This window comes from Hemiscyllium ocellatum, chromosome 30 (assembly GCF_020745735.1).
Source record: "Hemiscyllium ocellatum isolate sHemOce1 chromosome 30, sHemOce1.pat.X.cur, whole genome shotgun sequence".
Classification (NCBI taxonomy): Eukaryota; Metazoa; Chordata; class Chondrichthyes; order Orectolobiformes; family Hemiscylliidae; genus Hemiscyllium; species Hemiscyllium ocellatum.
The window spans coordinates 45515138-45587226 of NC_083430.1; the positions used below are offsets into that span (position 1 = coordinate 45515138).

General features: G+C 41.7%; 1 protein-coding gene across 1 annotated transcript; it reads left to right on the forward strand.

Moving 5' to 3' along the window:
• Positions 1-25105: 25105 nt before the first annotated feature.
• LOC132829843 (serine/arginine-rich splicing factor 4-like) lies at positions 25106-38935 on the forward strand. Its single transcript, XM_060847221.1, has 6 exons — positions 25106-25294; positions 31159-31301; positions 32207-32319; positions 34903-35117; positions 36516-36596; positions 37622-38935. The coding sequence occupies exons 1-6, from the start codon at positions 25188-25190 to the stop codon at positions 38436-38438; spliced, it is 1476 nt and encodes a 491-aa protein (XP_060703204.1). The 5' UTR covers positions 25106-25187; the 3' UTR covers positions 38439-38935.
• Positions 38936-72089: the final 33154 nt, after the last annotated feature.

The following is a 72089-nucleotide window of genomic DNA, read 5'->3' on the forward strand; positions in this document are numbered from 1 at the left end:
AGGGCTTGTCTATGGAATCATTTCCAAGGCTGCCCCTTTCTTCATGGCAAAGGTCCCAAGATGGACTCAGGCTATGTATGAATTTTCCACAATACCCTGTGCCTAGTATTTAATTAGCACTTCACTCAGACAGCCATTTTCCAATTGAAAAATGTTCAGCCATAGAATCCTAGAATCATACAGCAGGGAAACAGCGCCTTGAGTCCAATTTGTTCATGCCAACCAAGTTTCTCAAACTAAACGAGTCCTATTTGTTGCATTTGGCCCATATCCCTGTAAACCTGTCCTATTTGTGTAAATATCCAAATGTCTTTTCAATATTGTAAATGTATCTGCATCTACCACTCCTTCTGGCTTTTCCTCATTTTACACATGAACCACCCTTTGTATGGAAAAGTCGCCCCTCAGGTCTCTTTTAAATCATTCTCCTCTAACCTTAAAAATACATCCACTAGTTTTGAACTCTCACATCCTAAGGAAAAGACCTTTGCTATTTACCTTATCTATACTCATCATGATTTTATAAGCTAAACCTGCTACACTCCATTAAAAAGGTCCCAGCCAATCCATCCTATCTCTATACCTCAAACCTTGCAGTCCCAACAACATTCTGGTTAATCTCTTCTGAATAAAGGTAAAAACAAGGGCTGCAGATGCTGGAACCCAGATTCTAGATTAGAGTGGTGTTGGAAAAGCACAGCAGTTCAGGCAGCATCCAAGGAGCAGAAAAATTGACGTTTCGGACAAAAGCCCTTCATCAGGAATAGAGGCAGAGTGCCTACAGAGTGGAGAGACAAATGAGAGGAGGGTGAGGGTGGAGAGAAAGTAGTATAGAGTACAATAGGTGAGTGGGGGTGGGGATGCCCTTAAAATCCTAGCGGGAAGATTTGCCAATTCTATTAAGAGAGACTGTAAACTATTTGAGAGTGGGTGTGGAGAGATCCTAAGTAGCAGCGTAGTAGAAAGATAGATGAGGATAGTTTTGAATCTGAAAAGAACAATTTAATTAGACAGACAAGAACAAGTCAGAGAACGAAGTAACTCTGAAGCATTTATTTCAATGCAAGGGATCTTACAAGTAAGGTTGACGAACCCATGACATGTTTGGGAACATGGGATTGGAAAGTCATGGCTATTACAGAAACTTAGCTGAGGGATAGGCAGGACTGAAAGCTCAATGTTCTGGATTTCACATGCTATAGGAGGCATAGAAAGAAAGGCAAAAGAGGAGGGGCAATGGCATTTGTAATTAATGAAAACATTGCTACTGTAACTTGAGAAGATATTTCTGAAAAATTGTCCAGTGAAAATATATGGGTTGAAATTAGAAATAAAGAAGGAATGATTACCTTTTTAGAATTGTATTGTAGACCCCCAATAGTCAAAGGGAAATTGAGAAACAAATATGTAGAGAGATCTCAGATAAATATAATAATAAGTTGTATTAAGTGATTTTAATTTTCCAAACATTGACTGAGACTACATAGTGCTAACGTTTTGGAGGTGAAGAATTTGTTAAATGTGTTCAATAAAATTTTCTTTATCAATTGTAAACATTCCTACTAGAGAAAGAGCAAAACCTGACCTTCACTTGGAAGGAAGACAGGACAAGTGACTGAAGTGAAAATAGGGGAACACTTTGGGTCCATTGATCATAATTCTATTTGTTTTTAAATAGTTTGGAAAAAGATAAGTCTTACATAAAATTAAAAGTTTTAATTGGAATAAGGCAAATTTTAATGGTATGAGACAAATATTTTCAAGATCTGATTGGAGTACACAGTTCACAGGTAAAGGGGTGTCTGGTAAGTGGAAGGCTTTCAAAAGTGTAATAACGTGAGTTCAGAGTCATTGTGTTCCTGTTAGAGTGAAAGGTGAGGCTGGTAGGTTTAGGGGACAATGGCTGAATAAAGATATTGAAGTTCTAGTCAAGAATAAAAAAAAGTAATAGAATAGATAGACAACTGGCTTCAAATGAATCTCTTGAACAGTATAAAGAGTGTAGGGACATTCTTAAGATGGAGATCAGGAAGGCAAAGAGACAATATGAGATAGCCTTGCTAGATAAAATTAGGGATACTCTGAAGAGATTCTACAAATACAACAAGAGCAAGTGAGTAACTAGAGTGTGGGCAGGTCCTTTTAAAGATCAAATAAATCATCTTTGTGTTGAACCTCAGGAGATGGGAGAGATATTAAATGTACATTTTGCATCTTTCTTACTATGGAGAAAGAAATGAAGGCTAGAGAACAGGAGGAAATAAATATTGATGTTTTGAAGACAGTTCACATTACAAAGAGGACATGCTGAAGATCTTAGAAAATATAATGTTATCAAAGATTACAAAGATCAATTGGGTCAGTGGGCTGAAGAGTGACAGATCTTATTAATTTGGACAAACACAAGGTATTTCATTTTGGCAAAACAAACAAGTTAAAAGTAGGGCCTTGGATAGTGTTGTAAATTAGAGACACATAGAGGTTTAGGTCTATAATTCTTTGAAGTTTATGTCACATATAAATAGGATGGTTAAGAAGGCATTTGGCATACTTATCTTCATTGCTCAGACTTTTGAGTATACAAGTTGTACAGGATATTGGTGAGGTCTCTTCTAGAGTACAGTGTCCAGTTCTGGTCTCCCTGTTATGGGAAGGATGTTAGTAAGCTGGGTTCAGAAGAGATTAGAGTGGTGCTGGAAAAGCACAGCAGTTCAGGCAGCATCTGAGAAGCAGGAAAATCACGCGAAATTGTTAAGTGTGCAAAAAAGATTGACAAGGATGTTACCTGGACTGGAGAGTTTAAGTTATAAGGATTTAATACTTCAGCAATTATCTCACTAAGCTGTTTATCAAGTCATTTAGCTTCAGTCACACAATTTCTTACAAATGCTCTTTTTATACAAAAGAGATATCAGGCTGTAATAGTTCTGTAATTCTACGGAATAAAAGGGCTGGAGGCAGAAGCTGTGATCAAAAGCTGAACATCATATTGAGTGCAGAAGGCAGTAGTGTACCAAGTCAAAAGGTGTTATTATTTGACCTTGTAGATGGGACCTTTTTCCCTGGATTATTGGATGTGCTTGGGGTGACCTGAGAGGTTTGTAAAATCATTAGAGGCATAGATAAGGTGAATAGCAAATGTATCCAGGGTAGGGAATGCAAACTAGAGACGGTATGTTTAAGGTGAGATAGGAAAGATTTAAAAGGGACCTGAGGGAAACATTTTCACACAGACGGTGGTGTGTATGTGAACTGCCAGAGGAAGTGGTAGTTGAGGCACAGTTACAACATTTCAAAGAAATTTGGACAGGTACATGAATAGGAAAGCTTTATAGGGATATGAGCCAAATACAGGCAAATGGGATTAGAATAGTTTGGGAAACCTGGAAATTATGGATGTGTTGAACCGAGAGGTCTGTTTCTTTGCTGTATGTCTCTATGACTCTAAACTGAATCCCCGAACATTACACCACCTCTTCAGCCACTCCTTTATCTCCTTTACCCTTTTATTCTTTCTCCTCATTTGAGCTTGGCACCGGGAGTAAACCAGAGATTACTACTTCTGAGGTTTTGTTTTTTAATCTTCCACCTAACTTTTTATATTCACTCTGTAAAACCTTAGAGAAAAAAATATGTCATTCCAAACAACATGTATAACAACGTCTGGTTTCCTACTGTCCCCTTTAACAATATGCTTCAACCATTTTGAGACGTCCTTATCCTGGCACCAGGAAAGCAATATACTATCCTAGATTCATGCTTACTGCCACAGAGTCTCCTATCTCACAGCCTCTGTGAAGAAAAATCAAAGTTAACATTTCAGATCCAGGGACCCTTACTCTCCGGACCCGAAACATTAACTCTGATTTTTCTTCACAGATGCTGCCAGACCTGCTGAGCCTTTCCAGCAACTTCTGTTTTTGTTTCTGATTTACAGCATCTTCAGTTCTTTCAGGTTTCCTTGAAAGGAATGTCTAGCGAGAATGAACAGAACAGCTCGTGGATGCTTTTGCTAAATTAAAACAGGCCCTGGTGCAGGGATGCTGCACTGTTGGTACCTGACCTAGAACTTCCTTTTGCTTTGGAAGTTGCAGCCACACCTACAGCCATACCTCTCCAAAAATTGCACAAGAAACATGGATCAATAGCCTATGCCTCCTGGACTCTTGCACCGGGAGAGCAGAGCTTCTCTGAGTGGGAGAAACACTTGTTACTTTCTGAGTGATACAACATTTTGTTTAATTATCAGCCTGAACCTTCTAAGCATTCTGCTGGACCACATCTTCATTCAACTTCTGCTGGCTAGCAAAGTTAAAGAGAACTGAAAAGCCGCTGGATCCCAATGCTACAGGGTTGCAACATTACAGTCAAATGTACTATAGTGCCAACCTTCCTAGCCAACAATTTGAGCTATGGGGGAAAACCCATGAGTGTCAGGCAGTAGCAACAAATGTCACCAAAAGACCATTTGTACTAAAACAAAATTGGGAAAGCCCAAGGGAACCCGGGGTAGGCGGTGGGGGGGGGGGAGAGAAGAAGAGAGACACTTCCTCCTACACCCATTAGAATAGTCATCGACACATCTTCCATGGTGGAGGATGGACACTAAAAGAATAGAATATGATGCATATATGGTGAACCCACAGATGTGAACTCCTAATAGTGCAAACACTGAAGCTCCAAAACAAAATGAGCATTCAAGGCAGTTATAGTCTACATGATCATCAACGCTGAAATATTTCCCCCATCAGCAGACATACACTCAGAGCATGTATGTCTGCAACGGTTCAATTGATGTCCTGCCACTGCAGGAAGTTAAAGGATTCATCTGACAAATGGAAAACCATTACCACTGCATCCCTGCTCAAATATATTTTCCAAACTGTCCAAGGCATTATTAAATTTACAGCCCACCACCAAACTTCCACAACTGGCAACATTAGGGCAGATGAATTGGTGAATTGGACTCCCACAAAAGAGAACTATGGCAGCCTCCCAATCCAGAATAAACACATGATGTGGCTGTGAGCCAAATCAAGGGTGAATATCTGCCTCTGGCTCACACTCAGAGCAGCAACACTGAGTTAAAGCAAGTACAGAAATGATCTCTGCCTCATATAGGAAATGGGAGGACAATTTAAGAATTAAGGATGGATTTGTTCCCAAAGATGAATGGTAAATGGTACTAGTCCAGGATAGAAATCGAGTGATTTATCAATACCATGTTGTCCAGGGTCATCAAGGGAAAGAAGTCAAGACTGACAGAATTCAGGGATTTATTTGGTGGCCCCCACAACACAATCAAATGAACTATTATATCAAGAATTGTATTTGCACCCAGAACAATCCAAAAAAGTATGCTAGGAGGAAAAGAGAGTTAAAGCTTGCGCAGTAGTAGGACCATGGACTGACCTGACAATAGACAATGTCTGCTCCCTACCATCCTTAAAGGGTGATATAAGTATATCCTGATCATCAAGGATATTTTTAACAAATGGATTGAGGCATTCTCCACTCAAACAAACACCACTAAAGTTGCAGCGGGTATTTTAATTAGGCACATTTCCAAGATAGGGCCTTTCTCGCAATATCATTTCAGGAAGCCAACTTCACACCCCAAGTGATCAATATATGTGGTGTCAACCAAAGATTCCACATTGCCTACCATCCTCAATTCAGCATGATTGTAGAGAGGTTGGATCTCACTTTCAAAGACATTCAGTGAAAGATCATCCAGTAAAACAACTCAATCTAGAACATAATTTTACTCTTTGTACTTATGAGGAACTCACCTTCCAGTTTGACTGAATTCACCTCCCCACCATGTTCTCATGACCGGACACACCATGAGAAATATCAAACCCTTAATAACAACCAGACTTGACCAAACCTATGTTTGATCCCTTCTGCCACAAGAAAACTGTGAAAATTCCATGAGAAGTCTACAAATGAATAAAAAGCAGCAGCCATGAGAATATCAAAAATGAAAAAGTGTAGTAAGGCAAACTTTGACGGGAAGATGAACCTGCAGAGCAGGTGATTCTACAAATTTTCCAACCAGGAATGTTTCTGTCCCCAAGTTATTCAATCCCCACCCTTGGTGGACAAGATCAACCTGTCTATATACAGAATTTTCCTGGACAATTGAAAAACTGGGTGGTACATGCTAATTAATTAATTAAAGGCCTATCGAGCCCAAAAGAACAGCCAGCATTTGGTTAGTGTGTTCGGCTGTTTACTGGAAGTTTGGTGGTTCAGGTCCTCCGAGGGATGCTCCTGTATGTCTAGTTCAACATTCATGCTGAAATCATTACCATGAATTGTTGTGCACTCAATACCAAGGAAATTATCCACCCTCTATTGGGGCGGCACGGTGGCTCAATGGTTAGCACTGCTGCCTCACAGCACCAGGGTCCCAGGTTCGATTCACAAGGAATTAAGGGCTACGGGGAGAATGCTGGTAAGTGGAGTTGAAATGCCCATCAGCCCTGATTGAATGGCGGAGTGGACTCGATGGGCCGAATGGCCTTACTTCTATGTCTTATGGTCTTATTCCAACCTCAGGTGTCTGTGTGGAGATAGCACATTCTCCCTGTGTCTGTGTGAGTTTCCTCTGGGTGCTCCAGTTTCCTTCCACAGACCAAAGATGGCCATGCTAAATTGCCCATAGTGCTAGGTGCATTAGTCAGAAAGAAATGGGTCTGGGTGGGTTACTCTTCGGAGGGTCAATGTGGACTGGTTGGGCTGAAGGGCCTGTTTCCACACTGTAGGGAATCTAATCTAATCTAATTAACTCCACGTACTTCTAGGGAAGCTGAGGAAGCAGACCCTAACCAGAGTTCCGATTCGGAGTCCAGACCAGTCATTGATCCAGACCCAATCAAAATTCACAATCTTGATTCAGGACCAGCCCCAAGTACTGATCCTGGACCAGCCCTGGATACTGTCCCTCCTGAGGCCTCAACCTTGGACATTGGAACCACCAAGTGCAGCCAGACAACGCAGGCATTGGATGAAGCTGCCCTGAAGCAAAAAGGATAATTAGAGAAAGTCTACTGAAGAAAGTATCCTCTACAGTGCTCTAGCTAGGAACAGAGACAACTCTTTTATGATGGTAATCATTCTGGCAATTAGACTAGAAGCCTGATTCAGGCACATGCACACAAACATACATTTTACATTGCAACCTCTGTGTTCCACTATTTCATCCTGGTCATAGAGAAACATTGTCATAAACATCCGTTATCCCTGTAACCGAAATCTGCCAGTCCATTCTGGTCATCCAGGGCTATAGCACCATACTGCATGACAGACAGCCAGCATCACCATTTTCATCTTTTCGTCTAAAGTTTAATCACATCTACTGGTGCCAATGCATCAACCCACTTCCGACCCCCAATTCTGGATTAACAGATGTGAGGCCATGATGTGAGGCTGACAAAAGGGGAATTGGGAGAATTCGATGAAAGCAAATTTTGGGATAAGTTTGCCCGAGCCAGGCAAAGACCTGACAGATTTAGAAAAAATTTACACAGATGCAGAAGAGTGGGGGGGATATCTAAACTTGGTCAGATATTGCAATCTGTTCCGCAATCAGTTATTAAACACTAGCAATTGGTCTGGTTCTTTAAGACTTCACACTTTATTACTCATGGCCGGGCACAGATTATCCAGAAACACAGAGGTTAAACACCTCCATGTTCCTCAAAAGAACTGCACACATGGCTTAAAACAAAGACATTTTTATACTTTTCTTAAAGAGAGGTACAGGCCACAATCGTACAGTTCATTCAAACAATTACCAATCAATTTAATGAAATGGTTTTATTGACAGCAACTTAACCCAATGATATTTCCTGGAAACCAACCTTGTTTTCCAAAACTTAAGCTATTCTTATCTCATGAACTGAGTTTTTTGCATCTGCACTTGAAGGTCAGTTAGGATGACCAGTAGTGTCTTATCTAGTCTAGCTATTTCTATGCTGTAAAGGAAGCATTGTCTGCTAATCTTTATTGAGACAGACTGTGGTCAAGTCAATTCTGCAGCTTGAGCAGGGTTCAAAGTCATTTAATGCAGCTTTAAGCAGAATTGTCAATTTGCATCCTATAAGCCATTTTGTTATGTTATTTGCATTAAGAAGCCATTTTATTGCCACCTAAGTTAGTAAGAGCATGTATTAAGTACTTATTCCTGACAACAACTAGTTACCTCAGCCTGTATTCAGGTTTCAGTTCCTCATGGCAACATCCTTGGAAATTTTCTAAACTCTTTCAAGTTTCACAACATCCTTCCTATATCAGGAAGTTCAGAATTGCACGCAGTATTCCAAAAATGCCTAATCAATGTCCTGTACAGCCGCAACATGACCTCCCAATTCGTACACTCAATGCATTGACCAATAAAAGCAATCATATCAATCACCTTCTTCACAAATGGAAGAAACCATTCAGCACAGGATTATTATTCTCATTTGGACATTGGTTCTAACTGAGCTCAATGTCACTTAATCACTTTTCACTGTTCAAAGTTGCAAATTGTTTTCAATTCCATGGCATTGTTAATTCTGCCTGCATCAGATTAGTGGAGTCACAACATAGTTTCTATCATCTGACACTGTCCTTAGAAGGACTTTGACTGGTAAAGGGCCCTCTTGGTGTAGAATGGTACTGACACAACCCCTGGACTAGGAGGCCTGGGTTCAAGTCCTATTGTCCCAGAGGTGTGTAATAACATATCTGGACAGTTTGGTTAGAAAATTGGAAACATATAGGTAAAGTTGCCTCTGTATCTACGAGATAAAAGTTTTTGCAGAGGTAGAATTTGAAAAATATAGATTAAAACACAAAGACTAAAAAAAAAGTTGCACTGACTGAAGACAAAGAAAACCTCCGCTTCAGAGTGAACTATGTGCCAGAAGAAGATATTTGTCTTTTGGTCAGTCATTCTGAAAAGTTTATACTGAGCAATAAATTGACAGCATGTTTAAAATGTCTCGTCTCTCCATCCCCTTACTTCACAGTCTTACATGAATCAATACAAATCTATAAGGTAATCAAGTGGTTACATCTCACTGCATGCACAGTGTTTGACTTGAATCAGAAATAACAATTTTCTGAGTTAATCGTTTAAAAGCCTATATTTGGCATCTGGAAGATTGTACAGGGCGACCATCGTATCCATGGAGTCAGTTTCCGCAGTTTCAGTTGCCCGTGGTTTACCGCAGACTGAAAATATCACATGGAACATTTCAGAACCAGGGACCAGGGGGCTGACGGGAAGGTAAACTGCCCATTTAAATGAATAGGTTCTCTACTATCTGTGGTTGCAGGCTTCTTGGAACATATCCCCAGCGGACTACTATATTCACTTTCTAGCATTCTGTTCAAGTAAACACTAGATTGCTTAGGCATCCAGACATTTTACAGACTGTCACTTCTAAATCTCAAAAACAAGGCTTCCTCCAATTTTCTAGGGCACCGTTCAATAAGTTGCCCAATAAAGTATCATGTTGTTGCTTTATTTGATTGCTTGTTTCACATGAACAATTACTATAGACAATAGCTTGACCTTCCAAATGCCACATATGAAAGCATGACCACCTGCAACTTTTAATCCAAGTCTCTCACCACCTAGATTTGGAAATAACTTGCTCTTCCTTCACTGTCATTGGGTTCAAAACCTATAATTCCCTCAAAGGGCATTGTGGAATCTTCCTACACCACAGACAGCAGTGGTTCGAGGAAACATCTCACCACCAGCTTCTCAATGGCAACTAGGGACTGGCAATAAATGCTGACTTGCCACCAATGCCCATGCCTGACGTGTATAAAAAATATCTTCCAGGTCCATTTATTATGTTCCGCCAGTAGCTGCTGAAGTCACCATAACCATTCCCAACTTGTTCCTTTCATGGATTAGCAGCCAACCTAAGATAATATCTTCAGGTAGTCACAGCATGTACTACATCCACCAAATACTTTGCTAATGCTGAATCCGAAAATTGCCCTGCAGATTCTGTTAAATACAATCATGGTCACATCTAACGAGCTTACCAATAAAATTCATCACTGTCAACAGAAGCTGCTAGAAAAGCTCAGCAGATCTGGCAGCATCTGTGGAGAGAAATCAGAGTTAACATTTCGGGTCCAGTGATTCTTTCTCCGAACCAGACTCAAAACATTTAGTCTGATTTCTCTTCACAGATGCTAGCGACGATGTGCAGGTGCTGGTGTTGGATTGGGATGGACAAAATTAAAAATCATACAACATCAGGGTAAAGTCCAACAGGTTTATGGAAGTACAAGCTTTCGGAGTGTTGAACTTTCATCAGGCATCTTATATTCCAAATAAACCTGTTGGATTATAACATGGTATTGTGTGATTTTTAACTCCACAGATGCTATCAGACCTTCTGAGCTTTTCCAGCAACATCTGTTTTTGTCTCTAATTTACAGCATCTGCAGTTCTTTCCGTTTTCATCACAATCAATGTCTGCCTATTTTGTTGATAGTTGGGAAAGCCTAACTTTAATGAATCTGTTGAACTGCAAACACAAAATACATTTGCTACAAAGTACTCACCAATCTGGGGGAGGAGATTCAGTGGGGTGAGCAATTTTGAAGATTTCGTAGTAGCACTTAAAGAGGAGTGCTGGAAGCACTAAAATGGAAATAAAATAGCTTTTAACAGCAGGACTATATTTTGCAATACTTAAAGTTGGAAATGGATTAAATAATGGAACAGTTTAACACTTTAAAGTCACAAATAACTTTAGGAAAAACAAGTTGCAAACTTTTCCCCAACTGCAATTGAGCATTTATTTCAATTCTGTTCAAAATTTGCCTTGCAATTTCTACCAGCTTCTACTCACAAGCAAAACTTCAGTAGAAATGTGGATAACTTTGAAAGTGGAATAGGGATTATAATCCAGTTTGCATTGTTTGAGGAGGGTCCTGCTGATCTCCCATTGGAGCTGTGGAAACTGATACAGGGTAACAACAAAGAGCAAATCTGTATTTCAGATCTGCTCAGTTTTATTTCCTTGCTTGCTTTGTTTTTAGACAATTACATGATAGCACCTTAATGAAGTCCATTATTTTAAAAGTCCCATACAAAGTCAATTCCAAATTAAACAGAAAATGTGAAAGAAGTAATCAGATACATCGGCTTTCAAGATATCAATTGGGTAAGGGGATTCTGTAGTCTGAGCCAGCAGAGAAAAAGCAGAATGGTGTGTTGTTTCCCTGGATGTCTGGATCAGGGATGTCTCAGAGAGGGTGCAGAATGTCCTCACAGGGGAGAGGAGCCAGCAGGAGGTTATTGTCCACATTGGAACCAACGACATAGGAAGGGAAAAGGTTGAGATTCTGAAGGGAGATTACAGAGAGTTGGCAGAAATTTAAAATGGAGGTCCTCAAGAGTAGTAATATCTGGATTACTCCCAGCGCTACAAGCTAGTGAGGGCAGGATTAGGAAGATAAAGCAGATGAATGCATGACTGAGGAGCTGGTGTATGGGAAGGGGATTCACATTTTTGGATCATTGGAATCTCTTTTGGGGCAGAAGTGATCTATACAAGAAGGACGGATTGCACCTAAATTGGAAGGGGACTAATATACTGGTTGGGAAATTTGCTTGAACTGCTAGGGAAGATTTAAACTAGGAGATAGTGAGGAAAGAGATCGATCTGAGATGGGTACAGCTGAGAACAGAAGTGAGTCAAACAGTCAGGGGAGGCAGGGACAAGGTAGGATTATGTACATTAAACTGCATTTATTTCAATGCAAGGGACCTAACAGGGAAGGCAGATGAACTCACGGCATGGTTAGGAACATGAGACTGGGATATCATAGCAATTACAGAAACATGGCTCAGGGATGGGCAGGACTGGCAGCTTAATGTTCCAGGATACAAATGCTACAGGAAGGATAGAAAGGGAGGCAAGAGAGGAGGAGGAGTGGCATTTTTGATAAGGGATAGCATTACAGCTGTCCTGAGGGAGGATATTTCCGGAAATACATCCGGGGAAGTTACTTGGGTGGAACTGAGAAATAAGAAAGGGATGAGCACCTTTTTGGGATTGTATTGATAGACCTCCCAATAGTCAGAGGGAAATTGAGAAACAAACTTGTAAGGAGATCTTAGCTATCTGTAAGAATAATAGGGAAGTTATGGTAGGGGATTTTAACTTTCCAAACATCGACTGGGACTGCCATAGTGTTAAAAGTTTAGATGGAGAGGAATTTCTTAAGTGTGTACAAGACAATTTTCTGATTCAGTATGTGGATGTACCTTCTAGAGAAGGTGCAAAACTTGACCTACTCTTTGGAAATAAGGCAGGGCAGGTGACTGAAATGTCAGTGGGGGAGCATTTTGGGGCCAGTGACCATAATTCTATTTGTTTTAAAATAGTGATGGAAAAGGATAGACCAGATCTAAAAATTGAAGTTCTAAATTGGAGAAAGGCCGATTTTTACGGTATTAGGCAAGAACTTTGAAAAGCTGATTGGAGGCAGATGTTCGCAGGTAAAGGGACGGCTGGAAAATGGGAAGCCTTCAGAAATTACATAACAAGAATCCAGAGAAAGTATATTCCTGTCAGGGGGAAAGTGAAGGCTGATAGGTATAGGGAATGCTGGATGACTAAAGAAATTGAGGGTTTGGTTAAGGAAAAGAAGGAAGCGTATGTCAGGTATGGACAGGATAGATCGAGTGAATAGTATAAAGGAAGTAGGAGTATATTGGGTGTAGGTTTGCTCGCTGAGCTGTAGGTTTGATATCCAGGCGTTTCGTTACCTGGCTAGGTAACATCATCAGTGGTGACCTCTAAGTGAAGCGAAGCTGTTGTCTCCTGCTATTTATATCTTTCTCCTGGGTGGGGTTCCTGGGGTTTGTGGTGATGTCATTTCCTGTTCGTTTTCTGAGGGGTTCATAGATGGCATCTAGATCTATGTGTTTGTTTATGGCGTTGTGGTTGGACTGGCAGGCCTCTAGGAATTGTCTGGCATGCCTTTGCTTAATCTGTCCCAGGATAGATGTGTTGTCCCAGTCAAAATGGTGGCTTTTTTTTCATCAGTGTGTCGGGCCAAGAGGGAGAGAGGGTCATGTCTTTTTGTGGCTAGCTGGTGTTCGTGTATCCTGGTAGCTAACTTTCTTCCTGTTTGTCCTACGTGGTGTTTGTGACAGCCGTTGCATGGAATTTTGTAGATGACGTTGGTTTTGTCCATGGGATGTACTGGGTCTTTTAAGTTTGTTACTTTTTGTTTGAGAGTGTTGGTGGGTTTGTGTGCTACTAGGATTCCGAGGGGTCTGAGTAGTCTGGCTGAGACTTCTTTGATGTATGGTAAGGTGGTTAGGGTTTCTGGCTGTGTTTGGTCTGTTTGTCGTGGTGTTCTTGAGGAATCTGCGCACTGTATTTTTTGAGTATCCGTTCTTCTTGAATACGTTGTATTGATGGTTCTCCTCTGTTTTGCGTAGTTCGTCTGTGCTGCAGTGTGTGGTGGCTCGTTGGAATAGTGTTCTGATACAGCTTCGTTTGTGTGTGTTGGTTGTTGGTGTAGTTAAGTATTTGGTCAGTGTTGCCAGTTTTCTGTATACGCAGGTTTGTAGTTTTCCGTTGTCCTTTCTTTCAACTGTGAAGTCCAGGAATGCGAGTTTGTTGTTGGTTTCTTCCTCCTTGATGAACTTTATACCTGTGAGGGTGTTGTTGATGATGTTAAATGTCTCCTCTATCTTGTTTCGTTTTGTGATGACAAATGTATCATCTACGTAACACTAGCCATTTAGATACAGAACTGGCTCAAAGGTAGAAGACAGAGGGTGGTGGTGGTGGTGGTGGTGGAGGGTTGTTTTTCAGAGTGGAGGCCTGTGACCAGTAGAGTGCCACAAGGAACGGTGCTGGGTCCTCTACTTTTTGTCATTTACATAAATGATTTGGATGCGAGTATAAGAGGTTACCTCAGATTACAACAGGATGTGGACCAGATGGACCAATGGGCTGAGAAGTGGCTGATGGAATTTAATTCAGATAAATGCGAGGTGCTGCATTTTGGGAAAGCAAATCTTAGCAGGACTTATACACTTAATGGTAAGGTACTAGGGCATGTTGCTGAACAAAGAGACCTTGGAGTGCAGGTTCATAGCTCCTTGAAAGTGGAGTCGTAAGTAGATAGGATAGTGAAGAAGGCGTTTGTTATGTTTTCCTTTATTGGTCAGAGTATTGAGTACAGGGGTTGGGGGGTCATTTTGCAGCTGTACAGGACATTGGTTAGGCCACTGTTGGAACATTGCGTGCAATTCTGGTCTCCTTCCTATCGAAAAGATGTTGTGAAACTTGAAAGAGTTCAGAAAAGAGTTACAAGGATGTTGCCAGTGTTGGAGGATTTGAGCTACAGAGAGAGGCTGAACAGGCTGGGGCTGTTTTCCCTGGAGCACGGAGGCTGAGGGGTGACCTTATAGAGGTTTACAAAATTATGAGGGGCATGGATAGCATAATAGACAAAGTCTTTTTCTGGGGTCGGGGAGTCCAAAACTAGAGGGCATAGGTTTAGGGTGAGAGGGAAAGATATAAAAGAGACCTAAGGGGCAACTCTTTCACGCAGAGGGTGGTACGTGTATGGAATGAGCTGCCAGAGGATGTGGTAGAGGCCGGTACAATTGCAACATTTAGGAGGCATTTGGATGGGTATATGAATAGGAAGGATTTGGAGGTATATGGGCCGAGTGCTGGCACGTAGGACTAGATTGGGTTGGAATATCTGGTTGGCATGGACAGTTTGGGTCGAAAGGTCTGTTTCCATGCTGTATATCTCTGTGACTCTGTGACTCTATCAATTCACAGATGTCTATAAAGAAGTTGCTTTGCTCTAAATATATTTGGAACTGTTGCTAAATCAAACGCAAACTTTAGCATGGAGTAATTCTTATGCTTGCATCCCACACTGTAATAAGTACACATGCAAACTTAATAATGAAATACATAAATTATAGATAGAATAAAGTAACTAACTTTCCTATATCTAAATATTGCTGTGGAGCACGTTTTGAATTGTAAGATGACCAATCTGCATTAATACATTTTTAAATCTAATCAGATTAATAAATTTCAGTGCCTACAGCACCACATAACTTATTAGTATTTAGTTGAAAGCCATGAATCATTTTTATGTTTCAGCCCCTGTAAGCAGCGCTTGCAAACTGGCACATGAGGAATTGATAGAATGAGTACTAGAATCCCTGTTACTCCCGAGGGAAATAAAGATAGTTCATATGAAAGGACATGAAAAGGGGAATGATCTGGAAGCAAGAGGAAATAGACTGGCCGATGAGGTAGCTAAAGAAGTGGCGCTGATTCCACAAGGAGCCGCAATATATTCCCTAATACCTGTAATTCCGGATCCTCAGGGTACCCCGTTGTTTACTGCAAAGGAGGAGGAGGAACTAAAAGACTTGGGGCCGCGGATGGGTGCTGGATGTTACCCAATGGGAGGGAGATGTTGAATAAAATGATGATGCGAGAGATTATGGCTGTCCTACATCAGGGGAGTCACTGGGGAGTGCAAGCATGTGTGATTTAGTCTGAAGGAAATATCGATGCAAAGGGATGTACACAATAGCCGAACAGATATGTGAGGAATATATAACATGTAAGAAGGTGCTAAGGAAACAAGTCCCAAGAGGGAGAGAACCTGGGCTAAGACCATTCCAGAGCATCCAGGTAGATTGTACTGAATTACCCAGAGTGGGAACACTGAGATATATGTTGGTAATAGTTGATCATTTATCTGGATGGGTGGAGGCATATCCTCTGGCCACTGCCACAGCCAGTGGGGTGTCCAAGATAATACTTGAGCACATAGATAGCAGATACGGGATAGTGGAGTGTATAGATTCAGATCAGGGAACTCACTTTACTTTCAAGGTACTCCAAGGGGTTAGGGATCTCCTGGAAGTTCCACACCCCTTGGCACCCACCCTCATCAGGAAAGGTTGAAAGAATGAACCAAACACTCAAGAAACAGTTATCTAAATTAATAATAGAAACCAGACTCCCTTGGACAAGTGTTTACCTATAGCACTCTTGCGAGTGAGGACGGCCCCAAGGAAAGATTTGTGGCTTCCCCCTTATGAGATATTGTTTGGCCTGCCCTACTTGGGATCAAAAGGGGAACTGCCAATCCCATAAACTAAAGATTTGTTCTTAAAGAAGTATATACTGGGTTTGTCCTCCTCTTTGTCTTTCCTCTGAAAACAGAGTTTATTGGCACAGACTCCGCCCTTGAATTCACCGTTTATCCCATCCGGCCAAGAGATTGGGTCCAAATTAAGTCATAGACAGAAACTAAATTGCAACGGATTGGGAGGGACCATACCAGACTTTTTTGACTACCGAAACGGCGATAAGAATGGTGGAAAAAGGCTGAACTCATTACACCAGAATTAAGGGACCAGTGGAATCCCCGGTTGAGAAAGAAGTCTGAACAGTCAATCAATGCAAACTCAGGCTAAAAAGACTTTAAATGACTGATTATACCGTGACGACGTGAGCACTGGATGGTTTTTTTTATATAGATTCCATGTAAAGTCTCTTGGTGCTTCAATACTATTGTAGAATGCTGGGGAAGCTTAGGGTTATAATATTAGCTCTCTTAGTATTGGGATTTTGTCAAACATCGTCGTCATACTTGCTATTAACAGTCTCTGAGTCTGATAATCCACAAGTAATAGACACTGATGCATGCAGCTTAGTAAATTGTGGGGATGTAGATAATCAGAGACAGTACCACAGCTCAGAGATACATCTTAAGTCCTACAGGGATGGCCTTGGGGATGGTACTTGGTATAATGGTCTCGTCACAGTACACCGGGCCCCTTTCCGACCAGCTCTCGATTGTCCCGATAAAAAGTGTGACCCAATATACTTAATGATAAAGAAAACCACATGGCACGAAGCAATTCTAGGGGGGAGCACCTGTCAGGTACAATTAAATGAAACATTTGGAATAGAATGAAAACAAACGGGAATGATTTCTCCAGCTGTTGTTTCCGAATTAGCGTAGGGAAGGGAAACTGGGCAGAACTACTGGATAATAAGATACAACCTTTCACTCCTCCCGATGACCCTAAGGTGGTAAAAGTTACAGAGGTGAAGGACTTGAAACAGACCATCGAAATAGAAACTGGATACGGGGATGCAAATGCCTGGATTGAATGGGTAAAGTATACTGTAAAAATTCTGAATAAGAGCAATTGCTATGCATGTGCCTCCGGTAGGCCAGTGGCCCAGGTCGTCCCCTTTCCGCTCGATGGAAGCGAGACAGGAAGAGCATGAAATGTATGATAACCCTGTATCATGATAAGACTGCATGGAATGATAGGAACTGTACCTCCCTATCTCTAATGTTCCCTCCCTTGGAGAAGAAAGACTTAAAGCCCCCCCTACGTTTTCAGCCGCAGTCGGAAATCACACGTCACGTGTACGTAGACAAGGTACAAATCGGTCCAGAGACTTGGGGGAACTGAAGTTCTGTATAGAAATTGAGAGCGTCACCGGAATGGACAAGGGAGGGAACTACTTAGCACTGAAGGTTCCCCAAGCGGATCTGTGGTGGTACTGTGGAGGCAAAATATTGAGACCCACCCTACCTCCGGATTGGAGAGGGATATGTGCAATTGTACAATTGGCAATCCCATTCACCATGGCATTTGAAAAGGAGAAGATAGCAACAAAAAGGGGGAGGAGTAAAAAATCATTATTAGACACCACTTTTGATGATAGGATTTATCTAGACTCTATTGGAGTTCCTAGAGAGGTACCAGTACAAGGCTCGTAACCAGATTGCTAGCAAAAAGTGACGACTGCAGATACTGGAGATCAGAGCTGAAACATGTGTTGCTGGAAATGCGTAGCAGGTCAGGCAGCATCCAAGGAGCAGGAGAATCGACATTTCGGGCATAAGCCCTTCTTTAGGAATGAGGAAGGTGTGCCAAGAAGGCTAAGATAAAAGGTAGGGAGGAGGGACTTGGGGGAGGGGTGTTAGGAATATGATAGGTGGAAGGAGGTTAAGGTGAGGTCCAGTCCCAACGCCCCTCCCCCAAGTCCCTCCTCCCTACCTTTTATCTTAGCCTGCTTGGCACACCTTCCTCATTCCTGAAGAAGGGCTTATGCCCGAAACGTCAATTCTCCTGCTCCTTGGATGCTGCCTGACCTGCTGCACTTTTCCAGCAACACATTTTTCAGCTCGTAACCAGATTGCAGCAGGTTTTGAATTGGCTCTATTCTGGTGGGTAACGGTCAACAAGAATGTGGACTATTTAAACTATATTTTCTATAACCAGCAAAGATTCATCAATTACACTAGGGATGCAGTCAAAGGCATAGCAGAACAGCTTGATGCAATCAATAGAATGGCCTGGGAAAATAGAATGGCTTAGATATGATCGTAGCTGAAAAAGGGGGTGTATGCGTGATGTTAGGAGGGAGCTGTTGTACTTTTATTCCAAATAATACTGCACCTGACTGGTCAATCACTCATGCCTTGCGAGGATTGATCACCTTGACAGAAGAACTGGCTGAGAATTCAGGGGAGGACACATCATTCACGGGATGGCTGGAATCATGATTTGGGAAATGGAAGGGAGTGGTAGTCTCCATCCTCACCTCTACTGGTTGCATCAAGCTGTTCTGCTATGCCTTTGACTGCATCCCTAGTATAATTGATGATAGTGGTAGCTGGGGTACTGGTAGCAATTGGCTGTTGTATCATACCTTGTGTACGGGGACTAACCCAACGGCTGATTGAGACAGCCTTGGCAAACAGATGTCCCTAAAAGGTAATCAGGCAGAGGAACTCTACCTCGTGAACAATGAGGGGATGGGTGACTTGAGGCCAAAATGGATGAAGTCTCGGGGATAATGCTTGCAAATTTGGGGGCTACATATGAGAGAAATGGTAAGAAGCATTTGCGAAGTTTGTTGTTTCTGCAAAAATCACAAGGCCGAGTCATGGGGGTGAAATGTTAAGCTAGATATGCTTGCAAGCAGTTACAAGTAGCTGCATCTTGCTTCTGCAAAAATTGCAAGGCGGAATCATGAGGGTATATTCCAAGATATAACTAACTGAAAAGGGAGGTAGTCGACTGGTAGAAACAGATGTATTGACATGACCATTGCAATTGTCATGCACATTGGGAGTTAATATGAACAAGATTACCAAATAAGACCCTGTGTTGCGTCAGCAAAATTAATAAGACCCAGCTGTCGGGGGGGGGGGGTGGGTGCACGCCACAGACAAATGTGGTAAGCCGATTAGAGACTCAACTGAACTGTATAAATTGTAATGTAACCTCCTGATCCGGCGTGCCTCCTTTATGGCCACCCTGCTTGCAAGCCCGTATGAATAAAGATTGCTTCAGAATTTGACTCGGAGTGAAATTATTGAATAGTGAGCTTCGTTTCTCACAAGCCCCATGGTGTAGATGCTGGACCTGATTGCATGGAGATACACAGCAGGTTTGAATAACATTGCTGTGTCTGGGAGCTTGACGTGGAGTCATAGTGTCATACAGCAGGGAAACAGACCCTTGAGTCCAACTCATCCATGCCGATCAAGTTTTCCAAACTAACCTCATTTTATTTACTTATATTTGGCTCATATCCCTCAAAACCTCTCCTATTCATGTGTCTGTCCAAATGTCTTTTCAAATGTTGTAATTGTATGTGCATCTATCACTTCCCCTGGCAGTTCACTCCAGAAACACACCATGCTCTGTGTGAAAAAGTTGTGCCTCAGGTCCTTTTTAAATCATTCCCCTCTCACCTTAAACCTATGCAGTCTAGTTTTGGGCTCTGCTAGCCTAGGGAAATGTCTGCTATTCAACTTATCTATGCCTCCCATGATTTTATAAACTCCATAAGGTCACCCCTCAAATTTTCTCATTCCAGGGGAAAAAAATCCCAACTATCCAGCATCTTCTTACACTCAAACCTTCCAGTCCTGGTAACATTCTTGTGAATCTTTTGATTTGATTTTTTTATAGTCACATGTACCTAAGTACAGTGAAAAGCTTTGTTTTGCAAGGAGTACAGATAGATCATAGCAAACAAGGGTGCCTCGACAGAGATCATAGGGTGCCTCGACAGAGCGAGACACATAAGGTTACAGTTGCAGAGGGGCATAAAGCAAGATCAATATTACTTGAAGTTAGAGAAGTCCATTCAGCAGTGTAACTTCAGCAGGGAAGAAGCTGTTCTTGAAGCTGTGGTTACATGTGTTAAACTTCTGCATCCTCTGCCTGACAGAGTTTTGCATCCTTTCCAAATTAGCATTTTTCCTTATGTCAGGGCAACCAGGCTATATGCAGTACTCACCAATGTACTGTACAGTTGTAACATGGCACCCCAACTACTCCACTTAAAGCTCTGACCAATGTAACCAAGTGTACCAAATGCCTTTTTCACCACCCTGTTACCTGTGGTACCTGAACTCTGTTCAATAACACTCCCTACCATTATCAGTGATTGCCCTGGTTTGTCTTACCAAAATGCAACATCTCACATTTATCTAAATTAAACTCTAACTCCTCTCCTTGACCCATTGCACTATCTGGTTGGGATCCCATTGGATTCTTAGATAACCATCTTCACAGTCCACTATACCACCAATTACAGTGTCATCTGCAAACCAACTAACCATGCTTCCTTCAAATAGCATCTACAAAACCACTTGATGCATAACAGACATCAAATGCTGCAAGATGGGACTTGAGTAGATAGATACTTGATGATTAGCATCGACATGATCCAAGTATCACCTCCTTCTATGTTGCAAAGTCTGACTGAATTGAATGCCATATCTCCCCCTTTACACCATCTGGGTGCAGGTCAGACTTAACAGTGACTTACAGAACATTGCCAAACCACATTACCCTCTCCGCCACGTCCACAGATGTGGGGCATGGTGACAGTGAGCACCTTTGGTACTTATTAAGAAAGGTGTCATGATTTGGAGGTGCCGGTGTTGGATTGGGGTGTACAAAGTTAAAAATTACACAATACAAGGTTATAGTCCAACAGGTTTATTTGGAAGCATTAGCTTTTGGAGCGCTGTTCCTTCATCAGATGGCTATGGAGAATAAGATCATGATCACAGAATTTATAGCAAAAGGAGTCCAATGTCATGGAGATGTGATATAGTAAACACTCTTAGATTAAATATTTTATCATGGGATATGTGGTTTTTGTCCCTTGATATGCAAATCCCCGAGCTTCTTTTCAATTACATTCACAAGATAGCTCAGGTTTTTAAATGATAGATGTGAAGTCTGTCTGTGTTCCAATGCTATATCAGACTGATAAACCCTCCGTACATTTTTAGAGTTTTATATGGATTCATGCATCCTTTGAGCAAAGGAAAATGTAATTCTGCAAAAACAAATTCACCCCATACGCTTGTATGTGTGAGCATGTAGAAATGACAGATTGAGTGTGCATGAGAGTGTGTGCATGTGGATGTGAGTGCATGTGATAAGAGTATGTGTGCATGTACGTGTGTGTCTAAGCTTGCTTAAGTGTGTGAATGTGATAGGGTATATGTGAGAGGGTGCGTGTGTCGGTGTGAGTGCAGGGGTGTATGTGCATATGAGAGGATCTGCATAACTGTGTGAGTATGTAGGGGTATGTGTATCATGCAGTGGGGTCACCTGTAGTGTGACATGAACCCTTGGTCCCAGTTGAGGCCATTCCCATGGGTACCGAATTATGCTATCAGCTTCTGCTCAGCCACTTTTTGTTGTTGCTTGTCCCAAAGTCCGCCTTGGAAGATGGTCAAATATCCCAGATCCCTGAACTGTTCCTGACTGGGAGGGAACATTTCTGCCTGGTGATTGTTGTGAGGTGTCCATTCATCAGTTGTCATAACATCTGCTGGGTCTCGCCAATGTACCATACCCTACTGCATCCTTGTCTGCAGCACATGAGATCGACCAAGTTGGCTGAGTTACATGAGTACTCACTATGGGGTACATGGTGTTAACCATGTTGTTACTCTGACATGTCTTGCAGCAGCTGCTGTGGCAGGGTTGGATGGTGTTGTTGTCCTCAAGGCTGGACAGTTTGCTACAAATCATGATCTGTGTAAGGTTTGATGTGATAAAAGCAAGAAGTGGTGGTGTAGGGAAGTTTTTGGCGAGGTGCTCATCCTCATCGATAATGTGTTGAACATTGCGAAGAAAATGGCGTAGTCGTTCAGCTCTGGGAAGTACTGGACAACAAAAGGTACCTTATCTGTTGCAGCCTGTGTCTCTCTCCTGATTTATGATTTCTCGTTGTGACACGTAGAACTGGCGGTCAATGAGTTCAGCATCATACCGTCTTCTTATGAGGGCATCCTTGAGCACTTTCAAGTGTCCGTCGCATTCCTCCTCAACTAAACAGATCCTGTTTATCTTTCGGGCGGAAGCTGGAGGTTATCCCTGGGTTTTTGTATAATGATGTGCTGAGGTGCCCATCCTTGGTGGAGATGCATGTGTCCAAGAATGAGACAGATATTAAAGAGTAGTCCATCGTAAGTCTGATAGTCGGATGAAACCCATTGACATCACTGTGTAGTTGTTTCAGTGACTCCTCACCATGGGTCCAAAGGAAGAAAATGTTGTCAATATATCTAGTGTGTAGAGTTGGTTGGAGGACCTGCATAGAGAAGTCTTGTTCGAACTTGTGCATGAAGATGTTGGCATATTGAGGTGCAAATTTATTCCCCATGGCCATTTACAAAGTCTGGATGAAGATCTTGTTTTTGAAGGTGAAACGTTGTGGTTGAGGATGAAGCAGATGAGTTGTAGCATGGTGCTTGAAGATTGGCAGTTGTTGGTATTGAGTACTAAGGCTGTTGCCCTGATGCCATCATTGTGGGGGATGCTGGTGTAAAGTGCTGAATTGTCCAAACTCAGCACCCACGGACCAGTCAAACTGGGAACAGTCCTCATCACAATGGACATTTCAGCACTCTACATGAGCATCCCCAAGACAACGGCATCAGGGCAACAGCCTTAGTACTCAATACCAACTGCCAAACTCCGAGCACCATCCTACAACTTATTCACCATCCTTGACCACAACATTTCACCTTTGACAACCAGTTCTTCATCCAGACACATGGAACAGCCATGGGGAATAAATTTGTACTCCAATATGCCAACATTTCATGCAAAGGTTTGAACAAGATTTCTTCTCTATGCAGGTCCTCCATTTGACGACATTTTCTTCCTTTGGACCCATGGTGAGGAGTCACTGAAACAACTACACAGTAATATCAATGAGTTTCATACCACTATCAGACTTACCATGGACTACTCTTTAATATCTGTCTCATTCTTGGACACATGCATCTCCATCAAGGATGGCACCTCAGCACCTCACTGTACTGAAAACCCAGGGAAAACCTCACAATGCTGCACTTCTCTATCTTCCACCTGAAACATATTAAAACACCTGTACCCTATGGACAAGCTCTCAGAGCAATTGAAAGTGCTCAAGATTGCCCTCATAACAGCAGGGTTTGATGTTCAATTCATCGACTGCCAGTTCCAACGTGCCACAGCGAGAAATTGTAATGATGCCCTCAGGAGACAGACACGGGCTGCAACTGACAGGGTACCCTTCATTGTCCAGTACTTCCCGGAAGCTGAACAACTATCCCATGTTCTTCGCAGCCTTCAATACATTATCGATGAGGATGAGCACCGCGCTAAAACCTTCCCTATGCCTCCACTTCTCACCTTTAAACAACCACCAAACCTTAAACAAATTATGATTCGTAGCAAACTGTCTAGCCTTCAGAACAACAACACTGTACAAACTTGCCACAGCTGGTGCTGCAAGACACGTCAGAGTATCGACACTTGGGGACACTTTCCACCACGTACATGGCGAGTGCACATGTGACTCGGCTAAAGTGGTCTATCACATATGCTGCAGACAAGGATGCCCTGAGGCATGATACATTGACAAGACCGAGCAGATGCTATGACAATGGATGAATGGACATCGCACAACAATCACCAGACAGAAGTGTTCCCTCCCCGTCGGGAAACACCTCAGCGGCCCAGGATATTCGACCTTGGACCTTCAGGTGACCATCCTCCAAAGTGAACTTCGGGACAAGCAACAACACCAAGAGGCTGAGCAGAAGCTGATAGCAAAGTTCGGTACCCCTGGGAATGGACTCAACCGGGATCTTGGGTTCATGTCACATTACAGGTGACCCCACTGCACAATATACACACACACACACACAGATCCTCACTCTCTCACCTGCACACACATACACCCCCTGCACTCACACTGGCAGACGCACTCTTTCACACATACACACACACTCTCGATCACATGCACTCAATCTATCGCTCCTACATGTGCACACATATAAACTTATGGGGTGAATTTGTTTTTGCAGATTTACAATTTAATTTGCTCAAAATCTGCATGAATCCATGTAAAACGCGGTAAACCTGTACAGAGGGTTTGTCAGTCTGACATAGCAGATTTCACACCTATTGTTTAAAAACCTGAGCTATCTTGAGAATGTAAGTTAAAAGAAGCTCTGGGATTTACATATCAAGGGACAGAAACTAGCATATCCCATTATAAAAGATTTAATCTAAGAGTGTATACAGTATCATATTTCATCTCCATGTGGTACAGTATCTACTTTTGGTCTAAATTCTGTGAGCATGATCAACAACCTGATGAAGGAGCAGCGCTCTGAAAACTAGAGCTTCCAATTAAACCTGTTAGACTATAACTTGGTGTTGTGTGATTTTTAATGTGTCCACTCCAGTCCAACACTGGCATCTCCAAAGCAGGTTGTCAAATTGTTAAGTACTCTTGAGATGTCGTGTGACCAGAGTGGATACAGAAACATGCTCTCCCTGCCCACTGCACACCCCAAATTGTCTTAATACATGTTATTTGGGACACCGATAAAGGTAAGAGAGATAGATACACAAAGACATACATGCCCCATTGACGCAGATAAAGTGTGTGAAGGACGGGACGTAGGCCGCCGTGTTTACGTCAGGGACGTGATGACGCGCGACGTGAGGTAGCCTGATCAACGGTGACTTTGTGAAAGCGCGGCAAGGAGCGCGCGCGTGTGTTAGACAACGAGACAAGGAAAGAGAAAGCGAGATGCCGCGGGTTTACATCGGCCGGCTCAGTTATCAGGCTCGGGAGCGGGATGTGGAGCGGTTCTTCAAGGGTTACGGTAAAATCTTGGAGGTGGACATTAAGAACGGGTGAGTCGGGCAGTCGGACACCAGCGATGAAAATGGCGCCCGTTCGGCGAACGCCCCTCAGGCCTTTGGCCAAGATGCAAAGCCCGGGCCCTGTGTTTCAAATTCTACCTATCTCACCTAAAGAGAGAAAAACCCGCTTCTCCTTTTTGTCCTTCCTCTTGGCATTGGGGGCTACTCCGGAAATCGGGCTTTTTTGGTTTTGTTTCTCGCTGTCTTTGTTGGGACTGGGGGATGCGTCATGTGCAACAAAGCCTGTGCCGCCCCTCGCCCCTCGCCCCTCCCCCCTCCGTGAGCGCCGTTGACGTGCACGCGCGCGTATCTCCTTGCGTGCGCGCCCCCCCGTGACCGTTGTGCGCGCTCCGGGTGCTGTGACTCTTGCACGTGGGGCGTTTACTGTCTCTTTTTCTCCCGTTTCTGTCAGAATGTATTCGGTTATGACCAGTGGCTTAGGGAAGATATTCGTTCAGCTCTGGCTCGGTGGCTGGTTTATAATACACAACTAACGCCAGTACTGTGGGTTAGAACCTTTCATTGACTGAGGTTACCATTTAGAAATGATCACTTTGGTAATATGGTAACTACAAGATAAACGTCTCCACTGTGTGAAGACTTTTCTAGTCTCCTAAATTTCAGCTTGTAGTTCCTTATTTCTGGACTCTCCACCCAGGGGAGTCAGCTGGTCTCTGACTCCCTCCAAAAAGTTTGTACCTTGTCATAGTTCAGTGATAGTAACTGTCCATTTGCCTAAATCATAAGGACTAAATTAGATTCCCTGCAGTGTGGAAACAGACTATTCGGCCCAACAAGTCCACACGGACCCTCCAGAAAATAACCCACCCAGACCCATTTCCCTCTGACTAATGCACCTAATTCTACGGGCAATTTAGCATGGCCAGTCCACCTGACCAGCATATCCTTGGACTATGGGAGGAAACCAGAGCCCCTGAAGGAAACCCAAACACTGGGAGAATGTGCGAACTCTCACATACAGCTGCCCACGGCTGGAATCGAACTTGTGTCCCAGGCACTATGAGGCCGCTGTGTTAACCGCTGAGGCACTGTGCTGCCCCCAGAAGCTTAGGCCTAACTGCTGGTTGAAGAACCAACAATTCCAAGAATCTAATCTTCAGTGTTTTGCTATGGCTCGCTCTCTCCTCACCTATTGGAAAAGCAAGTGGGTTCTACTTGTTGTTAGGCTGGTACCAGGGGTGCCTTTGTCAACGACTTTGGGTAATCTCTGGTTTTAGAGGCTGCCGCTCTGGTGCTGATTTAAGAGAGTGCTACTGTGTTGAAGGTAATATTTTTCAAATGAATTCAAGCCCCAATTTCCCTGTCTCAGATGTGAAAGGTCTACCACTAATTTGAAGAAAATCCTGAAATAACTACTGACAATAGCATGCAAGTTATTTGTAAAAATTAATTGCCTGTTTAGTTGAGAGCAACTAATTTGTTTTATGGCAAGGTTGCTTTTCTTAAATTTCATTGCAAATTCTGATTGTGCTAAATTCAGATAAACAGCTTGATATTTGCTAAACACTAGAGCTAGTGACCCTAGCGTACCAGGAGTTTAAACTTCCTACTTGTCTGATTAATGCTTTGTGCATTGGTATCTTTTATGGCTGTATAATTTGCCTTTTGTAAGGTGATAGTGCATGTATATACTGTAGATCCTTTAAAAGTCAGATTGCTGTGATCTGGTTAGACTGAGATTGATTTTCTTTTTGTAGCTGTAAAATTTTCTGCTTGCCTGAATTATATGCAACCAAGTATCAATATTATTTTCCCACCAGGTGCTCTAGGAGTTCATACCAGTTAAAAAAGCTTTGGGCTACTTTATTAAATACAAATTCCCTGATGCACAGGCCAACTATGAAACACAGTCCTCATCCATCTTTTCATAGATGAGGAACTTGGGTTTCAGATTGTGTTTTGCATTCTGTACTAAAATATTTAATCATAGGTACTAATTGTCACCTCCCAGCTTCTTTCTGTATCCTTTACAGTAATGGCAGTACAGTAAAAAGACATTAAATAGCAATGAATGTGACTGCTGGCAAAATATCAAAGTCACTGCCTTTTTAAAATCTGAATATTGACATCTTTTTTAATAGATTACATTAGATTTTCAATAGGTTTTATTTTGTCGTATTTTAATTTTAGCGAGGAAATATAGTTAAAATAACTTTTACCGAGGAGTTGATCCCAGAAATTTAAGTTATATTTGTAGTACTTTTGCCATGGTAAAATATTCCAAGAAAATTGACACCAAATAATTTAAGGTATTAGCGCACAAAATATCTAGGTCTCTGGGGCATTTTTAAGGAAGGAAGCATGATAAGGCTTTAGATGAATCTAGATACAAAGGTACAACCATTTTTAAAGTGATTAAAACAAACCAGATTTGGAGAAACACTGATCATGGAGACTTGTAGGCCTGAGATTAGTGATGAGAAAGGGAAGATATCATGGAAACGAGGATTAGAATTTTAAAATTGAAATGTTGTTGAACTTGCAGCCTGTGTAGGAATGTAGGCACAACAGTAAGGCTGAATGGAAAACTTAGTGTAAATTCGAACATCTGCTTTGAATGAGTTTATGAAGGGTGAAAGGAGGGCTTCAAATTAGAAGAATTTTTAAAAAATCTTTAGATAAAGTCATGGTGGGAGCTTTTTAACAAATTTATCTGAAGAACGTGTGGAATAAGAACACTGCTAAAGTAATGGCAGTAGGTGTTCTTTTGTGAACAGTTCAGCCACCAATGGAACAGGATAGATTCATTAGTTGGGAAAAAAAGTTTGTGGACGTCATATACAATAGCTTTGTTCACTTCAATATTTAACTGGAGAAAATGTCTGCTCATTCAACACTGGTAAATATTTTCTAATCAACCTATTCAAAGATGTTATTCCACAACTCAAGTAATTGGAACTTAAACCCATACTGACTCACTTTGCACTGATGGTCAACCAAATTACCATCATCTTTCATTGTTATTTGAAATCATATTTGATCTGTCACTTTACACTGTCTCTACTGAAAAAATAAAGTTCTAAATATTGGAAACTTTTATTCTGATGTACAGAATTTTGAAATGTCTGGGATCAATAAAACTGAGAGCCTTTTTTAAAAAAAATCATGTGATACATTTAAATGTTTTATGAACTTTGCATGCCAACCTTTTAATGATTTAAGTCACTGAGCACCATGTTGTATATGAACAAACTTGATGGCCTATTTTTGAACTTGTATTCAAAGATTCAAAAATATTCATTTTCAGGCCTGTCTGCTTTTGGACTCCTGTTTTCTTTCTTTCTCCTCTCTGTCTCTCTTCCCTGTCTCTTACCCATTTCAAAATGTTTTATATTATACTGTCCTTGCACGTTTCTGCTACCAAAATGTCATTGTGTACTAATCTGGATTAGAAATGCAGAAGCAGAGCAGTTGCTCCTCAAGAATGTTCACGCATACAATCAAGTCATGGCTGATCTGTGACCCAGCTTTTTGTCCAACAAAAATGTATCAATTATGCTGTGATTTTTGAATTTGCTATTGATTATAATTACAATTTCTATTTGGAGCAGATAGCTCCACACTCTGGCAATCGTTTATCTCTGTAGCAATGATTTCATCAACAAAAAAAACACAAACTAAGACTGCTGGAAATCTGCAAGAAAAACAAAAATTGTTGGAGAAACTCAGCAGGACTGGAAGCATCTCTGGAGAGAGAGCGCAGTAATGTTTCAGGTCCAGTGAACATTCTTCAGTTCTCTTCAGCAATATCTGTGTTTATTTCTAATTCTTTACCTGACAAATCTGGCTCAACTTTTAGACTGCATCCCCTTAATCTAGATTCGCCAGTGTATGGTTGTATCATTTATTCTGTCATGGAATGTGGACATCACTGGCAATACCATTTGTAGTCCATCCCTAGTAGCCTCAGCTATTGTAGAGTAGTTATGGGCCAGACAAATTGCTGTTTGGTCTGGAGTCCGATATAGGTCAAATCAAATAAGGGTGACAATTTTACATTCATAAAGGACGTGGGTGAATCAGATGGGTTTTTATGGCAATTGACAATTTCATGGAACTATTAGTCTGATTAGCTTTATGTTCCAGATTCATACCTTTAACACTACACCAACACCTCTCCGTTCGGTCCTCTTAATGTCTTCAAGACTAATCCCTCTAAATTCCATGGGCTACAATCCTAGTTTTTACAGTCCCTCAAATTCCTTTGAACCACCCAATAGTTATTACCTTTAATGGTATCAATTTTAATACGTACTTTATTCTATCCTTTGAATTCGAAAGTGGTGATTTTCCAGAGAAATTAAGCTGGAGTTCCATGCATTCAGTACATAATCTGTCAATATATTGCGACTGTCATTTTATCACCCTGTCCTTCTAAAGTGTACAACTATCCTTGTTATTTACTGTATTACTAATTTTTGCATCAAAAATTGAAAAACAGTTTGCTTATACCACTGAAGGAGGCTCAGTAGCTATGTCTAGGTAAGTTCATATGATAAACTAATGATCTTAGCACCAAACCCCCTCTCCAAAACAGTACTATGTATGCTTCTCTCCAGTAAGAGAAATTATTCCCAATGGAAGGATGTTGTGAAACTTGAAAGGGTTCAGAAAAGATTTTCAGGGATGTTGCCAGGGTTGGAAGATTTTGAGCTATAGGGAGAGGCCAGCATCTGGACAGTCAGGGGCTGAGGAGTGACCTTATAGAGGTTTATAATATTTGAGGGGTATGGATAGGATAAATAGCCAAGATCTTTTTCCTGGAGTGAGGGAGTCCAGAACCAAAGGGCTTAGATTTAGGGTGAGCGAGGAAAGATATAAAAGAGACCTAAGGGTCAACTTTTACACGCATTATCCTCTGCATGAATGGAATGAGCTGCCAGAGGAAGTGGTGAAGGCTGGTACAATTGCAGCATTTAAGAAGCATCTCGATGGGTATATGAAAAGGAAGGGTATAGAGAGATATGGGCCAAGTGCTGGCAGATGGGGATATATTAGGTTAGGATATCCGGCCTACATGGGCAATTTGGACCGATGGGTCGATTTCTATGTTGTACATCTCTATGACTATACAGTCTGTCTTCTATTCCTTAGTCTCTTCCCTGCTGCTCTACGTAGTGACTTTGATAGTTAAAATATGCAACAGTTGCAGAAGAAGTTTCATGTGTTATTATTGTGTTGGGTTATTATGAAATGTTTGTAGTGCATCATGACAACTAAAGTTTGTTTGTCCAAAAGGAAACAGAATTCTATCTGCAAGCTACATTGATACATGAAAAAGAAACTATTGACCCAGAAAGCCTGGTCTTTCGAGTTATGCCATCTGCAAAAAAAAATTTTTAGAAATCCTTTTTTCTGCAGTGTTAGTAAAAATATAAGTTATTTAATTCCAATGGGTAACTCCAGCTAAACATAATTTGACCATGTGAGCCAAATTGTCATATGCTAGTATCACAGAGGCTTGTGGAAGCTCAATTTTTGAGTACATTTGGGATAGAGATTGGTAATTTGAAATCTTAAATGGCGTATAAGCATCATAACATTAGATGGCTAAAAGTCACAAGTCTTTGTTCATGGTTTTATTGAATGGACAATATTGCCTACATCTGTTCCTATTATGTTGACATAATTTCAAGACTTGTGTGGTTGGATTAGGTTTTTGCAAGACTTTGGGTCAAAGGAAAATCCTTAACTTTTTCATTTATGTGTTACTAACCATTGTAGTGTATTTGGGCTGTTTGTGCAGGTGCTTTGTGTACACTTCGTTTCCAAAAGCTGTTGCTACTATCACTGTGATGTGGAATATTTTAAATTTCTTTGCTTTTTCCTTGTAGATATGGGTTTGTTGAATTTGATGATCCCCGAGATGCAGATGATGCTGTTTACGAGCTGAATGGTAAAGAGCTTTGCGGGGAACGAGTAATCGTTGAACATGCGAGAGGCCCTCGCAGGGATGGTGGTTATACCTCTCAGCGCAGTAAGCATTTTCACTTTATTGGTCATGGTTGGAATTTTTAACTGTAAATCAGTTAAGTCAAACAAAGTCTAAATTGTTCATATCGAATAGCTAGAAGCAATTTACATATGGAATAACTTTAAGTACTTGCATGCTAAATTATTTTTTGGATTATATTTAACATTTGCATATATTTAATGTTCATTATTTGTCAATTTTTGCTCAAGTTATTGTAGTAAGTCATTTAAAATTATTATTGAATCGATGTTTTCATTGTGATTGTTGATACCATAGTCTTAACAAAGACCTCAATGTTTTAATTAAAAGAGTCCTTTGAGGCTAAGATGACTGCCTGTTCCATATGCTGGCCTTGGGTTACCTTTCCATGAGTGGCTCTAAGACCTAAGACCATTGACCTTTGGCTGACCTTAAGGAAGCCATGTGACGACTGCTACTCTTGCCATTAGACCTGGGTGGTGAGGACCCCAAGGGTTAGAGGCAGATGTGATAAAACTGAAAATAGGTGCCTGAAATCTTTTTCATGTCAAATATTCTGAAAACCATTTTTCACCGTAAGTATAGATGGTAATTGGTTTAGTGGTTTGGTTACTTTATCAAATCATTATCATTTTCATGTAATATATTATGCATGCTTGTGTAAATTGTTCTGATTCTATTAAAAGTATCTATAAAAGTAATTATTTATGTTTAATTCTTATTCAGTATTGATCTGTGAAGTAATGAAAGTGCAACATAATGTTAATTTTTATATTGTAGTGGAATGATAGTCTAGTTTAAATTGCTGGAAATGTTAATATTGAGATGTGTTTACGGTTTTTTCAGTGTGACTTTTTAGTGGGAAGTCAAAATTAATGTATGTGCAGTATCTAAATTGTTACTGTTGTATTTACCTGTCACCTTTAAAGGTGGTTATGGTTATAGAAGATCTGGAAGAGACAGATATGGACCTCCAACCCGTACAGAATATAGACTTATTGTGGAAAATTTATCTAGTCGATGCAGCTGGCAAGATTTAAAGGTTTGTTACATACCTCTCGTGACTGAAGCGCTTGTGAGAAAGTAATTGTTATGAAGACTGCTTTTGTTTTAGGGAGGGGAGGGAGGATGTTTGCAAAACCTCCAGTGTAACCTGGACTGGGACAATGCAAGGAAATATTCTGAAATGAAGTCTAGCTGTAGGTAACTAGATTGCTTGTACACCACAATATTTAGTTTCACTTACTTTTTTTTCTTAAATCTTTCCAGTTTTTAGCAAGATTTGTTCTGGGTGCCCAAAAATCTAAATGAACAAATTACTTGCTCTGTATATAGTGTGTAGTTCAGCCACGTAGGCTGTGTATTTACAGTTGTTTGATCACTGTTGCATTATCTGATTCCACAGTGACATCAATATGTGGATAACACGGTTAACATGAGTGCAGTTGGACTAGAGAGGGACTAATCATCCAAATTCACCCTTCTGACCTGTGTTGAAAAATGTACCTGAGTGGAATTCAGATGTGAACTGTCAGATTCCACTGTGATGACCCAACCTGTCATGCAGTCTCTCATTAGAAGATTTAGAGGATAAGTTGCCTGAACACATACCCCAACTAAAATAAATTACTTCTAAAGAAATGGAATAATTAATTTTTAAAAAGTTGTTTCTAACACTGAATACACTGGTGTATGTTTCAATAATTTGTTTCACAAGAGTATTTTTGAGCAAATGCCTGACTATAAGCACTGTCCAATGATCAAAATATTGGCCTATGACCTTGTATCTAAACATAAATTTGTAATATACTTTCTGGGCCTATAGAAGAGAAACGGCAGAGTGTTTGAAAGGCTTAATAAATGTGAATAATGTAACACTAACTTGAAAATTACTCTGGATGTAAGGAAACTGAAATGGTAGCAAAAATGGAAATTGTAGTACCCGAAAATATTTTTACTTGTTCTCGGGATGTTGGTGATGATGGCAAGACCTCATTTATTGCCCATTCCTAGTTGCCTTGAGGTGGTGATGATTGGCTGCCTTCTTGAACCACTGCAATCCTTGTGGTGATGGTGCCATAAAAGTAGACAGTGGAACATCAGGTGGATTTCATTTCTGAAGGTAAAGTGCCTGCATAAGAACCACTGGAATAGTATGTAAGGTTGAAGTTTAGAAGCAGGTTTAATGATGGATGTATAGAAATTTACCATTTTTAAATATTGAACATGGTCATAAACAGTGTTTTCTGATATTTATAGTATTGGTCATTGGTTTTAGGTGAGATAATGGCTGATACTGGAAGGCAGAAGGCAGCCAGCAAAATCATATACTCAACAATGTGACAGAGTATCAGGATTGCTGATCAGTTAATCTGGTCAAACAATGATTACTTTCTTGTTTTTAGTGAGAAATTTGAAGTATAAAAACTAATTTTTATGGCCTGCAATTAAAATTTTAACCAATTGCACATTAGTCCTAGAGATTTATATCATAGAAACAGACCTTCCGTCCAACTCGACCATATCTCCTAACCTTATCTAGACCCATTTGCTAGTATTTCACCCATATCTCCCTAAATGCTTCCTATTCACGTTACCTATCCAGATGCTTTTTAAATGCTATAACTGTACCAGTTTCCACTTCCTCTGGCAGCTCATTCCGTACATGCATCACTCTTGTGTGAAAATGTTGCCTGTTAGGTCCCTTTTTATCTTCCCCTCTTCCTAAACCAATGTCCTCTAGCTGGACTCTTCCTCCTTTCTTCTCTTTTCCCCCCCCACCACTGCCAAGAAAAGACCATGTCTATTTATCCTATCCATGCTTCTCATGATTTTATAAACCTCTATAAGGTCAGGTCTCAGCCTCCAACACTCCAGAGAAGAACAGCCTGAGTTTATTCAGCCTCTCCCTGTAGCTCAAATCCTCCAACTCTGGCAAAATCCTTGTAAATCTTTACTGAACCCTTTCAGGTTTCCCAATATCCTTCTAATAGGAAGGAAACCAGTGGCTGTTTTGTGCCACTGTCATGGGCAACCCTAACAGCAGCCTTGGGCTAGTAGAAGATATTCTGCAGTTCATTGAAAATCAGGCTGGTTCCAAGTAATTGGAAAGTGATCACAGTCCAGCTTCACAGGATTTGCAAAGTAGTCAAGATACTGACATTTGAAAACTTCACCAGTTTCTTAAAGCTTCAACCAAGAGACAGACAATTGCAGCTTTATACTAAGCTTTGGAGAGCTTCATTCAAATTCCTGGAGAGCATTTTAAATCCTGAAATATAATTGCAATCAATATTTATGTTGCAAGTTTCATTGGATTAGACTTCTCGATCAAACCACTAATGTGAAGCTACTACATGTTCACATCTTGTTTCATGGATCTTGGCATTTAAAAAATTCTTTATAGAAGTTTGCTTAAATTATGAGGCTATTATGTGAATGAGCTTGGTTTAGTTGAGTGATTCATAAGTGCAATATACCAGTTTAATATTTTTATGTCGCTGACTTGTAATTCTAAAATTTGAATAATTACAGATAATATATTCAGCTGCACTGTTAAGTTTTAAATCTGTATTAATGTTGAATGTAAAATAAAAGAAAATAAAATCACACTGTAATTTTGTAGGATTATATGCGTCAAGCAGGTGAAGTTACATATGCAGATGCACACAAAGGAAGAAAGAATGAAGGTGTCATTGAATTTAAATCCTATTCTGACATGAAAAGAGCACTCGAAAAACTGGATGGCACAGAAGTTAATGGCAGAAAGATCAGATTGGTTGAAGACCGGCCTTCATCACGGCGACGACGCTCGTATTCTAGGAGCCGCAGTCGTTCAAGGTATTTGTTAATTTTAAATTTGATGTTGGATGTCAATAGGAAGGTTTGTCAAAATTTACAGAAGTTTTATTATTTACAATTTAAATATTTAAAGAATTAAAACCTCCCACTTCAAATTATTTTTGAATGGTATTTGCTTGTATTTTTACCAAAAAAACAAGTTTGGGTAAGACACAATGTGTATGTTCCAACATCAGTGAGGAGGACAGGGTATTGTTTATGGCAATCGGGTAGGCCACAGTTCATTTTTATTAAGCCTTGATTCTTCTATTGTTAGTGTTAGGTGGTCATCATATGTGGTTAAATCTATAACATTGGTATAAACAAATTTGATGTGCTCAAACCATTTATTATCTTCAAAATTTAACCATGTCACACTGTAATGAACATGTCATTCAGCCTATCAAGTTACCATCAATCCTCAACGGCATTTCATTCCACTCACCCTATCCTTCTAACCATGCATTTCCCATGGCTAATCCACCTAGCCTGGACACTATGGGCAATTTAAAATTGCCCATCCACTTAACCTGCACATCTTTGGGCTGTGTGAAGAAGAAGAAAACCAGAGCACCAGAAGAAGACCCATGCAGACACTGGGAGAGTATGCAAACTCCAAACAGACTGTCGCAACGGGTGGAATCCAATCCAGTCCCTGGTGCTGTGAGGCAACAGTGCTAACCTCCGAACCACTGCACTTCCCTTTTGGTTGACCTCCCATTTTCTTTCTATTCTCCATAAATCTGAACTCATTCAAATTCTGTCCATATCCTTCCTAGTTTGCATCAAATCCTGTTAATGCATCTGTGCTCGCTGATTTACATTGACTTCTCGATTAAACACTTCCATTTTAAAGTTCCAGTACGCTCTATCAGAAGGCTTTCATCTAGCCCATCGGTAACCTTCAGCCTGTAAACTATCCTGTCTTCAGCTACCATTTTTGCATTCCCTTTTCATTTTCTCCTAACATTTGGAGGTCATATTTTATTGCTTTTGGACCTAAAATCTAGATTTCCCTCCCTAAGCCTTTTAAAATATCCCTCTTTGATTACATATATATATATATTGTATTCCTGTGAAGTGATTATAAAGTTTTTCTACATTGAAATGTTGTAGTTTCAGCACACCTAGGTCCTTCCCTTGATCACCTTTTATCTTCCTATTAACTTGGCAATAAGTTTTAGAATTCTTTCTCATTTCTCTGCAGACTCTTTCAAAGCCTTCCATAACTCTTATAAGATCACCTCTTCTATCAGGTCACCTATCATCTTGGTTGGCTTAGTGTCAGTTTTCTTTTCCTGAGAAGGCATCTTGAGAAACGTTACTACATTAAAAGTGCTGTGTTAAAAATATAGAACTGAATTTGATTTTTTTCTTATTTTTATAAACATCAACTAGGTCTCGTTCTCCAAGCAGAAATCGTTCCCGTTCTCATAATAAGAGTCGGAGCCATAGTGAGAGCAGTCAGTCTCAATCTAGGTGTGTATGTAGTATCAATTCACTTTTTCATGTACACAAAACATTGGCCTAGGATTTCATGCTCTTATTGCCTTTACTTTGAGATCGTGAGATGAATCTTGTATAATAAGAAAACGTATCTGGTCGAGGGGTGCAAATTTTCTGCAAAAGTACAAATGAAAAATGCAAGAATTGTATCTAGTAATTTTAGATAATCTCAACATCTAAGGCTTCAGTTTTTGTGTTGAGAATGTAATTTCCTTGCAAGTGTGGAAAATCATAGCTATGAGAGTTTTGTTATTTGAAGAAATCTGGTATAAGATAGGGGAGCTGAAATGGTATAGGAGAAAGTGAGGGCTGCAGATGCTGGCGATCAGAGTCAAAATGTGTGGTGCTGACAAAGCACAGTCAGTCTGGCAGCATCCAGGAGCACGATGGTTAAGAGTGTGATGCGAATAACGTCAAGGTCATGGGGTCAGTCCCCATACTGATCAGCTGTGTAGTCACTGTTTGTAAGCTGCGGATTCGTGTTTGCAGAGTGTGCATTTTAAATTCACCTGGACCTTTTTGAATACTTCTCTCCTCTTCCTGGTCCTCTTCATCTCCGTTTCTGGTGACCTACTCAACACCGTCATCTACTTCAAACCCGCTGACTCCCACAGCTACCTGGACTACACCACCACCTGAAAATGCTCCTTGGATGCTGCCTGACTGGCTGTGCTTTTTCAGCACCACGCTTTTCAAGCTGAAGCAATTTGCATATATTTGCATGTGTCTATGAAATATTGAATTTAGTTTACATTCTTGCTGAAAGCTCTTGTCAGTTTGGCGCAGCAACATAACATAAATCACATGAACAACTTGATCAGGAATGCTGCACAGATACCAAGATACAGGAATATACATTTTATTGACTAAATCTTTTCAGGAAGTAATACTGCTGGGGCAGATAAATTATATCTCATATCTATTTATATAGATTAAGTTAATGTGTAACTTGTTTTGACCACCCCCTTCAGTATTTAATATTTCCAATTATTTTTCAGGTCTGGCACCCATTCCAGGAGTAAAAGTGGAAGCAGAAGCAAAAGTCGCAGTGTGAGCAAGAACAAAAACAAGAGCAGGAGCAGAAGTAAAGAGAAGAAAATCCGAGCTAGTAGGAGTGGAAGTGAGGGGAAAAGTAGGAGTAGAAGTGTTGAAAAGCTGAAAGATGACAACGAAGTAAAAACTGAGAACAGAAATGAAAATGGGGAAAAAGAGAGGAGTCTTAGTAAAGAGAACAGTAGAAGTCGGAGTAAGAGTAAAGAAGGAGAAAACAGTGTTAGAAGTAGAAGCAAAGAGAAGGATAAGAGTAAGAGTAAAAGTAGAAGCAGGAGCAAAGAGAAGAGTAAAAGTAGAAGTCGAAGCACGAGCAAGGAGAAAAGGAAAGACAGGAAGAGGAGCAGAAGCGAAAGCAGGAGTCGGAGCAGGAGTCGGAGCAAAAGTGAGAAGAATAAAAAGCGTAGCAAACGTGAAAGCAAGAGTAAAAGTGCCAGTAAGAGCAGGAAGAGAAAAGGTGATGACAAGGAACAATCTAGGTCAAGGTCAAGGTCAGAGTCAAAGGAAAAAGAGGAAGAGGCTATGGAAACAGATAGTGAGAAAGAAATTAAGGGTGAATATGGAGAAATGGATGGGGAATCAGACTCTAATGAACAGACAAAACCAAGTCCTGCATCTCGTTCTAGGTCAAAGTCCAGATCGAAATCTCGTTCCAGATCCAAATCGATCACCAAAGCTGAATCACGTTCAAAGTCGTGTTCCCCTTCTCGGTCTGTGTCAAGATCTGTGTCTCGTTCCAGGTCCAGGTCACGCTCAAAGTCCTAAATTTCCCCCCTCTACATTTTCTATGAAAACGTTAACATTTTTTTTTCTGGCAGGTCTATTGTTAGCTGTACCACAGATATTACAGACAATAGCTACTGGTATGCTGTACATTTTTCGTAATAGAAAAGATGTATTTAGTGCTAAATTAAACTTTAACGGTGGGCCTGTACTGTCAGGAGGACTCTTAGGTAGGTATGCTGTATTCAGAGTAATGGTGCCCATTGCAGCTGATTACTTTTTCACATGTATAATGAAGTCTTAAAAAGTTATATTCATCTGTATTGATCATTTTTTAAAAATTCTGTTTCCAATGTTGTGGACTTCATAGCCAAAACACATAGCAAATTGTAAAATTTTGCCAATATAGTGTAATCAGAATGTAGTTTTTTCCTCCATTGGAAGAAAAAATATACAGCTCTTTGCCCAAGTTTCTGCTTTTTAAAAATTTTTTTCAGCTGGCTAACGTGTGTTGCTTTTTTTGTTTGGTTCAATATAATGAAAATAAATGTCTGCCTGGAATCCATTGTTGCCTTGATTTATTCATTGTATTCAGGAAACATAGCTGCAAGAAAATCAGTAACTGTAGAGAAACTGCTTAAACTTGAAAGAAAGGTGATTGGCAACTGTATACAATTTGAGGGCATCAAGATAAGCGCACAGTATTTTGTTTATACATAAAATCTTGTCTATTATAGTTCAGTGGATCCAAACAAAAACATCTGGAGGTGATGAACATATGAATCATGAGTAGACCATTCTGCCCTTTTGAGCCTGCACTACCATTCAGTATGACTGATATGATTGATTGTAAGCTCACCCATGTTTCTGTCTCCTCCAATGAACCTTTAAACCCTTTAGTTAACAAATTTCTACCTACAGCTGCCTTAAACATTTTCTCATTCTTCTTCCTGAAAAGACAGAGGAATTCCAAAGACTCAACCACTAGAGAAAATTACACCTGAACTTCCTTTAAATTGTTGAACCCTAATTTTTAATCAGTGACTCCTACTTCTTGGTCTTTTGTAAAGTTAAACTGCCATCTCTATATCTATCTCTGTTCTGTTTCAGTCAAGTCACTTCTGATTCTAACAGATACAAGCCTACCTTGATCGACTGTTCCTCGTAAGACAATTTATCTGTTCCTGGAATCGGATTAATAATCCTGAAATGAATTTGATACATTTTATAACCTTCCTGAAATTGGGTGACAATTCCATGCACATTATTCTAGATGCTATCTCATCAGTGCTCTGTGTAGTTGAAGCATGACTTAATTATTAGTTGTGTCTGCATACTGTCCTTTGATTTGGTGCACAAGGCCTCCCTGATCGTTATTATCACGTCTCCACTTCTCAGCTCTGCAATTGGGGCAACAGTTTGGGAATGTTAATTTTTAATGCTTTTTAAATTCATTTGTGAATGTTTTTAGGCTGGGTCAGCATTTATTACCCATCTGTAGTCGCCTGAGAGACACTGTCAGTGAACTACTATGTTGAAGCATAACAGTCAATGTCTGTCGATAGATCCACAATGCCTTTTAGGAAGAGAATTCCACAATTTTGACCCAGCAGCAGGAAAGGAACAGTGAAATATTTCTAAGTTGGGGGGGGGGGGGAAGGGAAACGGTGAGTGGCTTGGAGGGGAACCTGCAACTGGGGTTCCCATATATCTGCTGCCCTTGTCATTCTCGATGGTAATGGTCATGAGTTTGGAAGGTGCTGTCTCAAGATTTTTGAATTTTCTGCAGTGCAAATTGTAGATGGTAGCAGTGTGTACTGAGTGTCAGTGGTGGATAGAGTCCATGCTTGTGAATGTGGTGTACGTCAAACCTGCAAATCAACAATTGTTCTGAATGGAGTAAAGCTTAAGAGCAGTAGACCTGCACTTGGGGCAAGTGGGAAGTATTCCATCATTCCAGACTTGTGCCTTGGACGTGGTGGTCAGGTATTGGGGAGGCAGGACTGAGTTATTCATCACGGTATTCTAAGCCTCTGACCTGCTCTTGTAGCCACTATATTTCTATGACTAATCCGGTTGAATTTCTGATTAATAGCAATTCCCAGGACACTGATAGTGGGGCAATTTAAATGGCCCACTATCAGTAATACCATTGAAAGTCAATGGCTGGTGATTAGTCTCTTTATTGTACATTGCCTGGCATTTGTGTGACACTAATGTCGGTTGCCACTTGTCAGACCAAGTCCAGATATTGTCCAGTTGGATTTGAACATGGGCTGCTTCAGTATCAGGAGTGATAAACGGTGCAATCATTAGCAAACATTCCCACTTCTGGCCATTTATAATGAAGGGACGATCCACACTGAGGATCTCCTGCAAATGATGTCTTGGAGCTGAAATAACTGACTTCCAATAATAATGATCATCATCTTCCTGTGTGTCAAGTACAATTCCAATCAATGAAGAGTTTGTCCTTGATTCTCATTGATTATAGTTTTGCTAGGCTCCTTGAAGCTGCAGTCTGAGTGTCTGATATGTAGGCCTGTTTTGCCTCTCTTCTGCAAATGGTGCTTTTTGTCCATGTTTAAACCAAGGTTATAATGATGATGGGAGCTGACTGGATAATTTCACATTTTGCAGAATTATTCTGGCTTAGTACATTTTGCCCGTTGATATATTTTTGCAGCTTCCTTCTTTCAACTTTATAACTTCACTCCCAACTTTGTGTGACCAGTAAAGTTGACATCCATAGCTTTTAACTTGTAAGCACTTGAGGTCCCAACTCAAATCCCCTTGGCACAGACCAATTACATTTTTAGCGACTTGAAAAAGACTGACTTACGCTTAGTCTCTACTTCCTGTGAGCCAGCCACTCTTCCGTCAATGCCCGTATGCTACCCTCTACCGTAGTTTTTTTTTTCTGCAGTCACAGTGAAGTATAGTAAGTGAAATACATCAAAAATGTCATTTGAAAGTAATATCCTAAACAACAGTTTGTGCAGTCCTTTGAGTTTTGCTAACCAAATTTTGTGCACTTTTTTTTGGTCTGCTAATAATTCAATGTGCAACTGATTTTAAAGTCAAAATGCTGCAAACAATCAGTAGGTCATTGCAAAATATTTTTGGAGAAAAAAAAATCAGCCTTAAAGTCAACTATCAGTAGTAATAGTAAAGCCATTAAGCAGATGAGTATGAATCCGATGTAAATGTGATTCAGAAGGTTAAAATCCCAGGGAAAAGACTTTGTCTATTTATCCTATCCATGCCCCCTCATAATTTTGTAAACCTCTAGAAGGTCAGCCCTCAGCCTCTGACGCTCCAGGGAAAATAGCCCCAGCCTGTTTAGCCTCTCCCTGTAGCTCAGATCCTCCAGCCTTGGCAACATACTTGTAAATCTTTTCTGAACCCTTTCAAGTTTCACAACATTTTTCACGCATTATTGCATGCATTATTCCAACAGCGGCCTAACCAATGTCCTGTACAGCTGTAATGTGACCTCCCAATTCCTGTACTCAATACTCTGACCAATAAAGGAAAGCATACCCAAATCCTCTTTCACTATCCTATCTACCTGTGATTCCACTTTCAAGGAGCTATGAACCTGCACTCCAAGGTCTCTTTGTTCAACAACACTCCCTAGGACCTTACCATTAAGTGGATAAGTCCTGCTAAGATTTGCTTTCCCAAAATGCAGCACCTCGCATTTATCTGAATTAAACTCCATCTGCCACTTCTCGGCCTACTGGTCCATTTGGCCCAGATCCTGTTGTAATCTGAGGTAACCCTCTTTGCTGTCCACTACACCTCCAATTTTGGTGTCATCTGCAAACTTACTAATTGTACCTCATGCTCGCATCTAAATCATTTATATAAATGACAAAAAGTAGAGGGCCCAGCACCGATCTTTGTGACACTCCACTGGTCACAGGCCTCCAGTCTGAAAAATGACCTTCCACCACCACCCTCTGTCTTCTACCTTTCTTGGATTGCGACTGAAACAATGAATAAATTAAACTTTTCATTATTTAAGATGTTTGGTATGGGAATAATACAACATTACACCTCGGCCAGTATTTTGTAGTAATTGTATGTTTGTTAGGCTTTTGCAGTTTATATAGCTGGAACAGTTTCTTCTCAATACTGTCACCAGGCTATTAATAATGGAGGGTTCAGGAATGTTCATCCTCTTGACCATCAATTAAGAGATTGTTTTGTTGGAAATGTGATTGTGGAATGTTACTACTTATCAGTCCAAGACTTTTTTTTTTCCCCCTGGTCTTGCTCTATGTGGCAAATTGGTATTGAATATTGTGCATCATTCACAAGCATCCCCACTTCTGACCTTTTTATGATTGAGGAAAGGTCATTGATAAAAGAACTGAACTTTTTTTTATATTTCAAAAATATACTTTATTCATAAAATAATTTGATGGTCTGTACAGTTGGTCATGCCATACATATGTAAGCATTTACATACACAGATTCCAATTTATCATTTTTATGTACAGGCCTGTACATTTTTCAATCATGTGCCCATATGTTTAGCTGAGGCATCAGCAGAGCCCAGGCAGTACACTTTTTTTTATTTCAAAAATATACTTTATTCGTAAAATATTCATAAAATAATTTGATGGACTGTACATTAGGTAATGCCATGCATATTTCCACATTTACATACACAGCTCAGAATTATCATTATTACATACAGGTCTGTGCATTTCTCGCTCATATGCCCATATATTGAGCTGAGGCGTCAGCAGAGCCCAAATGACTGCATGGGCCCCCTGATCTTCTTTAGACAGGCAGATGTTAAACCGTGGTCTTTCCCTACCGCGCCTTGGCGGCAGCTGCCCCAAGCTTCAGCGCGTCCCTCAACACGTAGTCCTGGACCTTGGAATGTGCCAGTCTGCAACACTCAGTCGGGGTCAACTCCTTCAGCTGGAAGATCAACAGGTTTCGGACCACCCAGAGAGCATCCTTCACCGAGTTGTGCATCCCGGTGAACAGGCCGTACAGCACGGAGTCCCGCGTCACGGCGCTGCTCGGGACGAACCTCGACAAATACCACTGCATTCCTCTCCAGACTTCCTCTGCATAGGCACATTCCAGAAGGAGGTGTGTGACAGTCTCGCCCCCCCCCCCCCCCGCAACTGCTTCGAGGGCAGCGTGCAGTGCGTCTGAGAATCTGGGCGTGCATAAATGATCTCACAGGTAGAGCCCTTCTCACCACCAGCCAAGGCATGTCTTGGTGCTTGTTGGAAAGTTCTGGCGATGAAGCGTTCTGCCAAATTGCTTTGACAGTCTGCTCAGGGAACCACTCGACAGGATCCGTCCTCTCCTTTTCCCGAAGGGTCTCAAGGATGCTACGTGCTGACCACTTCCTGATGGACTTGTGGTCAAAGGTGTTTTTCTTCAAAAATTTCTCCGTGAAGGACAGGTGATACGGAACGGTCCAACTACTCGGAGCGTTCCGTGGTAGCGAGGCCAGGCCCATCCTTCGCAACACCGGGGACAGATAGAACTTTAGTACGTAGTGACACTTGGTGTTTGCGTACCGGGGATCCACGCACAGCTTGATGCAGCCACACACAAAGGTGACCGTCAGGGTGAGGGTGGCATTGGGTGTATTTTTTCCCCCGTTGCCCAGATCTTTGTATAGCGAGTCCCTTTGGACCCGGTCCATCTTTGAACTCCATATAAACTGGAAGATGGCCCGGGTGACTGCAGCGGCACAGACTCTGGGAATAGGCCAGACCTGTGCCACGTATAACAGCAATGACAGTGCCTCACACCTGATGACCAGGTTTTTTCCCGTGATGGAGAGCGACCATAGCTTCCATCTGCCCAGTTTCTGCCTCACTTTACTGATACACTCCTCCCAAGACTTGGCGCACGCCCCAGCCCCCCTGAACCAAATACCCAGCACCTTCAGGTGGTCGGTCCTGACGGTGAAGGGGATCGAGGATTGGTCGGCCCAGTTCCCGAAGAGCATAGCCTCGCTCTTGCCTCGGTTTACCTTGGCCCCCGAGGCCCGTTCAAACTGGTCACAAATGCACATGAGTCTGCGCACAGACAGCGGATCTGAGCAGAAAACGGCGACGTCATCCATGTACAGGGAGGCCTTAACCTGCAGGCCCCCGCTGCCAGGAATAGTCACTCTTCTCAGGCTCGCATCCTTCCTGATGGACTCGGCATATGGCTCTATGCAGCACACAAACAAGGCAGGAGAGAGAGGGCAGCCCTGCCTGACTCCAGATCTGACTGGGAAGCTATCTGATTCCTACCCATTGACTGAGACTGCACTGACGATGTTGGTGTAGAGCAGTCTGATCCAATTGCAGATTCCCTCCCCAAAGCCCATTTTGGAGAGAACATCTCTCATATACCTGTGTGATATCCTGTCAAAGGCTTTCTCCTGGTCCAGTCTGATCAGGTAGGCGTCCAACCCTCTGTCCTGCACATAGGTGATCGTATCCCTGAGGAGTGCGAGACTCTCAGCGATCTTCCTGCCCGGCACAGCACAGGTTTGGTCAGGGTGAATCACCAATCCCAGAGCAGACCTGACCCGGTTGGCGATTACCTTTGACAGGATTTTGTAATCCGCATTCAACAGTGTGATCGGTCTCCAATTTTTGAGTTCCTCCCTCTCCCCCTTCCGCTTGTAGATGAGGGTGATGATGCCTTTCCTCATGGATTCACTCATGGTACCCGCCTGAAGCATACTGACATACACCTCCAGCAGGTCCTGGCCAATCAAGTCCCACAGAGCGGAATAGAGCTCGACCGGTAGGCCGTCGCTTCCGGGAGTTTTATTCTTTTCGAAGGACTCTTGGTCAGCTCGTCCAGAGATAGCGGCTGGTCCAGCCTCTCGCGTGTTCTGTCGTCTAAGACCTCCGTGATAGACGACAGGAACGACTGGGAGGCTGTGCTGTCGGTCGGCTTCGCATCATACAGACTGGCATAGAAGGATTTACTGATCCTCATGACATCAGCCTGAGATGACATTATCGAGCCGTCTTCTTCCTTCAGGCTGCTGAGCACAGAGCTCTCTTTGTGCACCTTCTGGAAGAAGAAACGTGAGCACGTCTCGTCCTGCTCCACCGAGCGGACCCTGGACCGGAAGATTATCTTGGAAGCCTCCAAGGAAAAGAGCGAGGCTTGCTGGCCCTTCACCTCCTTGAGGTCCTCCGTGACATCGACCCCCATCGTCTGCAGCAGGAGCAGATTCTGCATACTTTCCTGGAGCTGGGACAGTTTTTCCCGCCTCTCTCTCACCTCCTGAAAACCTTTGAGGATGAAGACCCTCTTGATGTTCCCTTTTACTGTTTCCCACCAGTCCACTGGGGACTCAAAGAGGGTCTTCACGGTTCTCCAACCTGCGTAGTCCCTCTTGAGCTCCTCAATGTTTCCCAGGGTCAAAAGCTTTGTGTTCAGCTTCCACGTTCCCTTACCAGCCCGCTGCTCATCCTGTAGGTGACAGTCGGCCAGCAGGAGGCAGTGGTCAGAGAAGAACACCGGCTTGACGTCAGTGGATCTGACTGAGAGGGTTCGGGACACCAACAGGTAATCTATCCACAAGCAGATAGACCATCTGCCCGTGACCAGGTGTATCTACGCTGCGCTCCGTCTGCAGGGGTGCTGAAGACGTCGTGCAGCTTGGCATCTTTTACCATGTCCGTCAGGGCTCTGGACATGGCGTCCAATTTGAACTGAACATAGCTGAACCTAAGACAGTAGTCTGAGGAATTCCTACAGTAACATCCTGGAACTGAGTTGATTATCCTCCCAACAACCACAACCATGTGCATTTGACTAACCAGTGGAAAATTTTCCCTTTGATTTCCAGCAAGTCCAGTTTTTGCTGGAGCTAATTTCATGTTTGGTGAAATACCATCTTAACTTCAATGATCAATGTTTGGAGTCCGGAATTCCCTGGATTCTGATGTGGGGTAGAGTGGCTTAGATAGAGGATTGGCTGACAGCAGAGGGTTGGGATAAATGGGTCCTTTTCCAGGTGGAAGTTGTAACCAGTTGGGTGCCACAGGGTTCAGGTCTTGGGCCTGAGCTATTTACAATCTACATAAATGATCTGCAAACAGGCACAGTCTGTAATGTAGCAAAACTTGTGGATTATGCTAATGTAGGGGCGAAAACAGGTTATGACGAGAGAGGCTTGGAGAATGGATGGAAATCTGCAAATGGATTTAAGTGTGAGGTTATCTATCTTGGCTGAAAAATAAAAGGGCAAATTATTGAAATGGGAGGCTGATTCCAAGATTCCATGAGAGGAACATTTGAATATCTGGGGCTTGTACTTAAGTTCACAAGAATGAGGGGGGATCTGGTTGAGGTATATAAAATGCTAAAGGGGATTGATAAGGTGGACATTGAACAGATGTTCACCTTTGTGAGACAGTCTCGAACAAAAGTGCATAAATACAGAGTGTGAAAAGATAGTTTCTCCTCATCTCAGCTTTGAACTACACTCCAGAGGGTTGTGAATCTGTGGAACGTGCTGTACCAGAGTGCAGCAGAGGTAGGATTAATCAACCGATTCAGGGAAGAAATATGTTTCTGGTGAAAAGTGGGATAAAGGATTATGGGGAGCAGGCAGGAAAGTGAAATTGAGACCAGGATGAGATCAAGATGCACTCAAAGGGCTGACTTGCCTACCCCTGCTCCTAATTGCTGTGTTCCTATGATTATTTTTATCCGGGTTTTATATTGAGGAACAGTTTCTTGTGCAATGTACCTGAGGCCTTTATTCTTAAGTGACATTGAAGCATTTTTTTTAATACCTGCACACCCAGCTCTGTACAACTAAATAAATCTTGATAGTGGGGTTTTAACAAGTGATGTTTACATTATTCCACACACAAAAAAAATCACTAAAATAAATGTGAAAGTCGTCTGGGCATGTGTCTGTAATGACCTTGTGACCTAAACAGTGACTTCAGATAGACAAAAAAAACAGAAATGGAACATACTTGTGGATATGGACCACAAAGGTTATAATATCAAAAAGAATCGAATTAAGGAGATACAAGCTTCTTTGTTTTTGTTTCTCTTAAAAGTAATGAATTGTGTTCTTTCACTGAAGAACATGTTTAGTCTTCTATGACTCTTCTCAGCAGAGGCAATGCCCTAGTGGTATGATCACTCTGTATTAGTCCATAAGCCTATGTTCTGGAGAACAGGGCTAAAAGCCCTCCAGGGCAAATGCTGGAAATTGATTTTTAAAAAGCTGGAATTAAGAGTCTAATGATGAGCATAAGTCATTGTCAATTGTTATCCTTACCTGGTCTGGCCTACATGTGAGCTGAAAATATGTTGCTGGAAAAGCACAGCAGGTCAGGCAGCATCCAAGGAGCAGGAGAGCCGACGTTTCAGGCATGAGCCCTTCTTCAGGAAGGGCTCATGCCCGAAACGTTGACTCTCCTGCTCCTTGGATGCTGCCTGACCTGCTGCGCTTTTCCAGCAACACATTTTCAGCTCTGATCTCCAGCATCTGCAGTCCTCACTTTCTCCTGGCCTACATGTGACTCCAGACCAACAGCCATGCGGTTGACTTTTAACAACACACATCCTGCACATGAATAAAAGACACAAACCACCAGAGTAACCAACTGCAAAAACTCAAATTATGATTTAACTAGCCAGGTTTAACTCTAGGATCTGATATGTCCAACATTTCCATCAACTGAAATATTAACAATGTAAAACAAGCATTTTAGTCCTGATATAACTTATGATATATTTTACTTCGTGCTCATTTCCCTTGCCGCTAACTTCCCTGACAGTAGTTTAGAGTCAACATATTACTGTGGATCTGAAATTACATGTCGAATCATAGAATTGTTACGGTGCAGAAAGAGACCAATTGGCCCATTGAGTCTACACCAATCCTTTGAAGAGCATCCCACCCAGTCCCACTCCATTCCTGTAATTCCACATAGGGGTTGTACCATTTCCGACCCGCATACTGTAGGGCAGTTTAGCACTACCAGTCCACCTAATCTGCACATCTTTCTGGGAGGAAACCAAAGGGGAATGCTTTAGCCAGACAGTCACCCACAGCTGAAATCGAACCCAGGTCTCTGGCTCCGTGAGGCAGCAGAGATAACCACCATGCCACTAGACTTGGTAAGAGTGGCGGCATGGAATTTCTTAATCAGTGCAACTCATTGCCACAGAAAACTCCGGAAGCCAAGACATTGAGTGTCGTTAAGATAAACAGACATAAGCTATTGATAAGTAAGAGTATTAAGGGTTGAAGGGAGAAGGCAAAAGAGTAAAAGTAAGAAACACGTCAGCCATGATCAAACGGCAGAGCAGACTCGATTTGCCAAATTGCTTAATTCAGCTTCTATAGTTCAAGGATTTATGGTCTAAAAAGAACAATGTTTGGACTTCACCATTCTTGTGAAAATATCCCAAAGTCTAATGTCAATGACATCTTTTGTCATGAGAAATCTGGAGAAATGAGTGAAAGGTGGAAACTGCACTTGGATTAAAAGAAGATTCCTTGATTTAAAATTCAGGAGCTGGATTTGTGAATCATTTGCTTGAGACTAAAAAAATGAGCAGAGAAATGATGTCTGGTGACAATGACATTGTGAAGCTTAATTGTAACCATAAACCTAACACTATAATCTGGACACTTTAAATCAAGTCCTAAACCATTACTCCCAAAATTTATCTTTGTTGCAAACAATAGCCCAAATAAACAAGCTTCAGCAGTGGAAAGAAAAATAAAGATCTATCGATGTACATCCACATATAATGATATACATCTCGAATACCACATATTCACAACAGGAGAAAGTGAGGACTGCAGGTGCTGGACAATAATGAAGGGCTTATGCCCAAAACATCAATTCTCCTGCTCTTTGGATGCTGCCTGACCAGCTGTGCTTTCTCAGCATCACATTTTTCAACATGTATTTACATTGCAAACTTTCCCAACATGCTAAGGAAATTCACCATGTCCATAAAGACTTTTATCATTTTTTATAAATGCACCATAGAAAACATTCAATCTGATGCACCACGATGTGGCAACTGCCCTGTCCATGTTCATAAAATACAACAACTTAACGCTTCAATTCCCCCTCCCACTCCGCCAAGGACATGCAGATCCTGGGCCTCCTCCATTGCCACTCCCTTACCACCTGACACCTGGAGGAAGAACGCCTCATTTTCTGCCTCGGGACCCACCAACCCCCATGGCATCAATGTGGATTTCACTAGTTTCCTCATTTCCCCTCACCCCACCTTATTCTAGTTCCAACCTTCCAGCTCAGCACTGTCCTCATGATCTGTCATACAGTCTTAGAGATATACAACATGGAAACCAGACCGCTTGATCCAATTTACCCAGCCCATATCCCTCCAAACCCTTCCTAAATGCCCATCTTGCTTCCCACTTATCTGTTCTACCCTCCCCTCCGACCTATCACCATTACTCCCACCTCAATCCACCTCTTGCACTCTCAGCTACCTTCCCCCCTCATTAATCTGGGCGGCACAATAGTACAGTGGTTAGCACTGCTGCCTCATAGCGCCATAGACCCGGGTTCAATTCCTGCCTCAGGCAGCTGTCTGTGTGGAGTTTGCACATTCTCCCTATGTCTGAAACCCTGTGGGTTTCCTCCCACAGTCCAAAAATGTGCAGGTTAGGTGAACTGACCATACTAAATTGCCCATAGTGTTAGGTGAAGGGGTAAACGTAGGGGAATGGGTCTGGGTGGGTTGCTCTTTGGAGCATCGGTGTAGGCTTGTTGGGCTGAAGGGCCTGTTTCCACACTATAAGTGATCTAATCTAATCTAATCTCTCCACCCTCAAAGCTCCCAGCCCCCTTTGTGATGAAGGGCTTCTGTCTGAAACGTCGATTTACCTGCTTCTCGGATGCTTCCTGACCTGCTGTGCTTTTCCAGCACCACACTCTCGACTCTAATCTCCAGCATCACTTTCGCCTTACGTAAACACATGTATCGCAGATTCAAGAACAGCTTCTTCATCACTGTTGTTAAACTTCTGAATGGACCTCTCAAATTTTATACTCAATGTTGATCTCATTGTGCACCTTTTCTGCAGTTGTAACATTGTATTCCTCACTCTATTACCCTGATACACTTTGTATGGTATGATCAGCCTGTACTGTTCGTAAAACAAGACCTTTTACTGGAGGAGCTGAATGCCAGAGATGAGAGTAACAGCCCTTGACATCAAGGCTGCAGTTGACAGATTGTGGCATCAAGCACCCCTAGCAAAACCTGAATCAATGGGTATCTGAGGGTAAACTATCCAGTGGTTAGAGTCATACCTGACACATAGGAAGTTGGTCATTGTTATTGGAGGTCAGTCATCTCAGCTCCAGGACACCTCTGCAGAACTTCCTCAGGATAGTGTCCTTGGCCAAACTATCTTCAGCTGCTTCATCAATTACTTTCCCTACATCATAAGGTCAGAAGTGGGGATATTCATCAATGATTGCACAATGTTCAGCACCATTCGTAATTCCTCAGATACTGAAGCAGTCCATGTTTAAATGCACAAGATCTGAACAATATCCAGACTTGTGCTGACAAGTGGCACACAAATGCCAGGCTATCACCATCACAAATAAGAGACAATCTAACCACCGCCCCTTGACATTCAATGGTGTTGCCATCACTAAATTCCCCACTCTCAATATCCTGGGGGCTACTATTGATCAGGAACTCAACTGAACTCCCCACATGAATACAATGGCTATGAGAGCAAATCAGTGACTAGGAATACTGCAGCAAGAAACTCACCTCCTACCAGGTGGACTGCAGCAGTTCAGGAAGGCAGCTCATCACTACCTTCTCAAGAGTAACTAGGTATGGGCAATAAAAGCTGGTCAGCCAGTGACACCCTATCCCATCAAATTAAAATATTTTTTTAAAAATCTAGCTAAATGAGAGAGTAACAAATCAAATCAAATGGTAGCTTGGTCAAATGTTGCTGCAGCAATGTGATCGATCCAGAGAGAAGACATCTGTTGCTTGTGTTTGCAGCTCAAGCAAATTGGGATCCAAATTGAGGAGCTGGTCTCTTAGTTACAGATATTGTGCCACATCAGGGAGGGGTAAAATTACCTCTGAGTTTTGGTCACACCAGTCACACATCTCAAATTAGCTCATTCAATTTTGGTCTGTACTCAAGAGCAGGAACATGTGACTGCAGCTAGGGCAAGCATTGGGCCCACAGGGAAGCATTTGAGGAACCTCAGTCTCTGCAGTTGTCCAACCTGAGTAATGTTCTGGCAAACTGCATGGATAAGAGCAGGGAATGCAGGGAGCACGAGCGAAGTAACAAAGGAACTGCAGGACAGGGAGCTATTCAAGTCGAATGAATGAAATAGAAACGTACGAGTCAGGGACCTTGTAGTGAGAAGAACTGACACTGTTCTCTGCAGCAATCAGTGCAATTCCTGTCGGCTTTCTTCCTGTCCAGTGCCAACGGTCAGGACATAAAGCCATAAGACATAGGAGCAGAATTAGGCCATTGGGCCCATCAGGTCTGCTCTGCTATTCAACCATGGCTGATATGTTTCTCAAAATCATTCTCCTTCCTTCTCTCCATAACTATTGATCCCCTATTGCCTGAGAGAAATGTACAGTGGGAGGTGGAAGGTTCAGTTCTGGTCCATTTAGGTACCAACAACACAGGCAGAATAAAGGAAGAGTTTCTGCTTTGTCAGTCTGAGGTGCTAGGCAGCAAATTTAAGAAACAGAACCTCAAACCTCGTAATCACTACATTATTATTTCAGTTACATGCGAATTGGCATAAGGTAAATAGAACATAAAACATAGAACATTACAGCACACTACAGGCCCTTCAGCCCTCGATGTTGCACTGCCCTGTGAAACCAATCTGAAGCCCACCTAACCACCACTATTCCATTTTCATCCATATGTTTATCCAATGACCATTTAAATGTTCTTAAAGTTGGTGAGTCTACTACTGTTGCAGGCAGTGCATTCCACGCCCCTACTACTCACTGAGTAAAGAATCTACCTCTGACGTCTGCCATATATCTATCACCCCTCAATTTAAAGCTATGTCCCCTCGTGCTAGCCTTCACCATCTGAGGAAAAAGGCTCTCACTGTCCACCCTATCTAACCCTCTGATTATCTTGTATGTCTCAATTAAGTCACCTCTCAACCTTCTCTCTAACAAAAACAGCCTCATGTCCCGCAACTTTTCCTCCATACTAGGCAACATCTTAGTAAATCTTCTCTGAACCCTTTCCAAAGCTTCCACATCCTTCCTATAATGCAGTGGCCAGAACTGTATGCAAAACCCCAAGTGCAGTCGCACCAGATTTTTGTACAGCATGACCTTGTGGTTCCGAAACTCAATCTCTCTACCAATAAAAGCTAACACACTTTATACCTTCTTAACAACCCTATTAACCTGGCTGGCAATTTTCAGGGATCTATGTACATGGACACTGAGATCTCTCTGCTCATCTACACTACCAAGAATCTTACCATTAGTCCAGCACTCTTTATTCCTGTGCTCCTTACAAAGTAAATTACCTCACACATTTCTGCATTAAACTCCATTTGCCACCTCACAGCCCAACTCTGTAGTTTATCTATGTCCTTATGTAATCTGCAACATCCTTGAGCATTATCCACAACTCCACCGACCTTAGTGTCATCCACAAATGTACTAACCCATCCTTCTACACCCGCATCTAGGTCATGTATAAAAATGACCAACAGGAGTGACCCCAAAACAGATACTTGTGGTACACCACTGGTAATTGAACTACAGAATGAAAATTTCCCTTCAACCACCACCCGCTGTCTTCTTTCAGCTAGCCATCTTCTGATCCAAACCCCCTGTCTCCATATTTTCAGTAGTAACCTACTGTGGGGAACCTTATCAAACGCCTGACTGAAATCCATATTCTGCACATCAACTGCTTTACCCTCATCCACCTGTTTAGTCACCATCTCAAAGAGCTCAATAATGTTTGTGAGGCCCGACCTACTCCCCCATAAAACCATGTTGACTATCCCCAATCTACTTATTTCTCTCTAGATGATTATAAATCCTATCTCTTATAACCTTTTCCAACACTTTACCAACAACTGAAGTAAGGCTCACTGGTCTATAATTACCAGGGTTGTCTCTATTCCCCTTCTTGAACAAGGGGACAACATTTGCTATCCTCCAGTCTTCTGGCACAATTCCTGTAGACAATAATGACATAAAGATCAAAGCCAAAGGCTCTGCAATCTCCTCAGTGGCTTCACAGAGAATCCTAGGATAAATCCCATTCGGCCCGGGGGATTTATCTATTTTCATACTTCCTAGAATTGCAAAACACTTCCTCCCTGTGAACCTCAGTCCTGTCTAGTCTAGTAGCCTGTATTTCAGGCAAATATTGTCTTTTTCCAGTGTGAATACTGTCAAAAAATATTCCTTTAGTGTTTCCCCTATTTCCTCACACTCCTCACACAACTTTCCACTATTATCCTTGATTGGCCCTAATCTTTTACAAGTCATTCCTTTATTCCTGACATACCTATAGAAAGCTTTTCGGTTTTCCTTGATCCTACCTGCCAACGACTTCTCATGTCCCTTCCTGGCTCTTCTTAGCTCTCTCTTTAGGTCTTTCCTGGCTAACTTAAACAAATAAATGCATGGCTCAGGAACAGCGAAGACAGGGGAGGAAGCTTTAATTCATGGGGCACCATTATTGGTGGAGGGGCTGTCCCATTGGGGCGCTGTCCACCTGAACCATACTGGGACTGGCGTTCTGGTGAGCAGCACATCTGGGAAGTAGAGAGGATTTTCTATAAAGTAATGGGGGCAAGGATGAAATTTGGCAAGATGTTTAAAATTAGAGAAAAGGCAGGGAGAATGATATGAACATGGGAAATAATAAACTGACAGGATGGGATAGAGAATTCAAATCTAACAGTGAATGAACAGATAAGGCTACAAGTAACCAAAAACAAAATGAAAAGATAAAATTAAAGGTTTTGCACATAAAATTTCCATTGCACACTCCCCTTTCCCATTTTACAGCCATTCGGAAGTAATCTACTTTCTTGTTTTTGCTTCCAAGGTAAATAACCTCACATTTATCCAAATTTATCCAAATTATACTGCATTTACCATTGATTTGCCCACTCACCCAGCCTGTTCAGATCATGCTGAGGGAACTCTGCCTCCTTGCCACATATATTGTGAATAGCTGGGGTCCCAGCCCTGATCCCTGTGGCACCCCACTAGTTGCTGCCTGCCAATTTGAAAAGGAGTCTTGAATTCCTACTCTCTGTTTCCTCTCTGACTACAGATTTTCTATCCATCTCAATGCACTTCCCCAATCCCATGTGCTTTAATCTTCTACAATAATCTCTTCTGCAGGACATTGTCAAATGCTTTCTGAAAGTCCAAATATACACATAGACTGGCACAGTCTTGTCAACTCGACTAGTTACATGTTCAGAGAATTCCAACAGATTTGCCAAGCATGATTTCACCTTCATAAATTCATGCTGACTCTGCCTGATTCTGCCACTGCTTTCTAAATGCTCTGCTGCAAAGTCCTTGATAATGCATTCGAGAACTTTCCCCATAATCAATGTTAGGCTTACTGGTCTATAATTCCCCAGTTTCTCTCTAACTCTCTTTTTGAATATTGGACTGACATTAGCTACCCTCCAATCTGTAGGGACTCTTCCTAGCCATTTCCTTAAGTACTCTGGCATGTAGGTTAACAGGCCCTGGGGATTTATCTACCTTCAATGCCCTCAATTTTTCTAGTATCATTTCAATTAATAATGACCTCCCTCATTTCTAATACAGGTTGTTCTGAGATAGTGCGCATTGCGACAGCATGATTTGGCTATAATGTCACTGAAGAATTAGGGAATGGTATTTTGGAAACATTTGCCTCCATTTGCAATGGCGCAATTCCAGCAGGAATTGGTTTGTGCTCTTCGTTCTGTATATGCACTGGTGTTCTTGCCATGCTGCACATATACTGATATCAGCTGCCGATTGACCAGCTTTTCTGTGAGATGTACTGTACAGAGAGCAACTTTCTTACATTTTTTAAATATACTGTGTTAAATGTACTTTTCTTTTGTTAATAAATATGATTTCAACCTTCATTCAGGCTGTGCCATACTTGGTGTCAGACCTTTGGGTGATTTTTGTGTGATTGTGAGTGATATTCTTTGCTGGTCTGCCCAAACCCCATTTTTACTATTGGCCCAATTATTTATATTAAGCAATTTTCTATTCAACGAGATTTTGCTGGAATGCAACTATGATGCTATAGGAGAACTACCTGTATCTGATTTGTGTCCTCTTCTGTGAAGGCAGAACCAAAGTATACATTCAGATGCTCAACCATTTCTTTGTCCCCTACTATACATTCCCCCCTTTCTGTCTGTAAGAGACCTACATTTATCTTCATTCATCTCTTTCTCTTCAGATACTTACAGAAACTCATAGTGTCAATCTTTATGTTCCCTGCAAGCTTACTTTCATACTGTATTTTCCTCTTCTTCATTAATCCCATTGTGCTTCCTTGCTGAATTCTAAACTGCTCCCAATCTTCCGACCTCTTATTTTTCTTGGCCAATCTTTGCGCTTCTTCCTTGGAACAGATATTGTCTCTAATTTTCTTTGTAATCCATGGATTGGCCCCCTTACTTATTTTGTTTTTGTACTGGACAGGAATAAACAGTTGTTGCAGTTCCCCCAAGCATTTGTTGAATGTTTTCCACTGCCTATTTGCTGTCATCCCTTTAAGTAACTCTCCCCAATCTATCAAGACCAACTCATGCCTGGTATCTTCATAGCCTCCTTTAGGAAGATTCAGCACCCTAGTCTCCAAATCAACAATCTCACTTTCCATCTCAATCAAAAATTCTATCACATTAAGGTTGCTCATCCCCAAGGGGTCTTGCACAGCTAGATTGGCTTCTTATTACATAAAATCCTATCCTGGATGGCCTGCTCTCTGGTTAGTTCCTCCACATATTGATCAAGAAAGCCATTCTATAAGCATTCCAGAAATTCTTCCTCTATGGCATTCTGGCTAATTTGATTTGCCTAATCTATGTGCAGATTAAAATCACCCATGGTCACCAACATTCCCTTATTGAAAAGGATATGGAAGAAATGGACTGTAGGGAAATAGATGGTGACATCTTGCAAAATGCCCAGATTACTGAGGAGGAAGTGCTGGATGTCATGAAACGGTTAAAGGTGGATAAATCCCCAGGACCTGATTAGGTGTACCCGAGAACTCTGTGGGAAGCTAGAGAAGTGATTGCTGGACCTCTTGCTAGATATTTGTATCATCGATAGTCACAGGTGAGGTGCCGGAAGACTAGAGGTTGGCAAACGTGATGCCACTGTTTAAGAAGGGCAGTAAAGACAAGCCAGGGAACTATAGACCGGTGAGCCTGACGTCGGTGGTGGGCAAGTTGTTGGAGGGAATCCTGAGGGATAGTCCACATGGCTTTGTGCGTGGGAAATCACGTCTCACAAACTTGATTGAGTTTTTTGAAGAATTAACAAAGAAGATTCATGAGACCAGAGCAGTAGATGTGATCTACATGGACTCCAGTAAGGCGTTTGACAAGGTTCCCCATGGGAGACTGATTAGCAAGGTTAGTTCTCATGGAATAAAAGGAAGAACTAGCCATATGGATACAGAACTGGCTCAAAGGTAGAAGACTGAGGGTGGTGGTGGAAAGTTGTTTTTCAGACTGGAGGCCTGTGACCAGTGGAGTGCCACAAGGATCGGTGCTGGGCCCTCTACTTTTTGTCATTTACATAAATGATTTGGATGTGAGCATAAGAGGTACAGTTAGTAAGTTTGCAGACGACATCAAAATTGGAGGTGTAGTGGACAGCGAAGAGGGTTACCTCAGATTACAACAGGATGTGGACCAGATGGGCCACTGGGCAGAGAAGTGGCAGATGGAGTTTAATTCAGATAAATGCGAGGTGCTGCATTTGGGAAAGCAAGTCTTAGCAGGACTTATACACCTAATGATAAGGTACTAGGGAGTGTTACTGAACAAAGAGACCTTGGAGTGCAGGTTCATAGGTCGTTGAAAGTGGAGCCGCAGGTAGATAGGATAGTGAAGAAGGCTTTTGGTATGCTTTCCTTTATTGGTCAGAGTATTGAGTATAGGAGTTGGGAGGTCATGTTGTGACTGTACAGGACATTGGTTAGGCCACTGTTGGAATATTGCGTGCAATTCTGGTCTGCTTCCTATCAGAAAGATGTTGTGAAACTTGAAAGAGTTCAGACAAGGATGTTGCCAGGGTTGGAGGATCTGAGCTACAGGGAGAGGCTGAACAGGCTGGGGCTGTTTTCCCTGGACCGTTGGAGGCTGAGGGGTGACCTTATTGAGATTTATAAAATTATGAGGGACATGGATAGGGTAAATAGACAAAGTCTTTTCCCTGGCGTCGGGGAGTCCAGAAATAGAGGGCATAGGTTTAGGTGAGTGGGGAAAGATATAAAAGAGACCTAAGGGGCAATCTTTTCATGCAGAGGGTGGTATGTGTATGGAATGAGCTGCCAGAGGATGTGGTGGAGGCTGGTACAATTACAACATTTAAGAGGCATTTGGATGGTATATGAATAGGAAGGGTTTGGAGGTATATGGGCCAGGTGCTGGCAGGTGGGACTAGATTGGGTTGAGATATCTGGTCGGCATGGACGGGTTGGACCGAAGAGTCTGTTTCCATGCTGTACATCTCTATGACTCTCTATGACTCTACTACATACATCCCTAATCTCCTGTTCAATGCCATTCCCAACATCACCACTGCAGTATGACACCCACTAATGGTTTTTTCCCCTTGGTATTTCTTAACTCCACATTGTCAGAACTAATATCCTTTATCACTATTGTGCTAATTACCACTTTAACCAGCAATGCCACTCCACTGTCTTTTCCTTTTTGCCTGTCCTTCCCAAATACTGAAATTAGATAAAGTTTATGATAAACTATAGGCACCAAATTATTCTGTGAACAATAGATCTTTTCTATTGAAGAAAAGAAAGGCTGTCTCGCTATTTATTTTGGAGATTAAATAAATTCACTTTGGGGACAGCTTACTGTTACCACCAGCTGGAGTTACTCTTTAGCTCCCCTAAACCTTCTTTCCTTTTCCTTGTCTAGTAATTGAATAAGACAAGTCTTTATAAGAAAAAAATGATTAGAACAGGATGGTGTGGTGTGGCTGACATTCCAGAGGCAGAAGGTTGTAAGATGAACTCAGAAAGGATCGTAGCGAAGGTAAGAGACAAACGGAAGCTGGATGTGGGTCAGTTTGTCTTGGTGGACACTAGACATGGAAGGTAAGCAGAAAAACATCTGACCAACTGTTAAAGGTATTACATTGTTATTGTTATCCAACATCTTGTTCTGGACAGAACTAACATATTACTACAGATAATCTTTTTCAAATATATAGTGAAGAGCCACTATTCCCTTTATAAAAGATTCCTAATACTAACTAATCCATGAGTTATCAATATCGCTAATCTTCACTTTCATGTTTGTCACTGAGTAAGGTACAGTTCTCTGATGTGGACAGGTATTTTGTCTCTTTTTTTAAGGGGAACATCATGGATCAAGTTTGCTGTTGGCAGATTTACCTTTAATTCAGATGAAGAAAAGTAACAAGAAAAACACAAATCTTCTTAGATCATTGAGCAGTATTTTCCAGCAAAACATTTAACAGTCATATAAAAGATGAAATTATGCAAATTGTTTTGTCTAATCTAGTTCCATCTGCCTGTGTTTGGCCCATGCCCCTCCAAACATTTTACATTCATGCACTTATCCAAATGTCTTTTAAACATTGTAACTGTACTCATATCCACTTCCTCTGGAAGTTCATCTCACACATGAACCGCCCTGTGTAAAACATTGACCCTCATATCTTAAATAAATTTTTCACCTCTCACCTTAAAAATATGCCCCCTAGTCTTGGAATACCCCATTTTAGGGAAAGGACATCTGCTACTTATCTTATCTGTAACCCTCATGATTTTATAAACTTCTTTAAGGCCACCCTTCAACCTCCCACACTCCAGTGAAAAATGTCCCAGCCTATTCAGCCTGTCTTTATAACTCAAACCCACCATTTCAGGCAACATCTGTTCTGAACCCTCTCCAGCTTAATAATATCCTTCCTATAGCAGGGTGACCAGAAGTGCACACAGTATTCAAGAAAATACCTCGTCAATGTTCTGTATAACCTCAACATAATGTCCCAACTCCTTTACTCAAAGACCTGCACAATGACAGCAAGCATGCCTTCTTGACCACTATCTACACATGACGCAAACTTCAAAGAATTATCTATCTTAACCTTTAGGTCTCTCTGTCTTACAACACTATCCAAGGCCCGACTTACAATTGTATAAGTACTGCTCTTGCTTGTTTTACCAAAACGCAATACCTTGCAGTTATCCAAATTAAACTTCATCTGCCACTCCTCAGCCCATTGAGGTGAGAGGGTGGTGCTGGAAAAGCACAGCAGATCAGGCAGCATCTGAGGAGCAGAAAAATCGAGGTTTTGGGCAAAAGCCCTTCATCAGCCCATTGACCCAATTGATCAAGATCTCTTTGTAATCTTAAATAACCTTCTTCACTGTTTATACTGCCACCAGGTTTGGTGTCATTAGTGATTGAATATGGAACATTCAAGGTGTTTCCATTAAAATATTTAATGGAATTTGATTTTGATGGCGTAGAGAAGGATTACCTCATTAGCAGAATCCAGAACCTTAATTAAACACCAAGCTGTTTCAGGGATGATATGGCAACACCCTCTTTTAAACGTTTGGCAGGATCTCTTGAGAAAGGCCTTGCTGAACTTCTCATCCAGCCGAACACAAATGACCAGCGAGGTATTGTCGGCCGCTGCAATCTGCTCTGGAATTGTATCGAATGGTGAAAAGGGACCCCAGGGAGGGACCTCAATCCCTTGAGCCTGCTCCACACCTCAATTTGATCATGGATAAAAGCAAATTACTGCGGATGCTGGAATCTGAATCCGGAGTAATTTGCTTTTATCCAGTGTTTAACCCACTGCCACCTCTCTTCCAGGATGCCTACCCTGAAGAAGTACTGCTCTTCTCTCTGACAGGATTTTCATTTGTATCACTCCCCCTGTCCACCTTCACTGCTTTCCTTTTCTCTCTCAGCATTAGCTCTCTATGCACAGTCATTATAATTCCTTTATTGCTACCTTTGCTTCTCTCAGCCTCCTATAAATACCTCCCTATTTACCCCCTTTTTTGAGCTTTGACAAAGGGTCAGTTAGACTCAAAACGTCAGCTCTTTTCTCTCCTTTCAGATGCTGCCAGACCTGCTGAGATTTTCCAGCATTTTCTCTTTTGGTTTCAGTTTGATCATGGCTGGTCTGAATTTTAAAGTCTGACTGGTCATCTAGTTCCCTTAAACTTTTAACAGTCATAGAGTCATAGTCATAGAGTTGTACAGCAGGAAAACAGACCCCTCATGCAACCTGATATCCTGAATAAACTTTACCTCATCTGCCTGCATTTCGCCCATATCCCTCTGAACCCTTCCTATTCATACACCCACCCAGACACCTTTAATATGTTGTAACTGTACTCGCCTCCACCACTTCCTCTGGCAGCTCATTCCATACACACACCACCCTCTGTGTGAAAAAGTCGCCCCTTAGGTCCTTCTTAAATCTTTCCCTTTTCACATTAAACCTATGCCCTCTAGTTCTGGACTCCCCAAACCCAGGGAAAACACCTTGTCTATCTACTCCATCCATGGCCCTCATGATTTTATAAATCTCCATAAAGTCACCCCTCACCCTCTGACTCTCCCTGTCAAATCAATGAAGGTCAAATTTGACATTTTCATTTTACCCCAAACCTCAATAAGCTTTGAGTGGAGAAACGTCCAGTTTTGTTTTTATTCATTATCCATATGTTCACAAGATGTGGGCATCACTAGTTGGCCAGCATTTATTGTCTGTCCCTAGTTAACCTTGAGAAGGTGGTGGTGAACTCCCTTCTTGAAGTGCTGATTTGGAGATGCCAGTGTTGGACTGGGGTGGACAAAGTTAAAAATCACACAACATCAGGTGTTAGTCTAACAGGTTGATTTGGAAGCACTAGCTTTTGAAGCACTGCTCATTCATCAGGTGTTCATGGAGTATAAGATTGTAAGACACAATTTATAGCAAACATTTACAGTGTGATGTAACTGAAATTATGTATTGAAAAGACCTGGATTGTTTGTTAAGTCTCTCATCTGTTAGAATGACCATGTTGGTTTCAGTTCTTTCATATGTAAATTGCAAACCGTTTTTTTTTAAAAGTTACTTTCTCAAGTGAACTTTAACAATTGGTACCATGTCAGCCCAGATAATGTATTCATGATTTGGAGATGCCAGTGTTAGACTGGGGTGTACAAAGTTAAAAATCACACAACACCAGGTTATAGTACAACAGGTTTAATTGGAAACACACTAGCTTTCGGAGCGCCGCTCCTGCATCAGGTGGTTGTATTGATAATGTATTGAAGGTGTTAACTCCCTGTGTGAGGCTGTCTGTGCCACAATGGTCAGACTGATTCTAATTTAAAAAATTGATTTACAGAATCTAACATGGATTCATGCAGCTTTTGAGCAAAGTAAAATGTAATTCTGCAAGTACCAATTCACCCAACAAACTTATATGTGTGTGCGTGCATGTGTGTGTGTGGGCTCGGGGGTGTTATGACTGTCTGTGAGAGGGTGTGTATATGTGCGTGAGTGTGAATGTAAATGGGTTTAAGTCTGTGAGAGGGTGTGCTTGGGAGTGTATGTGTGAGCATATGAGAGAGGGTCTGCCTGAGTGTGTCTGTGAGTGTGTGTGAGCATGTGTGTGTATCTGTATAGGAGTGTCTGTCTAGGAGTGTCTGTCTATGTGTCCATTTGTGTGACTGTTTGCCTGTGTGTGTGTGTATCGTGCAATGGGGTCACCTGTAGTATGACATGAACCTAAGGTCCCGGTTGAGGCCATCCCCATGGGTATTGAACTTGTCTATCAGCCTCTGCTCAGCCACATTTCGTTGTTGTCTGCCCCAAAGTCCTCTTTAGAGGACGGTCACCCGAAGGTCCGAGGTTGAATGTCCCGGACTGCTGAAGTGTTCTCCAACTGCTCCACCTGATAAAGGAGCAGTGCTCTGAAAGCTACTGCTTCCAAATAAACCTATTGGACTATAAGCTGGTGTTGTGTGATTTTTAACTTTCTTGAAATGCTGCAGTCACCTGGAATGCAGGTTGCCAAAAATGATGAAGGGGTGAAATTCCAGGGTTTTGACCAGCAATACTGAAGGAACGGGTGATTAATTTCCAAGTCAGGATAGTCAGTGGCTTGGAGGCGAACTTGCAGGTAGTGGCATTCCCATGCATCTACAGGTAATCATGGAGTCATAGAGTCATAGAGATGTACAGCATGGAAACAGACCCTTTGGTCCAACCCGTCCATGCCGATTTCCCAACCAAATCTAGTCCCACCTGCCAGCACCCGGCCCATATCCCTCCAAACCCATCTTATTCATATACCCACCCAAATGCCTCTTAAATGTTGCAATTGTACCAGCCTCCACCACATCCTCTGGCAGTTCATTCCATACACATACCACCCTCTGCATGAAAAGGTTGCCCTTAAATCTCTTTTATATCTTTCCCCTCTCACCCTAAACCTATGCCCTCTATTTCTGGACACCCCAACCCCAGGGAAAAGACTTTGTCTATTTACCCTATCCATGCCCCTCATAATTTTGTAAACTTCTATAAGGTCACCCCTCAGCCCCCGACAGTCCAGGCAAAACAGCCCCAACCTGTTCAGCCTCTCCCAATAGCTCAAATCCTGGCAACATCCTTGTAAATCTTTTCTGAACTCTTTCAAGTTTCATAACATCTTTCCGATAGGAAGCAGACCAGAATTGCACGCAATATTCCAACAGTGGTCTAACCAATGTCCTGTACAGCCGAAACATGACCTCCAAACACCTGTACTCAATACTCTGACCAATAAAGGAAAGCATGCCAAACACCTTCTTTACTATCCTATCTACCTGCGACTCCACTTTCAAGGAACTATGAACCTGCACTCCAAGGTCTCTTTTTCAGCAACACTCCCTAGGACCTTACCATTAAGTGTATAAGTCCTGCTAAGATTTGCTTTCCCAAATGCAGCACCTCGCATTTACCTGAACTAAACTCCATCTGCCACTTCTCAGCCCATTGGCCCATCAGGTCCAGATCCTGTTGTAATCTGAGGTAACCCTCTTCGCTGTCCACTACACCTCCAATTTTGGTGTAATCTGCAAACTTACTAACTGTACCTCTTATGCTCGCATCCAAATCATTTATGTAAGTGACAAAAAGTAGAGGACTAAGCACTGATCCTTGTGGCATTCCACTGGTCACAGGCCTCCAGTCTGAAAAACAACCCTTCATTACCACCCTCTGTCTTCTACCTTTGAGTCAGTTCTGTATCCAAATGGCTAGTTCTCCCTTTATTCCATGAGATCTAACCTTGCTAATCAGTCTCCCATAGGGAACCTTGTCAAACACCTTACTGAAGTCCACATAGATCACATCTACCACTCTGCTCTCATCAATCTTCTTTGTTACTTCTTCAAAAAACTCAAATCAAGTTTGTGAGACATGATTTCCCATGCACAAAGCCATGTTGACTATCCAAAATCAGTCCTTGCCTTTCCAAATACATGTAAATTCTGTCCCTCAGGATTCCCTCTAACAACTTGCCGACCACTGACATTAGGCTCACCGGTCTATAGTTCTCTGGCTTGTCTTTACCGCCCTTCTTAAACAGTGGCACCACGTTTACCAACCTCCAGTCTTCCGTCACCTCACCTGTGACTATCAATGATACAAATATCGCAGCAAGAGGCCCAGCAATCACTTCTCTAGCTTCCCACAGAGTTTTCGGATACACCTGGTCAGGTCCTGGGGATTTATCCACCTTTAACTGTTTCAAGACATCCAGCACTTCCTCCTCTGTAATCTGGACATTTTACACAATGTCACCATCTATTTCCCTACAGTCTATATCTTCCATATCCTTTTCCACAGTAAATACTGATGCCAAATATTCATTTAGTATATCCCCCATTTTCTGTGGCTCCACACAAAGGCCGCCTTGCTGATCTTTGAGGGGCCCTATTCTCTCCCTAGTTACCCTTTTGTCCTTAATATATTTGTAAAAACCCTTTGGATTCTCCTTGATTCTATTTGCCAATGCTATCTCATGTTTCATTTTTGCTCTCCTGATTTCCCTCTTAAGTATACTCCTACTTCCTTTATAATCTTCTAAGGATTCACTTGATCTATCCTGTCCATACCTGACATATGCTTCCTTCTTTTTCTTAACCAAACCCTTAATTTCTTTAGTCATCCAGCATTCTCTATACCTACCAGCCTTCCCTTTCACCCTGACAGGAATATACTTTCTCTGGATTCTTGTTATGTAATTTATGAAGGCTTCCCATTTTCCAGCCGTTCCCTTGACCTGCGAACATCTACCTCCAATCAGCTTTCAAATGTTTTTGCCTTATACGTCAAAATTGGCCTTTCTCCAATTTAGAAATTCAACTGGTCTTTTCTTTTCCATCAAGAATTTAAAATGAATAGAATTATGGTCGCTGGCCCCAATGTGCTCCCCACTAACACCTGAGTGACCTGCCCTGCCTTATTTCCCAAGAGTAGGTCACGTTTTGCACCTTCTCTAGTAGGTACATCCACATACTGAATCAGAAAATTGTCTTGTACACACTTAAGAAATTCCTCTCCATCTAAACCTTTAACACAGTCCCAGTCAATGTTTGGAAAGTTGAAATCCCCTACCATAACTAACCTATCATTCTTACAGATAGCTGAGATCTCCTTACAAGTTTGTTTCTCAATTTCCCTCTGACTATTGGGGGGGGTCTATAATACAATCCTAATAAGGTGATCATCCCTTTCTTATTTCTCAGTTCCACCCAAGTAACTTTCCTGGATGTATTTCTGGGAATATCCTCCCTCAGCACAGCTGTAATGCTATCCCTTATCATAATGCCACTCTCCCTCCTCTCTTGCCTCCTTTTCTATCCTTCCTGTAGCATTTGGATCCTGGAACATTAAGCTGCCAGTCCTGCCCATCCCTGAGCCATGTTTCTGTAATTGCTATGATGTCCCAGTCCCATGTTCCTAACCATGTCCTGAGTTAATCTGCCTTCCCTGTTAGGCCTCTTGCACTGAAATAAATGCAGTTTAATTTATTAGTCCTCTATCTCATAAGATTCGTGTCCAACAGCATTTATGGCAGATATAATCTGCAGTAACCCTTAAGCTCTCTTTAAACTCCCACGTCTGACAAGAAATGCATATCACTTCAAAGGCCATTTTTGCTCCTTCACAATCTACAGACCCAGAAAATTACACCATCTTATTCCTCTACAAAACACTGCACCAGGTTAAATTTTATATTTTAAGTTTAATCAAGAGACTTATCTCCAAAAACATATCATCAAGAAAGAACCCACTGTACTCATTACTGCAGCCTTTCTCTTGGACAGACTTAAAGCAACAATTCACTTATCTGATTCTGTGTTGCGAACTTCACCCAAACCGGTTCCTCCAAGATTAGTTGTGAAATTCATTGATGGTTAATTTTCCCAAATCCACTCCGATATCCAGCGACACATGAATTTAAAAGCAGCAATGGCAGTAACTGTGCAGGTTCTCTCTCTCTGACTTAAAATTATTTCACATTTAAAAGAGAAATAAAAAGATGGTTAGGATATTGTTGGAAAAGGACAGTAATAAGTCTATCATGAACACTGCGAGTCACAGCCAGTGGTGCTCAATTAATTCATCCCAGGTTTTCCATGAAATTATTCACTTGATTCCTCAGTTCATGAACTCCACCAGTGTATTAAAGACAAGAGTTTGAAAAGCAGTTGCTCATAGCAACATCATCATTATCAGCATGAAGTCTCACTCAGGCAAAGCAAACACAGCCATCGCATTAAAACAGCGGGTGAGTTGAATGTTTCTGCTTTCTCCCTTAAAGGCAAAATTCAGCTACGTTTTTTCTCTGAATCTGGCTTTATTCATTCTGTGAACATCCTTTGACAGGAAGAAGGTTCCCCACCACAATCTGTATATAATGATCTGGACCTTGGCTGTGCACAGCACAATTTCAAAATTTGTGATAGACAAAACTTGGAAGTTTTTCTCAACTGGATAAGATAATGATAAACCTTAGGAGAACAATGTGAGATTAGGAGATCAGACAGATACATAACAGATGAACTTAGAGTCATCGAGGTGTACAGCACAGAAACAAACCCTTTGGTCTAACTCATCTATGCCAACCAGATATCCAAAAAGGATTTTTTTCCCATGTGCCAGCATTTGGCCCATAACCTTCCTGTTCATATACCCATCCAGGTGCCTCTTAAATGTTGTAACTGTACCAGCCTCCAGCATTTCCTCTGGCAGCTCATTCCATATATGCACTATCCTCTGTGTGAAAAAGTTGTCCCTTAGGTCCCTTTTAAATCTTTCCCCTATCACCTTGAACCTATGCCCTCTAGTTTTGGGGTCTCCCACCCCACAGAAAAGACCTTGTCTATTTGCCCTATCTATGCCCCTCATGATTTTATTAACCTCTATAAGGTCACCCCGCAGCCACCAACACTCCAGGGAAAATACCCCCAGCCTATGCAACCTCTCCCTATAGCTCAAATCCTCCATCCCTGGCAACATCCTTGTAAATCTTTTCTAAACCCTTTCCAGTTTCACAACATCCTTCTGATAGTAGGGAGACCAGAATTGCTTGCAATATTCCAAAACTAGCCTAATCAATGTCCTGTACAGCTGCAACATGACCTCCAAATTCCCATAGTCAATGCACTGACCAATGAAGGAAAGCATACCAAATACCTTCTTCACTAGCCTATCTACCTGTGATTTCGCTTCCAAGGAACTATGAACCTGCATTCCGAGGTCTTTTGTTCAGCAACACTCTCCAGGACTTTACCATTACGTGTATAAGTCCTGCTCAAATTTGCCTTTACAAAATGCAGCACCTCGAATTTATCAAAATTAAACTCAATCCGCCACTCTGATTGGCCCATCTGATCTGTACTCTGAGGTAACTTTCTTCACTGCCCACTACAACTCTAATTTTGGTGTCATCTGCAAACTTGCAAACCATGCCTCCTATGTTCACATACAAATCATTATTATAAATGATGAAAAGCAGTGGACTCAGCACCAATCCTTGTGGCAAACCACTGGTCACAGGCCTCCAGTCTGAAAAGCAACCCTCCACCACCTTCTGCCTTCTACCTTCAAGCCAGCTCTACACCTAAAATTAATTCAGAGTGTGTGAAATAGTATATTTTGGTAGGAGCAAAAAAAGGAATGATAACATAAAATGAAGGTTACGTTAAACTGCTGTTTAATATGAGCAGAGCGAGCTGGAGACATATAGTATGTACACAAATCGTTGATTTTGGTAGAGCAGATTTGGAAAGCAGTTCATAATGAGTACAGGATCCAGGGCTTTGCAAACCGAGACATTGAGAACAAAAGCACTTGGGATATGGTGAACCTTTGTAAAATACAGCTTCCGTTTCAACTATTTTGGGCACTGCAAATTAGACAGTGGAGACAAGTTTAATAAGAATAGTTTTGTTGAGTAGAGAGTCTTTATTTCTCCAGGGAGATTGGCAAAGTCAGGGCCATACTCCTTTGAAATGACTAACAGGAGATTTTATAGAGGTATTCAATAGGATGGGTATTCTGGACAGAGTAGATCAGCAGGTACTGTCCCTATTAGCCAAATAATTGAGAAGCAGAACACATCAACTTGATGGAATTGGTAAATGAAGCAAAGCTGACAAGAAGAGAACCATTTTTACCCAAAAAGTGGCTAGATTCTGGAATGCATTGCCTGAGGGTCTGATAGAGGCAATCCTGGCTTTCAAAAAAGTATTGGGTAATTGTACCAACAGAAGATATAAAACATAGAGCACAGAACATAGAAAAGTACAGCACAGTACAGGCCCTTCGGCCCATGATGTTGTGTCAAGGATTAGTCCTAATCTAAAATAAAAGAACCTAATCTACGCTCCCCTCAATTCACTGCTGTCCATGTACAAGTCCAGCAGTTGCTTAAATGTTCTTAATGATTCTGCTTCCACCATCATCGCTGGCAACGCACTCCATGCACTCACAATTGTCTGCGTAAAGAACTTACCTCTGACGTCTCCTCTATACCTTCCTCCTAATACCTTAAAACTATGACTCCTCACGGCAGTCAGTCCTGCCCTGGGGAAAAGTCTCTGGCTATTAACTCTATCCATGTCTCTCATTACCTTGTACATCCCAATTAGGTTACGTCTCTTCCTCCTTCTCTCCAGAGAGAAAGGTCCAAGTTTAGTCAACCTCTCCTCGTAAGACAAGCCCTCCGGTCCTGGTAAACCTCCTTTACACCCTCTCCAAAGCATCCACATCTTTCCTCAAATAGGGCAACCAGAACTAGACACAATATTCCAAGTGTGGTCTCACCAGGGTTTTGTAGAGTTGCAGCAAAACCTTACGGCTCTTAGACTCCCTTGTTAATGAAAGCTGAAACACCACATGCTTTCTTAACAACCTCTCCACTTGAGTGGCAACTTTGAGGGATCTATGCACTTGAACACCAAGATCCCGCTGTTCCTCCACACTGCCATGAATCCTGTTTTTAATCCATGGTGGTCATTCATTGAGCATGTTCACGAAATGTACTCAAATGTTTGCAGTTGTACATGTGTACAGACCAGAAATGTTTCACAAGGTGACAATCCAGTCTGTGTTTTGAGAAGACTTTATCATGGGTAGCAAATATAATTTGCTGAATTGTAGAAGTACAGGTAAATCACTGCTTCACTTGAGAGACAGCATGGGGGTCTTGGGTAGTGAGAAGAGAGGAGGTGAAAAGACAGGTGTTACTCCCACCTTAAGCTTAGATGGAAAGGTGTCACGGAGATGGGAAGATTACACTTATAGAAAATCATAGCTTTGTTTATTTACTATAATCTTACCTATTGAACATAGAATCCCCATGTTGTGGGAGCAGGCCATTCAGCCCATTGTTTCTGCATTGTCCGTCAGAAGAACATACCACCCAGACCCACCTCCTACCCCTACCCTATCCTTGCATTTCCCATGGCAAATCCACCTAACCTGTACATCGCTGTACACTATGATGCATGGCAAATCCATGCACCTTTGGACTGTAGAAGAAAACCGGAGCACCCAGAGGAAATCCACGCAGACACAGGGAGAATGTGCAAGCTTCACACAGACAGTCTCTTGAGGGTGGAATCAAACCTGGGTCCGTGCCGTTGTGAGGCAGCAGTGCTAACCACTGAGACACCATGCCACACCTGGATGTTACATCATGAAATAATTTGTAATTTAGTCATTCCTGCCCTTCACTCTATCAGAGCCCCCTTCCTTTGCACTTCAGCCCCTTTCATTGCCTTAAAAGCTCTGAATTTGTATTTCTCCTCAGTTCTGATGCAAGGTCACCAACCTGAAATGTTCACTCTGTTTCTCTATTCAGAATGTTACCTGACCTGCTAAGTTTTCCATTTAATAAAAAAAATCTTGTTTCAGTTTCCTGGCTTCTGCAGGAAGTCAGAATGATGAAGGGGGAATCTCATTGAAACTTAATAGTGAGATGCCTGAATACAGGGGATGTGAGAAAATGTTTCCACTCATAAGGGAAACATATCAGCCATATGGTGGAACAGAATCAATGGGTTAAATGGCTTAATTCTGCTTCTATATCTTATGGTTTAACAAGAATAACACTTGGACCTCACTGTTCCTGTGAAAATATCTTAAAGTCTAACATCAATGATGTCTTTTTCTGAGAGAAATCTGGAGAAATGAGTGAAAAGTGGAAACTGCACTTGGATTAAAGAGGGATTGTTGACTAAAAGCTCAGGAACTGGATTTGTGAATTAACTACTTGAGGAAAAAACATGAACAGAGAAAACAAGTCTGGTGACAATGACATTGTGAAGCTTAACTGTTACCAGAAACTTAAACTGTAAGATAGACACTTTAACCCAAGTCCCAAACAACTAGTCACAACTTTTAACCCTGTCGCACCACTAGCCCAGATAAACAAACAGACTTCAGCAGTAGAAAGGAAAATAAAGATCTATTAATGTACATCCACATATACTGATGTACATCTAGATTTCCATGTATTTACATTGCAATCTTTCCCAAAGTTCCATGATATTCCTCATTTTGTTTATGTAACAGTTTTACAAACTTGTATATTCATGTGACTATTCCAAAGTGTGAAATAGTAAATAATATCAGAGAATATAATTAAATTTGGCCCACTCTACTGCACTAATTACTGATTGTGTAAATTGTACATAAAGCCTTCTTGTTGCTGTGATAGGAACACACAGTATTAAATTATTCAAATGATTTATATTTCACATGATAATGTGGATTTCTTCCAGTACAAGGTATTTGTAAAATATATAAATAATGAGGATGTACAATCATTTTTATAGTATTCTTTATGTGTAAAATAAATAGATGTGGTTTGGTTGTTTATGCTAATTAACACTAATTTTCAAATGTTAATTGGGGGATTAGTGGTAGGTACAAGACTGAAACTCTGCTTAGAGTGTCCATTACTCTTGTCCTGCTGCTGCATTCATTAAAATGTTGCTATTAAGTCTGAGAGCACGAGCGAATGCTGGCTGAATTCTAAAGGACATAACTGCTGGACTAGGTCTATGGCATGGTGAGGAAACCAACAAGAGGGGATGTCATATCCGTCATCCTTCTCAATCTGCCTGCCACAGACACGTCTGTCCAAGACAGTTTCAGTAAGAGTGACCATCGCACAGTCCTTGTGGAAACAATATCCCGCCTTCACATTGATAATATCATCCATTGTGTCATGTAACATTATCACCATTCTAAATGGGACAGACTTTGAACCGAACTAGCAACTCAATACTGGGCAACCATGAGGCACTGTGGCCCATCAACAGCAGCAGAACTGTACTCCAGCACAATCTGTAACCTCATGACTTAGCATATCTCATACTCAGCCATTACAATCAGGCCACGGGATCAACCTTGATCCAATAGAGCGTGCTGGAGGGCATGTCAGGAGTAATACCAGACATCCCTAAAAATGAGGAGTTAACCTGATGAAGCTACGAAACTGGACTACTTGTGTACCAAACAGCATAAGCAGTAAGTGACAGAGCTAAGTGATTCTTCAGCCAACAAATCAGATCTAAGCACTGCAGTCCTACCACATCCAGTTGTGAACGGTGGTGGACAATTAAATAACTCACTAAAGGAGGTGTCTCCACAAATATTCCAATGCTCAATGATGGCAGAGTCCAACACAAGTGCAAAAGACAAGGCTGAGACATTTGCAACAGTCTTCAGCCTGAAGTGTTGAGTGGATGATCCATCTCAGACTTGTCCAGTGGTTCCCAGCATCACAGATACCAGTCTTCAGCCAACTTGATTCACTCGACGTAATATCAAAAAACAATTAGAAACATT

What these genes read in the sequence shown, in the direction of transcription:
- LOC132829843 (XM_060847221.1), top strand. Translation starts at nt 25,188, where the DNA reads ATGCCGCGGGTTTACATCGGCCGGCTCAGTTATCAGGCTCGGGAGCGG. An exon ending in AGGAGCCGCAGTCGTTCAAG is followed by an intron (nt 35,118 to 36,515) that starts GTATTTGTTAAT and finishes AACATCAACTAG; the next exon opens with GTCTCGTTCTCCAAGCAGAA. An exon ending in AGCAGTCAGTCTCAATCTAG is followed by an intron (nt 36,597 to 37,621) that starts GTGTGTATGTAG and finishes ATTATTTTTCAG; the next exon opens with GTCTGGCACCCATTCCAGGA.